Raw genomic sequence first — 72,089 nt, forward strand, 5'->3', positions numbered from 1 at the left:
TTGGGTGTAAATCCAAAGGGACTGATACCAAACAGTATCTGGAAAATGGATGTTACTCATTATAATGAATTTGGCAAGCAAAAATATATACATGTATGTGTAGACACATACAGTGGTTTCATTTATGCAACATTACAAACTGGAGAAGCAAGCAAGCATGTGATCGCTCATATGCTTGCTACAATCGCTGTATTGGGTGTGCCTAAACAGAAAAAAACTGACAATGGCCCAGTTTATACAAGCTCCAGTTTCCACCAATTTTGTGAAAGATTGGGAACACTACATAAAATGGGTATTCCATATAATCCACAAGGCCAAGGTATGGTAGAAAGGGCACACCAAACCATTAAATGTCAATTTGAAAAAATTAAAAGGTGGAATGGTACCCTACCAAGGGATCCCCCAGAAATAACCTTCATCATGCACTCTTTATTTTAAAATTTTTAACTTTGGATTCTGAAGGAAAATCTGCCGCAGATAGATTCTGGCATCCTGATACCAAAAAGAATTTTGCAACAGTCCTCTGGAAAGACCCATTAACTGGAACCTGGAATGGGCCAGATCCAGTGCTTATCTGGGGAAGAGGTTCTGTTTGCATATATTCCCAAACTGCAGATGCTGCACGTTGGCTGCCAGAGAGACTGATTAAACAAATAGACAACAATAACAAATCCAGGGAGGAGAAACCCCCTGAGAAGCGTATTTTTTCTTCACAGGAAACATGAAGATGCTTCACAATTGCCTTCAAACTGGAACAGATCAACGAGTAAACCTGACTTGGGAAGGTATCAGTGCTGAAGGAGACATCACCACCTGAATCTCTAGGGTGGCTCTATTGGACTCTTGATTCCCTGACGTATGATTTAGTGGGGAACTAGATTGTTTTAGATTTAGTGGGAATTTAGATTGTTTAGACCCAGGAGAAAACCCACTACCACAGTTACTATAGTTGTTTTTTGGGTTTGAGATTGACTAGAGCACGAACAGGGATTTCCTTAGTTTTCTTTAGATCAAAGCTATGATCAGTTTTGTATTTATATAGATTTAGATTCTGATATAAGACATTTATAAACAGAATAGAAGAGGCTTACACTTTTTACTCCTCTGATAGAGGGAGTTATATGTTGCCCTTAAAAAAAGAGTGTTGCTGTCATACTAACTATTCAGGCGTTGTTAAGTCTCTTGTCTTTTGGGTCCATTCGGTTCAACAAACTGATGGCTTTTGTATGAGATGCTATTCAAATGAAACCCACACAGGGTTTCATTATTACAGGCTGGAAGTAAGGGATTGTAAAACCTCTGTAATCAAGACTAATGAGGTATATCCCTTAACTTACGCGCTAAGCTGGATAGTCAGTGATGGGTAAGAGAGCATACTGAGACCCTTACCCCTAAAAGAAGGGAGGCCTCACCATCCTAATACAGGAGCTCAACCAATGGCCTTGGATACTCAACAATTCTCTTCTATTTGACTCAGTTATCTGATTTTATGTTGAGTTTCTTGATCCACTTGGACTTGAGCTTTGTGCAAGATGATAAATATTGATCTATTTTCATTCTCCTACATACACACTGCCAATTCGACCAACGTCATTACTGAAGATGCTTATTTTATTCCATGGTATGGTTTTGCTTCTTTGTCAAAGATCAATTGGCCATAGGTGTATGGAATTACTTCCAGGTTTTTTATTGTATTATATTGATCTACTGGTCTGTCTCTGTGAAAATACCATGGGGTTTGTATTTTTTTTTATCACTACTGCTTTGTAGTACAGTTGAGGTGTTTTGATTCACAGGAAGTTCTTTTATTGTTGAGAATTGTTTTCGCTATCCTGAGATTTTTGCTTTTGTAAATTAATTTGAGAATTGCTCTTTCCATGTCGGTGAAGAACTGTGATGGAACTTTGATGGGGATTGCATTGAATCTGTAGATTACTTTTGGTAAGATGGCCATTTTCACAATGTTAATCCTACCTATCCATGAGCATGGAAGATCTTTCTATTTTCTGAGGTCTACTTCAGTTTCTTTTTCCAAAGATTTGAAGTTTTTGTCATACAGATCACTTGGTAAGAGTTACACCAAGATATTTTATACTATTTGTGCTATTTTGAATGGTGTTATTTCTCTAATTTCTTTCTGAGACTGTTTATCATTTATATAAAGGAAGGCCACCGATTTTTTTTTTTTAGTTAATTTTTACATTCTGCCAATTTGCTGAAGTTGTTCATTAGTTGTAAGTATTCTCTGGTGGAATTTTGGGGATCACTTATTTATAGTATCATATCATCTGCATATAGTGGTATTTTAACTTCTTGATATTGTTTTGTTGTCTAATTGTTATAGCTAGAACTTCTACTATTATAATGAATAGATAGAGAGAGGGTGGGCATTCTTGTTTTGTCCCAGATTTTAGTGAGATTGTTTCTAGTTTCTCTCCATTTCATTTGATGTTAGCTGTTGTTTCTCTGTTTATTGCTTTTATTATGTAGTCTGTGCCTTGAATTCCTGATCTCTCGAGAACTTTTAACATGAAAGGGTGTTGTCTTTTGCCAAATGGTTTTTCAGCATCTAATGAGATGATCATGCAGTTTGTTCATATAGTGCATTATGTTAATGGATTTTTGTATATTGAACCATTCCTGTGTCCCTGGGATAAAGCCTACTTGATCATGGTGAATGATGGTTTTGATGTGTTCTTGGATTCAGTTTGTGAGAATTTTATTGAGTATTTTTGCATCAATATTTACAATCAAGTTTGGTCTGATGTACTCTTTGTTGGGTCTTTGTGTGGTTTAGGTATCAGAATAAATATGGCTTCATAGAATGAATTAGGTAGTGTTCCTTCTGTTTCTATTTTATTGAAAAGTTTGAGGAGTATTGGTATTAGCTCTTCTTTGAAGATCTGTTAAAATTCTTCAGTAAAACCATCTGTCCCTGGGCTTCATCTGTTGATTGGGAGACTTTTGCTGACAATTTCTGTTTTCGTAGGGGTTATGGGACTGTTTAGATAGTTTACCTAATCTTGATTTAACTTTGGTACATGGTATCTGTCTAGAAAATCATCCATTTCATCTATTTTTTCCTGTTTTGTAGAGTATAGGCTTTTGTAGGAGGTTCTGGTATTTTTTTTTAATTTCCTCAGTTTCTGCTATTATGTCTCCCTTTTTATTTCTGATATTGTTTATGTGGGCACTGTCTCTGTGCTCTTCCCACAAAAGTAACTTAATAGCACAGCTAAACGTTCTAGAACAGAAAGAAGAAAACATTCCCAAGAGAAATAGATGGCAGGAAATAGTCAAAATCAGGGCTGAAATTAACCAGTTAGAAACAAAGAGAATGATACAAAGAATCAACAAAATCAAAAACTAGTTCTTTGAGAAAATCAACAAGATAGATAAACCCTTAGCTGAATTAACTAAAGGGCACAGAGATAAAAACTTAACTTTTAACACTGGCATGAATCTTGTAATGTGCTCCTTTATTTACTGCTTGAGAACATAAAATCATGTGCATACACATTCTCATTTTTATATATTCTCATCTGAACTCAAATAATGCTGATGCTGGCCTTTATTATTTGCAATCACCATACCATTTAGTTTATGTTTAGATATGCATATATGTGTCTGTATGAAGGTTTGTCCATGATATTTGATGAATGCTTTCTTTACAGTGCATATCAATTTTCACTGTATGTGACCTCATTAAGAATTATTTTACGCCTACTTGATCTTGATGGATAATTGTTTTGATGTGTTGTTGGATTCGGTTTGCGAGAATTTTATTGAGTATTTTTGCATCAATATTCATAAGAGAGATTGGTCTGTAGTTCTCTTTCTTTGTTGGGTCTTTCTGTGGTTTAGGTATGAGTGTAATGGTAGCTTCATAGAATGAATTGGGTAGTGTTCCTTCTGTTTCTATTCGATGGAATAACTTGAAGAGGATTGGTATTAGGTCTTCCTTGAAGGTCTGAAAGAATTCTGCACTGAAACCATCTGGCCCCGGACATTTTTTGGTGGGAAGATTTTTAATGACTGTGTCTATTTCTTTAGGCGTTATGGGACTGTTTAGGTGGTTTATCTGCTCCTCATTTAACTTTGGTACCTGGTATCTATCTAGAAAATTGTCCATTTCCTCCAGATTTTCCAATTTTGTTGAGTATAGGCCTTTGTAGTAGGATCTGATAATTTTTTTAATTTCCTCTGTTTCTGTTGTTATGTCTCCCTTTTCAGTTCTGATTTTATTAATTTGAATGCTGTCTCTGCGCCCTTTGGTTAGTCTGGCTAAGGGTTTGTCTATCTTGTTGATTTTCTCAAAGAACCAGCTCCTGGTTTTGTTGATATTTTGTATAGTTCTTTTTGTTTCGACTTGGTTGATTTCAGCCCTGAGTTTGACTATTTCCTGCCGTCTACTCCTCTTGGGTATACTAGCTTCTTTTTGTTCTAATGCTTTCAGGTTTGCTGTCAAGTTGTTGATGTATGCTCTTTCCACTTTCTTTTTGTGAGCACTTAGAGCTATGATTTTTCCTCTTAGTACTGCTTTCAATGAGTCCCACATGTTTTGATATGATGTGTCCTCATTTTCATTTAAATCTAAAAAGTCTTTAATTTCTTTCTTAATTTTTTCCTTGACCAAGTTATCATTGAGTAGAGCATTGTTCAGTTGCCAAGTGTATGTCGGTTTTCTGATGTTTTTGTCCATGTCAAAGACAAGTCTTAATCCATGGCGGTCTGATAAGGTGCTGGGGATTATTTCAATCTTTTTGTATCTGTTGAGGCCTGTTTTGTGACCAATTATATGGTCTATTTTCGAGAAGGTACCATGAGGTGCTGAGAAGAAGGTGTATTCTTTTGTTTTAGGATGAAATGTTCTATAGATGTCAGTTAAGTCCAATTGGTTCATAACTTCTGTTAGTTTCATTGTGTCTCGATTTAGTTTCTGTTTCCATGATCTGTCCATAGCTGAGAGTGGGGTGTTGAAATCTCCCACTATTATTGTGTAGGGTGCAATGTATGCTTTAAGTTTTAGTAATGTGTCTTTTATGTATGTGGGTGCCCTTACATTTGGGGCATAGATGTTGAGAATTGCAAGTTCCTCTTGGTACATTTTTCCTTTCATGAATATGAAGTGTCCTTCTTTATCTTTTTTGATTACTTCTGGTTGAAAACTGATTTTATTTGATATTAGAATCGCTACTCCAGCTTGTTTGAGAGAAAAGTTTCCTTTTAACAGGAAGGGTGATGTGTAGGAGGAGCTAAGGTGGGAGGAGTACTGAGAGGAAGAAAAGGAATAAGAAGAGGAGAAGAAGAAGGAGAGGAGAAGCTAGGTGATGAAAGAAAGATAGAGGGGGGAGACAGGGAAGCAGATGTTCATGTATCTCCACCAGTCAAAGATAGTTGATATATCTAGGTTGGGTAGTGGTAGTGGGTTACACCTCTGATTGAACAATACCAAACTTATAAAGCCTATGATTAACATTATTTAAAAAAATGTATAAATGCAAAAAGGAAAAAGGGGCATGGGATAGGGGTTTTCTAAGGGGGGGAATGGGGAAACGAGATGGTATCTGAAGTGTAAATGAAAGATCTAATAAAAAAAAAAGAAAAAAAAAGAATTATTTTAAAAGGCAGTCAGTTATTCATTAGCTTCTTATCTTAGTTGGGGTTCCCTTTGCTGTGCTAAAACTCTATGATCATAACAACTTGGGAATGAGAGTGTTTCTCTGAACTCACACTACCAGGCAGCAGTCCTTGACTAAGGGAAGTCAGGGAAGGAACTCAAGGCAAGCAACTGAAGGCTGGAAATTAGGCAGAGGCTATAAAGGAGTGCTGTTTGCTGGCTCACTGTTTATAGATTGTTTCTTCTGCTTTATTATAGCACCAAAGACTACAAGCCCAATGGTGTCATCTCATACAGTGCTCTGGACCAACTTACATCAATCTTCAATCATGAAACTGAACCATGGGCCAATATGGTTGGATAATTTTCTCAGTTGAAGTTCAATTTTGCCAAATGACTCTGGCTCATGAAATTTCATATAAAACTAGCCCAATTGACATCTGGTCAAATTGACAAACAAATATATCAGTATTGAACTATATAACTCTTTTCTACTTTTCATGCTCAAGATGTCATGCTAACAATAACATGGCAATTTCAAGAACAAAGTTCTACAGTATTTAGTAATTGAAATAATTAAAGTTTAATCTCTTCAAAATGTTTAAAATTTAAGCCTCTCTAAATTATTTTTCTGGAATATCCAGTTCCCCTCTAAAATTCCAATATCTCTGTGAAACTCCCAAAGCCTCTTTACAATTACAAAGTATCTTAGTCAAGGATTCTTACAAAATCAAAAACTAAGTTAAATACCCTCTTACTCTATAAGGGATAACTAGGGCATAGTCAAAATCAAATGAAAGCAAAACCAAAAGTCAACAGAATAAAAAGTTTAGTGCTTGACATTTGGGAACCAGTCACAATTCTCCCACAGCTGAAGGACATTAGCAACTAGCTCCACTGTAGAGGAATTTTAATCCAGCCACATGGGTGTTCTGACAAAGGATCTCATCCAAAAACCTTGTATGTTTTTGTGATTTGGCTGCAAGACACACCTTTAATCCCTCTAGCTGGAATACAGACATGCCCTTAGTATACATTTGTCATCCCCCAAATTAAGGTAAAGTTAATTTGTATAAGGAAGCAGCTATGTTTGAAAGTAAAGTCTAATTGGTGGGGCATACAGTGATGAATCAGGCAAAGATCTGACAAAATGAGTCAGAAATGGAATGTGCCCAACTCATTAAAAAAGACAGGAAAGAGAGGCTACTTAAGAGTGTAGGAGGAGCTAAGGTAGCAGGAGTAAGGAGAGGAAGAGGAGAAGGAAGAAGAGGAGCTAAGAGAGGGAGAGAGATGAGAGAGGGGAACGTGGATGTGGATGTTCATGTGTCTCCACAGTCAAATGTAGTTGGTATATCTAGCATGAGTATTGGGTTACACCTCTGAGTGAGTGGACATCTTGTTATTGATCATTACCAAATCTATAAAACTTTAGATAATCTAAGCATTAGAGTCTCATTTGTACCAAGCCCGCATGGTAGGCGGGATGGCCCAGCCTTGCAAAGACACTGGTGGAAGATTGGTGGAGCCATCTCCGATGCTGGCATCTCTTGGATAGCAGGGCTGGTGTTTCTGGCTGGCCATTTCTAGATGTGGTGTGCAAGTGGCCTCTGGCCACAGAACATGGCAACTGAGCTAGGCAGAGATGCTACAGTTTAGTTGGCTTGAATGGAAGCTGTTTTTTAAATACCTCCTTCAACAAAGAGCAATGCATAGTGCCAGGAATCAGCTGTTTTTTCCTGACCTCTGTATGCTTTCAAAATCAATATCACCTGGATGAATATTGAACATTACCAAGTTTGGCTCCCCCAATGAGATGCAGTTTTTGTCTCCTCCAGACCACAGTTCATGCTTGTTGACCCTGAGAAAACAGTCCAAGAATTAAGATCCTCAATGATTCAGATATCTTCCTAATCACTGCTTAATCTCGGCTCTTGCTGAACAACATCAAATGTTTCAGTAAAGGTTTTATTGGGGGTGCTGGTCTCTTGTTGATCACAGCTGCTTCTTCACTACCAGATGACTAGAAACCCAACATTCTTTTCTTTATTTATTTATTTACATTAAAGCTGGAGCCACTTCCTGGCACCCCCTTGTATAGTTTCTCATCCCATTCTTCCTCTCCCTTGCCTCTGAGGGGGTACTACAACCCCCCCACACACACACACACCAGGCATTCCTCTACCCTTGGGCCTCAAGTCTCTAGAGGATTAGGCACATCTCCCACTAAGGCCAGACAAGGCAGTCTTCTGCTATTTATATTCCAGGGGACTTTGAACCAGCCAGTGTATGCTCCTGGTTGATGGCTCAGTCTCTGGGAGCTCCCAGGGGTCCAAATTAGTTGAGACTTCTGGTTTTCCTATGGGTCAGCCTTCCCCTTCTACTTCCTCAATCCTTCCTCTAATTTAACCTTGGGGGTCACCAACTTCAATCCAATGGTTGGGTGTAAGTATCTGCATCTGTTTCAGCCAGCTGCTGGTAGGGACTCTTGGAGCACACCCATACCAGGCTCCTATCTGTAAGCACTTCATATAGCATCAGTAATAGTTTTAGGCCTCGGTGTCCCTCCATGACATGGATCACAGTTTGGGCCTGTCACTGGACCATCTTTCTTTTAGTCTATTCTCCACTTTTGTCTCTGCAGTTCCTTTAGACAAGAACAATTCTGGGTCAGAAATTTTAATTATGGGTTTGTAACTCCATCTTTCCACTTGAGGCCCTGTCTATCTACTATAAGAATACTCTTTGAGTTCCCTCTCTCCATTGTTGGGCATTTTGGCTAAGGTCACTCCCATTGAGTCCTGAGAGTCTCTCACTTCCCAGGTTTCTGGCACTTTCTAGAGTGTCCTCCTACCACCGAACCCTAGAGACTGCATATTTCCATTCATTCTTCTGGCCCTCTGGGCTTCTCTCCTTTTCTGCAACACATACCTGATCCTGTTCCCCCTTTCCCCTCACCCTTCTGTCTCCCTCCATGGTCCCTACCTCATTCTGCCTCCAGTGGTTATTTTCTTCCTCCTTCTAAGCAAAATTGAAGCATTCTCACTTGGGCCTTCCTGTTTGTAAAACTTCTTAAACTCTGTGGATTGTATCCTAGGTACTCTATACTTTTTGGCTAATATCCACTTAGTGAGTACATAATGCATGTACTTTTGAGTCTGGGTTATCTTCTCGGGATAATATTTCCTAATTTCATCTATTTGCCTGCAAAATTCATGATGTCCTCATTTTTAATAGCTGAATAGTTTTCCACTGTGTAAATGAACCACATTTTCTGTATACATTCTTTGGTTGGGGGACATCTGGGTTGTTTCCAGCTTCTGGTGATTACAAATAAGGCTGCTATGAACATAGTGGAGTATATGTCCTTGTCATATTCTGGGGCATTGAGTGGCCACTATAATCTTTAAGAGGCTCTCAAAATGTCCCTTTGAAACTTCACATCCCAGGCTTACATCATCTGCATTGCTCTCAGCTTCCTTATATTTCAAACTCTGACAGAACAGGTCACTGGACTATGAGGACAGAACTTCTCCACAATCATTCCAAATATAAATGGTTAGGTTTTCATAGCAACATGTCACAACTTAGTACTGATTTTTGTCTTGGTTTAGCCTTCTATTGATGTGCTAAAATACTATGACCAAGAGCAACTAGGGGAAAAATGTGTTTATTTTACTTACACTTCCGTATCAGTGTAAGTCATTTACTAATGTTAGGGCAAGAACAGAAGTAATGTCATAGAGGAATGCTGTTCACTAGCTTGATCTTCTTATCACTTTATAGGAACCCTGGCCACCAGTCCAAAGTGATGTGGGCCTTCCCACTTCAATAATCAAGAAGGAAAATGTATCATGGACCTGCCCACAGCCAAATCTGGATAGGGAATCTTCTCATTTGAAGTACCCTCTTCCCAAATGATTCTGGTTCATGTTGATTTCCAGATGGAAACCAATGTGTGAGTATGCCAGCAAATAAACAGTAACATTAATCCTGTTACTCTATCTACAAAGGAAAACATTTATCTTGTTTCTGTTTTGAAATATATAACTATTATTTATCCTTAATTAGGAAAATTTATCATCTACTTATATGGCCTTTTTAGGCATGTAAATTTGTTCTTTACTAATTTTTTGTTTATTTTTAAAATGAAGTTGTATGAAGTTAAAAGTATAAGCTCATATTTTAATTATGAAGAGAACAGAAAGTAAAAACTTAAATAGGAGTTTCATAGTACTATCATGCAAAGACCAAAAGCAATCTAATTAATTTGATACATATTGCCTTTGTTTGTAATAAAATTATAATCAACTTTATATAAAATTAGTGTTTACAAACACTTTAAGTTCACTATTTCCACTTAATAGTTTTGGAAGATAGTTTTGGAGCAATATATAAGCAAGCACATTTTAAGTTAAATTTTACTAAAAATGTAGGGAATTTTTTTTCACAGTGTGTCTCTATATTTATAAACTATGTTTTGAAAAATGGAATCTATGTAAGTGGCTATCACCAAGAAGTATGATTATACAGCTTTGAAATAATATTTAGTTTCTCCAGTTCCATTGCTAAAGTGGTTACAGATCTTAAGGTCCTTAGCTAAGAGAGATTTTCAAATTTTTAAGAGGCGAGATAAGATGTCTTCTTCAGTTCCTACACAGTCAATCAATAAAAACACTGTGTAGTCCTTGACATGAGATTGTGTGTTTATATTAGAGCTGCAGGAAATTTTTATAGAAAGTACTGGAAATGTTGCTAATGAACTTTCTCAAATAATATGTTTAAACAAATATATTTTTCTTCACCAATGTACTAAGTCAGGCTAGTAATATTGGAAAATAGAAGTTACGATTTAGTCTTTAAGTTGATTTATTAGTATTAAACATGGAGATTGTTAGTGGAGAACTGGCTGGTTTCATTTTCCCCAATGAACAACGGGCAAACACTACAACATGACCTGTCAAGAAGGAAGTTTTCATTCATTTATCTGACAGAAGAAAAAAATGTCCATTTGAAACCTCTTGAACTGTTCTAGAAACATAACTTCTAGAGGCAAGGCAGTCTGCTAATTATTCATTGGCAGTGGACTGAGTGAATTTTTTTAAGACATTAATATTAAAGCTCTATCTAGTGGTAAAAGAAGAACTAGTTTATGTTGAAACCAAAGTGAACACTAACTTAAATTTATTTTTTTTTAATTTGTGAATTGTAATAAGAATACTGTGGTTTGATTTTGTAGATTATTTATTTGTGAATATTAAAATTTATAATAAACACAATTTTTCATTGTTTTTGGCTTTATAATTGAAGATTCAACATAAAATCTTATGGTTTATTAGATTAGAATGCTCACATTCAATTTCCATCTGAGGGCTATATAAAAATGTACACATTTATTTTAATACCGAAAACTTAAATTTGCAAGAAAAACTAATTAATTTGCTAGGAATGTAATTTTATGTTGGTCATTATTACTCATGATCAACCACATTTTCAGTCTACCACCCTGGAGAATGTGGAACATTGTCATAACTAAATCAAAATGGTTTATTATGAGTATATATCACATAGAAGGAAGTGAAAATAATCCGATTTCTAAAAAATCTACACAGCTGTTTTGGTTCCTGAGTTTACTAAGGGAATATTTTGTTCACAATAAAATGCAACCATTTTGGTGTACATTTTGAAGTGTTATGAAAAAATGATTATAATCATGTAAATAAGACCCACAGAAGAATGTAGGATTTTAATTATCTCAAAATGTATTTTCATGCCTTCAAGAGTCAGAACCTAAAACTCTTGGTCTAAGGCAAACTTTAACTTTTTTTCTACTTCTAATATATTTGCTTGATTTTTATTTAATTAGAATCTTAGAAATATTCATATCTAGATTATTTATTATGAATAATGCTGTAGAAATTTATTCATAGCTTTCACTAGCTCATTGTATGATATTGTTGACAGTTTCAAGGTTTCAATATACAATAATTAGATTACCAATTTACATACTGATTTTATTAGGACATTTGGGGATTTAGTTCCTGAATTTTTACAATCAAATAGTCATGAACAATTTCATATAAATGTATTGAAGTTTTATAAAACTAAAATGAATTTTACTTATGATAAAAACTAAACTTCATTGTAAATATATCTTACACATTTAAATAACAGCAATAGAAACCCAAAACTATGACAAGTTTTGTCTAAAAGCCTATGGAAATATTTAAACCTTTAAATATATGTGCAACTATTTTGCTTACATATATATCTATGGAACATGTGTGTGTGCAATGCCAACACAGGCTTTAGAAGATGTCATTATATCCTCTGGAACTGAAATTACAGGGATTATGAACATTGAGGTTGGTGCTGGAACCGAGCCCAGATCCTCTAGAAGAGTAATTAGTTATGCCATCTCTTAATGCTGTGCCATCTCTCTAGTTCCAATTTCCAAAGTAACTGAACAATTTAACATCCACCAACAATGTATGAGAATTTAAGTATTTTGAATTGTTATTAATATTTGATTTCCTAAGTATGTTTCACCTTAGCTATTATAGTGAGCAAGCTGAGATAAGCATTTGCAGTTTATGTGTATTTGGATGTACCTGATGTCTAGTGACTTATTTATTTATATTGGTTTTCCAAAAACTTCTTTTTAAAAAATCTTTGTGCACTTGGGAGGCAGAGGTAGGCAGATTTCTGAGTTCGAGGCCAGCCTGGTCTACAGAGTGAGTTCCAGGACAGCCAAGGCTATACAGAGAAACCCTGTCTTGAAAAACAAACAAAAAAAAAAAAACAAAAAAAAACCAAACAAACAAACAAAAAAAAAACCTTTGTTTTAATTGCACTTTTCGTGCAATTTTTAATTTGGGATGTCTCTTTTCAGGTTGAACTGTTTTCTAAATCATTATAGACACAGCCTGTTGAAAAATATATTTACCATATTTTTCCATTCATTGAATTGATCTTTTATGTTTTTAATGATTTTTTGAAGAGAAAATGTTTTTAAAGGAAGAGGTCAATTTATGACTTTTTGATAGTCTAGAGGCCATTCCTGTGATATTTTGGGAAAGACACTGACTACATTTTACCATAATCTAGGAACTTTCCTGAGGCTAAATTAAAAACAATGAACTAATTTCTTTGGCAGATGAAATTCCAAGGCAACATAATACTGAATGTGCCATATGTTTAGTGTCAATAATTCTTATACAGATCTACAATGAAAGAAAGCAATTGGGGCAGAAAGAGATATAAAATGTACTGTTTGGGAAGAAAAATAGTACCAAGAAACGTAATGCTCCAGACAAGGCTTGTGCTAGAAGAGCTGCTATAATTTTTAAAACTACTGGATCCATTAAGGAGATTCCTCACCCTCACCCCTGAAATAAAAGAAAGGATAAGGCCATCAGGGCAAGATCCTACCTTGTAAAGCTTTCAACATGTAAAAGAGAGCCTAATTAATTTCTATTTCTTGAAATCACCTAAAAAACAAAAAGTTGTACTGTTAATATGACTCAAGGCAACCAGTTTCTACCCAAAGGTGGAAGCCAAACTTGCCGTGGTAGTCCATGTAATAATAAAACTGGTGTTAGAGGCATGGATAATTCAAGAGTGAAAGGGGCATGGATATTTCTTCCATGGATTTAGAAAGTCATCAAGGCCAGGCAGTATGTGGCATGAGAGTCCCTACATAAAGGTACTAAAAGATCAGAAGGCCCTGGAAAGACACTGCATAAAGCTCTAAAACTGACATCTGGGATAAAGTGGAGACCCCAAGTGGTTAGAGATGCTAAAACTGTGAGACATCTCCTAAGGAAAGCTGCATACATACAGCCCAGACAGCCCAATAGAGAGATGTATGTTGTATACAACAAAGCTTCAAGGGCTGAGCTATCTAGTCCTTTAAACTGAAAATCCAAGACATGAGACAAGGAATTTCAGGATTTAAATGCATGCCCTGCTAGGTTGGTGTGTTACTTTCTTCCACCATTTCCTCACTATGTCCCCATCCCTCCCTTTTTAATGTAAATGTATATATCTGTGTCATTATGTGTTGGAAGTATGTGATTTTCATTTTGACATTACAGTTAAGGGGGGATTGCAATTTAGACTTACTTTGTTTTGAGTCTCAAAACCACTTTAGAATTTTAAAATGTTTTGAGACAGAAATTATGAGAGCAGTTGAAGTTGGACCAAATGCAGTTTATACTATGATATGATAATAAGGCTATAGGAACAAAGGAGTAGATTGTGGTGGTTTGAACTAGAAGTCTTTGCTACCAAAGACTCAGGAATTTCAACACTTGTTCACAGCTGGGAGGTATAGATGGCAAAGTCTTGTTGGAGAAAGTACTTCACAGGGCAAAGACTAAGTTTATATAGACTTTGCTTATGAACAGAAGCTCTTTGTTTCATGCTTGTATTTGAAAATGTGATCTGTCAGGTTCCTGCTCCTTGTGCTATGTATGGTGGTTGCTGTATGATTTCCTGCCATGGTGGAATTTTACTTCCTTTTGAAACACAAGGCAAAGCAAAATCTTCTGCTACTGGCATTTGTGTGTCACATTTTCTTGAAGCAACCCAAAAGTAGCTAACACAAGTGTTATAACAGGATCATAAGGTAGATCAATTTTTTGTTTATTTCAAGATCTCCCAACTGATATTAGACTGGCTGGACTGGGTTACACACACACACACACACACACACACCCCAAAATTGTGTTTTTCCCATTTCCTAATATCTATGCCAGCATTTGTTGTCATTTCTATTATTGATGATTGCCATTCTGATTGGGACGAGATAGAATTTTTTTTTTCACATTAATTTTTTTATTCACTTTAAATTCAAATATCTGGCACTTTCTCCTCCCAGTACCCCTTCACACATATCCTCCCCACATTATTCCCTCCCCTTCTCCTCTGTGAAGGTGAAACCCCTCCCCCAGTCTCTCTCTCTCTCTCTCTCTCTCTCTCTCTCTCTCTCTCTCTCTCTCTCTCACACACACACACACACACACACACACACACACACACATCAGTGCAGGACTATGTGAATCCTCTCCCACTGAGGCCAAACAAGTCATCCCAGGTAGAGGAACAGGGTCCACAGGCAGGCAACAAATTCAATAACAGCCCTCACTCCAATTATTGGGGATACCAACAGGAAAAACATCCTACACATCAGCTACATGTGTGCAGTAAGGCCTAGGTCCAGCCCATGCTCACACTCTGGTTGGTGGTTCAGTGTTTGAGAGTCCCAAATACTTTAGGTTAGTTGACTCTGTTAGTCTTCCTAAGGAGTCCCTGTCATCTTCAGTCTCTCAATTATTTCCCAATACTTTCTCAAAGGCCCCTTGAGCTTCAAGTAATGTTTTGGTTGTGCAACTATGCATCTGTTTCTATTGGCTGCTGGGTGGAGCATCTCAGATAACAGTAATGCTAGGGATTTGTTCTTGCCCATGGGATAGGTCTCAATTTGGACTAGTCATTGGTTGGCCATTCTCACAGTCTCTGTTGTATCTTTGTCCCTGCATATCTTGTAGGCAGGGCATATTTTGGGTGGAAGGCTTTTTTGGGGTGGGTTGCTGTCCTTATCCCTCCTCTGGGAGACATGTCTGGCTATAGGAAGTGGCCACTTCAGGATCCATATTTTCCACTACTAGGAATCTCAGCTAGAGTTGCCCCTATAGACAACTTGGGGCCTCCCATACCCTGTCCCATGTCTCTGGCACATTCTTGAGATGTGCCACTTGCCCACCACAGATTTCTGTTCTCTCTCCTCTGCTCTTCCTAAAATTGACCCCCACTACTGCTCCCTTCCCCATTCCCTCTCCTACCCATTTCCCTTCCTCTATATACCTCTGATATCATTTTATTTCCACATAGAGAAAGATTCAACAATCCTCCCTTAGGACCTCTTTTTTATTTGGCTTCTTTGGGTCTCTAGATTGCAGTATTATTATCCTGTACTTTATTGGCTAATATCTACTTATCAGTGAGTACATACCATGCATGTCCTTTTCGGTCTAGGTTACTTCATGCAAGATGATGTTGTTTAATTCCATCCACTTACCTGCAAAACTCATGATGTCCTTGTTTTTAATAGCTGAGTAATATTTCATTGTGTAATTGAACCACATTTTCTTTGTCCATTCTTTATTTGAGGTACATCTAGGTTGTTTCCAGATTTTGTCTATTATGAATAAAGCTGCTATGAACATAGCATGTGTCTTTGTGGTATGGGGAAATATCTTTTGGTTATGTGCCAGGAGCTGGGTCTTCAGGTAGACTTATTTCCAATTTTCTGAGGTACCCCCAGATTAATTTCTAAAGTGGTTTTACAAGTTTGCAATCTCACTGGCAATGGAGTACTGTTCCTCTTTCTCAACATCCTTACCAGAATGTGCTTTTTAATTTATTATTATTATTATTATTATTATTATTATTATTATTATTAAATAATTTTTATTTACATCCAAAATTTGTCCCCCTTCCTGGTCCCAGCCTCTGAGTTGGTGTCCCCTCATGGGCCTACCCATTCCCACACACCCCCACTAGAATCCCACCTCCTTGGGACATCAAGTTTCTACAGGATTAAACACATCCTCTCCCACTGAGACCCTACATGGAAGTCTTCTGCTACACATGTGCTTGGAGCCAAGAAGCAGACCATGTATGTTCCCTGGATTTTGGCTTAGTCTCTGGGAGCTCTAAGGGGTCCGGGATATTTGACAATGCTCTTCTTCCTATGCAGTTGCAATCTCATTTAGCTCCTTCATTTCTTACTCTAACTCTTCCTTATGGGTCACCAACCTCAATCCAGTGGTTGGCTATATGTATTTTCATTCATTTCAGTCAGCTGATGTCTCAGAAGACAGCCATGTCAGGCTCCTGTCTGCATAAAAAATATGGCCTCAGTAATGGTGTCTGGATTTCTTGTGCATGGATGGGATGAATCTCAAGCTGGGCCAATCACTAGGTGGCCTTTTTTTCAGTCTGCACCATTTTTGTCCCTGCATTTCCTGTAAACAGGAACAATTTAGGGTTAAATTTTTTGAAAATGGGTGGGTGTCCTCCTGCCTTGATTGGGGGCCATGACTATCTAGTAGAAGTGGTCTATTTTGGTTCCATCTCCCCACTCTTGGACATTTCACCTAATGTCATCCCCATTGAGCCATGGTAGCCTCTCATATCCCAAGTTTCTAGAAGTTCCTCCTGCCCCGACCTCCCCCACCCTTACTGCTGTTTACTTCAATTTATTTTCCTGACCCTATGGGCTTCTCTCCAGTCTCTTCTCACATCATATCCTGACCCTCCTTTTCCCTCCCCCTCCCCTCTCCCACCCAGGTTCCTCCCTCCCTCAGCCTTCCTCATTATTTTGTTCCCATTTTAAGTAGGTTTCAGGTATCCACACTTGGGCCTACCTTCTTGTTAAGCTTCCTATGGTCTGTGAGTTGTATTGTGGGCATCCTGAACTTGAGATTTTTATCTTAGTCATTCTTTTTTTCATTTTTAATGGATATTTTATTTACACTTCAGATGCCATCACCTTTCCCCATTCCCCCCCTTAGAAAACCCTTATCCAATGACCCCTTTTCCTTTTTGCACTTATACATTTTTTAAAATGCTAATCAAAGGCTTTATAAGTTTGCTAATGCTCAATCAGAGGCGTAACCCACTACCCAACCTGGATATATCAACTATCTTTGACTGGTGGAGATACATGAACATCTGCCTCCCTCTCTCCCCCCTCTTTCTCTCTTTTATCACCTAGCTTCTCCTCTCCTTCTTCTCCTCCTCTTCTTACTCCTTCTCTTCCTCTCAGTACTCCTCCCACCTTAGCTCCTCCTACATATCATCCTTCCTGTTAAAAGGAAACTTTTCTCTCAAAATACAATTAGAGCATAATTATGCCAATTTGTACCAGTGAGGTACAAGATAGTCCTAATACTCAGTCCATCATTTTATTGACTAACCAGAACCTTTGTCATCTATCCTAACTAAAACATTTAGTTCTGAACCTGACTTTAGGATGAATGTCAGCTGACGACCATCCACTCAAATCTTTTCTCTCAAGGTAAATAGCCAGGATTGGCTATGAGGCTATAAGTTTTCAACCCCGTCAGAAATCCAGAATGACTGAGTTAACTATAATTGTGGGAAGCACAAAGCATAGCTTCTAAAACTTAGCCAATTTATAGAGACCTCTGAACACCTGTACACTCCGTCTACTACAAAACGTTGGAGAATCTGTTCTTCTGCCTTCTGGCCCAGGATCATCTGACAGACCTTAGAGCTGCAGAATTATTAAGGGCAGATTACTCTGTCTAGGCAGATATAATCAGTCAACTATTCTGCAAGTGTGTCCTTTTCTGGACAGTAATTTGTCTGTAGATGGAAAGAGGCAATTCTTGTCTACTGGCTGTCTCACCACAACAGGAGTAACTCCAAAGATGCTCAATTTCTTCTTAGAATTCAATACAGGAAGCTGTCAGGAACAGATAGGTCTCTAATCAAAATGAACATTAATACAGAAATGTTTGTCACGTCAATCCTGTGGACTTCTGATGTTTTGAAATCCAAGTATCCCTGTAAGGTAATCTGGACTGTTGTCTGTTAACTCCACTCAGCTATTTCTAAATAAAACATGGAAAACACCCTAACAATAAACTCCAAGCCATGAATTTGTGATAGTCCCTTAACTCACAGGCTGACCATCTCAAATCAGTTAAAAAAGTTAAAGAAGGATTGGGTCTAAGCCTTGTATTTCTAAATGTGTTATACTGGTACAATGCATATGAGGGTAACAATATTCATCTCACATTTATTTAAATTTTTCCTTTGATGAATACTAAGTCTCCTTCTGTGTCTCCTTTGATTATTTTTGGGTGAACGTCTATTTTACTCCATATTAGAATGGTTATTCCAACTTAGTTCTTGGGTCAATTTGCTGGGAAACCCTTTTTCCAGGCCTTTACTCTAAGGCAATATCTATCTTTGTTATTGAGGTAGTTTCTTGAATATAGCAGAATGATGGATCCTGTTTCTGTATCCACTCTTGGTAGCCTGCCTTTTTGTTTGGGAATTTAGGCCATTGATGTTGAGAAATGTCAATGAATGATTAATTGTTAGTTCCTGTTATTGTCAGAGAAAAGTTCATAGCACTTAAAAGTACACCTGAAATCTCTTTAAAAAAAAACAAGAAAATTATACAGCAAGAAATAATGAAATGGTGTTTAAAGCAATCATTTAGAAACAAAAATTAATAATAATAATAAAGAGTCAACAAAATCAATAGCTGGTTCTTTGAGAAAAAACAAGATAGACAAACTCTGAGCCAAAACAACTACAGGACAGAGAGGCAGTACCAAATTTAAGAAACAGGCAGTGAGAATGGACATATAACAACGGACACTGAGAAAATTCAAAATATCATTAGTTCTCACTTCAAAAACATATATTCACAAAATTAGAAAATCTAAATGAAATGGATAATTTTCCAGACAGATACCACTTGCCAAAGTTAAATCAAGATCAAGTAAACTACCTAAATAGTCTATAACCTCTAAAGAACTAGCAGCAGTCATTAAAATTCTACCAACCACAAAAATTCCAGGGCCAGGAGTTTTGGTGCAGAATTCTAGCAGACTTTCAAAGAAGAGCTAATAACAACAATCCTCAAACTGTTTGACAAAATGGAAACAGAAGGATCACTACCTAATTAATTCTATGAAGCCACATTTATCCTGATAACTAAATAACAGAAAGATTCAACAAAGAAATAAAATTTAAGACCAATTTTGCTCCTGAACGTTGACACAAAAATACAAAATAAAATATATGCAAACTGAGTCCAAAACACATCTAAGTCATCATCCACCATGATCGAGTAGGCTTCATCCTAGGGATGGAGAAGTGTCACAATATATGAAAGTCCATCAACATAATCCACCATATAAAGAAACTAAATGAAAAAAAAAAAACACATGAGCATCTCATTAGATGCTGAAAATGCCTTTGACAGAATCCAACACCCCTTCAGGTTAAAAGTATAGGAGATATCAAAAATACAAGACAAATACTTAAACACAATAAAAGCAAAATATGGCAAGCCAATAGCCAACATCAAATTAAATGGAGAGAAACTTAAATCAAATCCACTAAAACGGACAAGATAATGTTGTCCACTCTCTCCATATCTCTTCAATATAGTACTTAAAGTTCTGCTAGTGCAAAAACAAGGGGATGCAAATTAGAAAGGCAGAAGTCAAAGTATCATCACTATTTACAGATAATAATAAGATACTATACTATACATTAGTGACCCTATGAATTGTACCAGAGAACTACAGCTGATAAATACCTTCAGCAAAGTGGGATCTAACTTCTTGAGTTCTTTATACATTGTAAATATGAGCACTCAGTCAGATTTAAGATATTTTCTAATCTTTAGTATATATATATATATATATATATATATATATATATATATATATATAGTCAAATAACCCAATTTAAAAATGGAGTATAGAGCTAAACAGAATTCTCAATAGAAGAATCTTGAATGGCTGAGAAGCACTTAAAGAAATGTTCAACTTCCTTTGTCATTAGGGAAATCAAAATCAAAAGGACCCTAAGTTTACATTTTATACCCTTATGACCATATGAGATCTTTGTATCCTGGGCCATTCCTTGTTTGTTTTTTTCCCTCCCACATATCTATCTACTCATGCTTCTGGATATGAAGATTAGATCCAAATGCCTGCCTAGGTTCAAATTCAACTCTCACAAAGACTGTAATGTTAAAGAAATTAGCAATAAGCAAGGACTTAGACATGTCTTTAAAATTTTCTAAGGTGCTAGTATTCATACAAAAATAATATATACATATGTAAGTATATGTTTAATTTTATCAATGTAATGAGATTCTCTTCAAAACTTTGCTGAGACAATCATTGTTGGTGTATATTTAAAAATGTCATTCTCTTTGTTAAATCTGGTTGCAGCTGCTAATATTCACAGATCTCTGTTCAAAACAATTGGGACAGTGCACAAAATTGATTAGAAGGAAAAGAGAATAAAACGTAATGGCTGGACCCTCAATGACTGTGTGTAGTCTAGTAAATTTTTTAATGAATACACTATTAGTAGTTCACATTTTAATTTCTCCTACTGCTTGTAACAGTTAGTATTTACCTTACCATTTTATTGCATATTCCAGGGTATGTGTTTTTCATCAGTCATTTGTGACCATATTTTTACATGATTATCTATCTATGCATTTACCTTGAGATAGCTTTATTATAGCTCAAAAATTTCCTAATTTTAAATTGAAAGTACAAAATTATCTCATCTGATCATCATAGAGTTAAACATCATTATCTACTATGTTTACACAAACCGCCTCTCCTTATGGTACCTAAATTGTTTTGATTTTTTACCCAGATACCCTAGATCACACTATTATTACTTTAAAGCATTTATCATTAAAAGTATTGAGATATGAAGTATATAACCATATTTATTCAATACACATGTGTGCCAGTTGCCACGTATTAAAGTATAAAAGATTCTGTTTATAAACAGATTACATGTTTGAGAGCATAATCTACTTGACTTACTTTGTATATATTACAATACTACTAGCATAATCTATTATTATTATTATTACTATTATTATTATTATTATTATTATTATTATTATTATTATTATTTAAAATTCAGCCATTGACAATTCCGGGTCTGCCTTTCCACAGGTCCTCATCCAATTCCTCCTTCCCCCTGTCTTCTAGAGGATGTTTCCTCTAACACCAGGCCTCCTCATTCCCTGGAGCCTCAAGTCTCTTGAGGATTAGGTGCATCTTTTCCCACTGAGGCCAGACCAGGCAGTCCTCTGCTGTATATGTGTTTGGAGCCTCAGACCAGTTTATGTATGCTGCCTGATTTGTGGCTCAGTGTCTGAGAGATCTCACGGATCCAGCTTAGTTGAGATGGCTGGTCTTCTTATGGGGTCACCCTCCTCCTCAGCTTCTTCTAGCTTTTCCATAATTCAACCACAGGCATACTTGACATCAGTCCAATTGTTGCCTGAAAGTATCTGCATCTGTCTTATGAAGCTGCTTTTTGGGCCTCTCAGAGAAGACCCATGTTAGGTTTCTATTTGTAAGTACATCACAGCATTAGTAATAGTGTTAGGCCTTGGAGCATCCTCTTGAGATGTGTCCCCAGTTGGGTTTGGATCACCTTTCTGTCAGTCTCTTCTCCATTTTTATTCTTGCAGTTCTTTTAGAGAGGAACATTTTTGGGTCAGAATTTTTGACTATGGGATGGCAATCCCATCCTTCCACTGGTGGACTCTAAAAGTTCCATCTCCCCACTGTTGGGCATTTCATCTAAGTCCTTCCCTTTGAGTCTTGAGAGTCTCTTACCTCCCAGGTCTCTAGTACATTCTAGAGGATTCCTCAACCTCCACCTCCTAGATTGCCCATTTCCACTCATTCTGCTGACCCTCAGAGCTTCACTCCTGTTCCTCCTGCCCCCAATATATGATTGTGTTTACCCTTTCCCCTTCACCTTTCTTCTCCCACCCACATCCCTCCCTCCCTCTGCCCCATATTATTGTTTTCTTCTCCTTTCCAAGTTGGATTGAAGTATCCTCACTTGGGCCCTTCTACTTCTTAAGCTTCTTAAGTTCTGCAGATTTTATCCTAGGTATTCTATACTTTTTGGTTAATATCCACTTATTAGTGACTATGTACCCTGCATGTCCTTTTGAGTCTGAGTTAACTCACTCAGGATGAAATTTTCTAATTCCAACTATTTGCCTGCAAAACTCATGATGTCCTCATTCTTAATAGCTGAATAGTATTCCATTGTGTAAGTGGACCAAATTTTTTGCTTTTGTTCTTCCATTGTGGGACATCTGTGTTGTTTCCAGCTTCTGGCTATCACAAATAAGGCCTCTGTGAACATAGTGGAGCATATTCCCCTGTGGTATGGTGAGGTATCTTTTGAGTATATGCCCAAGAATGATATAGTTATATCTTCAGGTAGGTGTATTTCCAATTTTCTGAGGAACCTCCAGATTGTTTTCAACAGTTGTACCAGTTTGCAATCCCACCAGCAATGGAGTTTTCTCTTAATTCCACATCCTCACCAGCATGTGCTGTCACCTGTGTTTTTGATCTTAGCCATTATGACTGGTGTAAGGTAAAACTTCAAGATCAATTTGGTTTGCATTTCCCTGATGACTAAAGACTTTGAACATTTCTTTAAGTGTTTCATAGCCATTCGAGATTCCTCTGTTTGAATTATCTCTTTAGCTCTATACCCTAATTTTTGCTGACATTTTTTTAAATTAGCTTCTTGAGTTCTTTATATATTTTGGATATTAGCCTTGTATTGGATGTGGGGTTAGTGAAGATTTTTCCTGGATACTTTAGTTTAAAACTTTTTAACTTTAGCATTTTCTTTGACTAGTGTATCAATTTCCTCCATTGTATCTTCTGCACCAGAGATTCTCTCTTCCATTTCTTGTATTCTGTTGATGATACTTCTAACTATAGTTCCTATTCTTTCTTAGGTTTTCTATATCCATGATTGCCTCAGATTGTATTTTCTTTATTGCTTCTATTTCAATTTTCAGGTCTTTAATAGTTTTATTCATTTTTTCACCTGTTTGTGTTTTCCAATATTCTTTATATTTATTTCATTTCCTCTTTAAGAAAGTCTACCTGTTTGGTTGTATTTTCCTATATTTCTTCAAGAGATTTATCGTTTTCCCTTTAAAGACCTCTATAATCTTCATAAGATTAGATGTAACATCATTTTCTTACAATTTGTGTGTATTAGAATATTCAGGGATTGCTGTAATAGAACAGCTGGGTTCTGGTGGTATCATGTTCCCCAGGCTTTAGTTGATTGTGTTCTTATGCTGGCCTTAGCCATCTGGTTTTCCTAGTGTTGGCAGGCCTGGTAGTCCATGATGGGAGTAAGTCTCTGAAGCTGCAGGTAGATCTGGTAGTCCTTGATGTCAGCGGACCTCTGGGATTGCAAATAGAGCTGGTTGTTCCTAGTGGCAACAGGCCTTCATGGATGCAGTCAGAACTGGTAGACCCTGATGGCTTCAGGATGCTTGTTGTCCCCACTTGCGTCAGTCCTCCAGAGATGTAAATAGAGCTGGTGGGCCCTGATGCTTGCAGGCCTCTGTTTTTCCTGGGCAGAAACTGACCTCCAGGAATATAGGAGGATTTGTGCCCTGGGAAAAGGAGTACAGAGGGAACATGGCAGAGCTCACCACTGCTGCGTTTCTCCCAGAGGGGCTAACAAGTAGGGAATTGGGATGAGGGTCTTACTTAGGGGTCCTTGGTGGCTGCAAGTATTTAGGACTTGGATTAGAGATATAGACTGAGAGATGAAGTTTGGGGCTTGATGAATGCACCTGGTTGTGGAGATAGAATCCTAATGTAGTTTCATCCTCATTTCTATGATAACTAAGAATATTGATTACTTTTTAAAAGTGTTTACTAGCCATTGGTATTTCTTCTTTTGAGAACATTCAGTTCAATTTCATAGCCCACAAAAATTTCCTTATCCTTAATTATTTTTACTTTGTATGTTTTACTATCTTACTTAGTGTTTCTCTTTTTGTAATAAAACATCATGTCAAAAGGCAACTTAGGGAAAGGGGGCTTATTTCATCTTATATTGCTCAAGTTATACTCTATCCCTGAAGTTTCAAGGTAGAAACTCAAGGCAGGAATTTGAAGGCAAGACCTGAAGTAGAAACAATGGAGAAGTAATACTTACAGATTTGGTTTTGCATGGCTTGCCTAGTCTACTTTCTTATATCACCCAGGACCACCAGCTCAATAGGAACACTATCCACAGTATGCTGGGTCCTCTCATCAATCACCACTCAAAAAAACATACCAAAGGTTGTTTGTTCACAGACAAATTTTGTGGGGATACTTTTTTAAGTGAGGTTCTTTCTTTCAAAATGATTCTAGTTTGTGTGTCAAGTTGACATAAAACTGTGACCCTTTATCAATATGACACAAAACCACGTCATTGATAAACTACAACTTTCTCTACTTATTAACTCCCAAGATCTCATATTCATACTAATATAGTAATTTCAAGCAGTCAAACTTTTGAAATGCCTACACTCTAAAAATTCAATCACTTTAAAAGTTCAGTATCTTTAAAACATTCAAAGTGTTTTTCAAAGATAAAAGCCTCTCTAAAATGTCAAAAGACTCTCTAAAATTCCAAGGTTCTCAAAAATTCCAAACTTTCTCAATTGTTTGTTTGTGTGTGTGTGTGTGTGTGTATGTGTGTGTGTGTGTGTGTGTGTGTGTATGTATGTGTGTGTGTGTGTGTGTGTGTGTGTAATTTCTTATTCTATGATAGGAGAGCCATGGCACAGTTGTAACCGAATTAAAGAAAATCAAAGCCCAATAGTGTTCAGTGTCTAGGATCACTCACAGTACTCTGGAATCCAAAGGTTATTGGCAGAAGCATTTCTCTGGCTTTGCAATTCATAGAACACTCAGACTATCTCCTAAACTTTGTCAAGTTCTACTTTACAGCAGCTGCTTTATTTGGTACTCATCCAATGGTGCTGGCTCTTCAAAAATGCTGGGGTCTCTGACACAACTGGGCTGCATCTCTTCCAATAAACTCTGCTTGTCTCTCTTCAAGAATTATTACCTTGTTGAACATGACACATACAATCCTGGGTCTTTTCCTGCAACTGAGGTTGTACCTTCATTAGTGACATCTGTTTCTGGTTCTCCAACATCTGATAGTCTCTAAGAAAATCCAGGATTCACCTTTATAGCTTCACACAATGGTCTCTCTAGACCTCTATGCAAGGATACTTTGACACATGCCTGGCCTTGACAGATTTTCTTAGCCTTGTAGGTATATTCCATAAACTCTTTCTTTAATCTTTGACTCTAAAGACAAAATCATGTGGCCAAAGCTGCCAAGTTCTCCTGCTTGCTGGGACTGAAATGGTGCCCTCTTGCTAAAACATATTTTTTCCAGCTCTTTGTTTTCAATGCCTTCCTTCACTGTCTAAGCTCAAGTATCCTGGCTGTACTGGAACTCTATCTACAGACCAGGGTAGCCTCAAACTCCAAGATTTAACTGCCACTGCCTCTAGTATGTCAGAGATGTGCACTTACATGCCCATCTCTAAACTTTTTTTAAATTTACTTTTACAAGTTGGAAGCTTAGATGAGTGGGCATTTTCCTGAGACCACGATTCCCTTTATTCCAATTATCATTAGGCTTTTCCTTAATCTGTTTATACTTCCTGGTACCCCTTTTTCTCTACAAACCTTACATTTCACATCTTGCTCAGTTTTCTCCTTTTCAATTTAGATTTAAGTAAATTAGCCATTAATAACCACATGATATACCCAACACTAGACTGTGTTAAAATTTTATTGGCCAAAGCTGTTAATCTATAAGTCTTCAATTTAGCCTCAGGCAGATTTGATTTTTTTTTTTTTTTTTTGAACAAGAACACAAAGCAGCCACATTCTTCTCCAAAATACCACAGGAACAAAATTTAAGCCACACACTGAAACTGTTTTCCTCTGAAACCTCTTGAGCTAGGCCCCCACAGATCACCCTCAGCACCACACTATTAGTATGGTTCATTAAGTTCTTTTTAAAGCATTCAACTGCTTTTCTAATCCAAAGTCCAAATATTTACATTCTTCCAAACAAACCATGGTTAAGTCTACAACAGCAATACTTCAGTCCCTGATGACAACTTTTGTCTTAGAGTTTCTATCTCTGTGAAGAGACACGATGATCAAAGCAAATTCTCTTTCTTTCTTTCTTTCTTTCTTTCTTTCTTTCTTTCTCTTTCTCTTTCTTTCTTTCTTTCTTTCTTTCTTTCTTTCTTTCTTTCCTTCTTTATATTTATTTACAATACAGCCATTGTTCTACCCCCAGTTCTTCCACTCAAAGTTCTTCATTCCATTATTCAGCCCTATTGACACCAAGAGGATGCTTCCCCACTACCAGGCTTCCCTGGGGCCTCAAGTCTCTTGGGAATTAGAAACATCTTCTCCCACTTAGGCCAGACCAGGCAGTCCTCTGATTACATATATATATATGCAGGGGGCCTCAGACCAGCTCCTATATGCTGCCTGTTTGGTGGTTCAGTGTCTTGGAGGTCCCAGAATCCAGCTTTGTTGAGTTTGCTAATATTTCTTTATGATCACACTCCTTTTCCCCTTCTTCCATCCTTCCCCCTAATTCAACCATAGGGACCCCCGACTTCAGTCCTATAGTTGAGTGTAAGTATCTGTGTCTCATGCAATTGCTGGTTGTGACTCCCAGATGACAGCCATACTAAGCTCCTGTCAGTAAGCACTTTGTAGCATCAGTATTCATGTCAGACCTTAATGTCTCCCCATGAGGTGGATTGCCATTTGGGCCAGTCACTAGACTGACTTTACCTCAGTCTTTTCTCCATTTTTGTCCTGTAGTTCTTTTAGACAGGAAGAATTTAGCATCAGAAATTTTGTCTATGGGTTGGTAGCACCATCACTATTGATGCCCTGTCTTTCTACTTGAGATGGATTCTATAGGTTCCCTCTCTCCATTGTTAAGTATTTCATCTAGTTACTCCTAATGAGTCATGAGAGTCTTTTACTCCCAGGTCTCTGGTACATTCTAATGGGTCTCCCAACTCGTACCTTCTACAGAAAATGGGGTTGGTTTACACAATAGAATACTATTCAGCTATTAAGAATGAGGACATCATGAGTTTTGCAGGCAAATGAGTGAAACTGGGAATATCATCCTGAGTAAGGTAACCTAGACCCAAAAGTACATACATGATATATACTCATTGATAAGTGGATATTAGCCAAAAAGTACAGAGTACCTAGGATAAAACTCACAGAATTTAAGAAGTTTAATAAGCAGAAATGCCAAGTGAAGATGCTTCACTTCCTCTTAGTAAGGGGAAGAAAATATTCACAAAATGGCAGAGGGAGGGAAGGAGGGAGGGAGGGAGGGAGGGAGGGAGGGAGGGAGGGAGGGAGGGAGGGAGGGATGTGGTGAGAGAGACGAGGGGGAGAGGAAAAAGGGGAAGGGATCATGTATGGAACAGAGCAGGGGGCAGAACAAAAGCCCAGAGGGCTAGCAAAATAAATGGAAATATGCAGCCTCACAGCAAATCTTATAATAGAAAACGTTTAATTTGTACTGACTTATAGTTTCAGAGGTTCAGTCCATTATCATCAGGGCAGCAACTATAGCAACACACCAGCAGACATGGAGCTGAAGTAGCTGAGAGTTCTACATGTACAATGAGGATCTACAGGCAGCAAGAGGAAAGAACAACACTGGGCCTTTCTTGAGCCCTTAAAAGTCAAAGCCCACCCCCAGGGACACATTTCTTCCAGCAAGGCAAAACCTACTCCAACAAGACCACATTTCCTAATTTTGCCAAACCCTATAAGCCTATGGGGACCATTTTGATTCAAACTACCACAATTATGTCATCAAATACATCAATAGGGAATATTTTTTCCATGTGATCAGAACTTCTTGAATTATGCTCAGTGATATTTTGTAGTTTTAAGATTCAGTATATTATTCAAATTTATTAAATACATTTTAATAAGTATGGACCAAGCCATTTTATTTTAGTATATTTTAAAAAATATAATTAGTATTTCCAATTGTATTTTGGTTTTATATGGAAAATAATTATTTTACAGTCATTGTTTCATGACTTAGTAGCTTTAGTTATATTTTTGGATATGGCCCTTATGATTTTCTACTGGTACACATTTTTATAGCTAAACATTGTTTATACTGTGGTCAGTTTACCACAGTATAGCTTTTATATTTTAAATTTAATATAAGGTATATAATAAAGTATTTTTATATACACAAGCATATGTAACATTCACCACTATCTAATTAAAAAACACATCTCCTGAAGAAAATCTCCATGCCTCACAACAGTCATTCTCCATTTTCCTGTCTATCCATAAAGAAGTTCTGTGTCCTGTGATATCTGCTCTTTGGAATTTTGTGTAATGACCCTACAGATATGTGTTGGTTAATTTTACCTGTCAATTTGGTTAGTTAAGAAACACCTAAGGCATTAAACCCACCTCTATGCATCGTTCTTAACCTGATTAGATTTATAATCACATATGACATCAATAAAGTTTGTCTCTAGTTATGTATGTGAGGTCATTCCCAGAAAAGTCTAGTTGAGGAGAGAAGGCCTACTTTGAATGTGGTTGGTACTATTTCATGGACTTCAGCTTAAGAGTGAGTACAGAGGAGGAACAGACAAAGCCTGTTTAGTATCAGCATCTCCCTGCTGGGCTTTGTTGTTGAACATATGGACCAAATCAATCCCAGAATCATGTTTTCTCTAGTATGACAGATTGCATTCCTCTGAATTGTGAACCAAAACACTTCCTCTTTTAAGTTTTTTTCTGTTAATTTCTTGATTACAGATTTGATAAACAATAACAAATGTGGGTTATTAATGGAAAAATTCTATGTTAGTATGTTATCCTTGTCATCACTGAACCACATTTCCATTTATGTTTCTACTTACATTCTGATTTGAAGTCTGTTGTCACTTTGTAAATTTTTCATTTTTTTGTGTCAGTTTTTGACTTGATAATGTCCACTGGAGCACAAACATTAAAGCCTTACCATAAACTTATTAATTCCTTTATTTTACTTTTCATGTTTTTTTTATTTTATAGCTATGGTAACTTGCTCTACTTGAGGTTGTAGAGATTTACTCCTATATTTTCCTAAATAATTATAGTATCTCCTCTTCTTGACCTTTATTCATTTTGAGTTAATATTTTGAGTAGTATAAAGAGGGCACCTACCTTCATTCTTTTTAATATGACTACCAAATATTAGCATTATTTATAGAAAAATTGCATCCCACACATGCATGCACAGATGCACACACACACACAGACTAATATCATTACCTTTCTTGAAATTCAGCTGATAAATGTCACACAAGCTTAATTCTGAATGATAGATTACTTCTGTAAATCCGTGTTTCTGTCTTCATGTCAGAACTATATTGCCTTGATAATTCTATTTTTGTAATAAGTTTGGAATGGAAAGCTAAAATTTTGCATTTTCTTCTTATTTATCAAGATTGTTTTGAGCATTCTAGATCCCATACTTGGGTCTTACATTGGGTTTTACTTCCTCTGCTTTTAGCTCTATTTTAAGCTTATACACATTAAGGATTATTATGTCTTCTTTCCGAATTGACATGTTAATCATCATGAAAATTCCCCCTTTATCCTCTACTTCTGAATTTCTTTCAACTTTATCCTCTTTTGACTCTGATTTTTTTTCCTTCTCCTCAGTTCAGCAACATTCTCCTTTACAGTCATAGATTTGCCTCAAGGTGAAAATAAGTTTTCACAGATGATCTAATTCATTTCCAAACATTGATGATTACAGTCCTCTTTATTATGACTTATGAGATTATAATTAATTTATTTCATGTATTTTATCCTGGGTTTATACTTATAATAATACACTAATCAGTTACAAGTGACCAAAAAAAATAAACTATATTTCTGGTAGAGAGAAGCTGTTTAAATAGTGTCTGACATATTGCTTTGGAGGTAGGCCAGATTCTGATCATATTTATATTTGAAAATTCTTCTGTAGTTAGTATCTATATTTATAAAATATTTTTCATTTTCAGTGGTAGATATTTTAATGGATTGTGCTAGCTAAAAATGTCCATAGATATATAATCTAATATACTTAGTGTAAATATATTAATGTTAAATTATATAGAAAATTGATCATCATTTTAGTGTGTCCGAAGTGCTGTTTTAAAATAATGAATGCAATTCAGACATAGTGAGCTACATGGCATGTTATTTGTAATAGTCATGTTATTAAAAAACTAATAGCTAGTAAAATTATAAACAATTATTTTAAATAAGATTGATAGGATATAGACATTCTGTTTTCCTTAGAATATTGTCTTTCCACAAGAGGACATTTGCTGAGACATATTTGTTTCTTTCCAGAGTCTTTGAAATCAGATCTTTACACAGACAATAAAGGATTAAGCAAATGTCCACATATGAATATTTTGTGTGTGGTATCTGGGTTCTTAGAAGAGGTGAGAACAATGAACAGAAAATAGTTTCTTCTATTTCCTTTGGATGGTGAGAATAAGGATACATAAACCTAAGAAATATTAGGAACACAAGATGATTTTCTATAGAGAACAGATTAGAAAATTTAGTGAGCTTTTTACTCAAATATTTATTAGAAGACAGTTTTATGGTTATAGGGAAGTGGAGTATGAAGGTGAAAAATCAGAATTTTTTCTTGTTTGTTTTTTATTTTTGTTTATTTATGTGTTTGTTTTGACACATGGTTTTTCTGTATGTAGCCCTGGCTGTCCTGGATCTCACTCTGTAGACCAGACTCGCCTGAAATTCACAGAGATCTACCTCTGATCATGGCATTAAAGTCATGGACTACCACAGCCTGGTAATTGATTATATCTTTTTGTTTGTTTGTTTGTTTGTTTGTTTTTTAAAGAACAAAATAAACTTTTAATTTCTGAGATAAATGAACAGGGCAAATTTGTAAGTGGTATCTTCTGTTTCCACAGCAGCCATAAATCATATCTTCAAGCTGTACCATTTTATTTTTAAACATCTATTTAGAAAACAACTCAGCATTTGTTATTATGCTTCATTTGTACACTGTTACTGCAGCCACTGCTACTCATGGGCCCTCTGATTCTATGTAGTCTACATGTCTACTGATGAGCATGGACAATATGCATTATCAGATCAAGGAGGAGCATAGTCCCGTTCTGAAATTTACTACTGTTTTCTTCATTTACCTGTGACCTATTTCATTTTTTATTGGATATTTTATTTATTTATATTTCAGATGTTATCCCTTTTCCCCACCCCACCCCCAGAAACCCTGTATCCCATTTCTCCACCTCCTTTTTGCTTTTATGCCACTTTAATTACATTCAAGTATTAAGGTCAGTTCTAGGTTGAGGAACTAGCAATACAATAGATGCAAATAGTCAATGAACAAGCAAGACAAGACACAAATAGAAAAAAAAAACTAGCAAGGCAATAAACAAAGTCCTGTGATCACTATTTCTAAGGGATTATCAGGATGATAAAAATGTCTGAGCCTATTTCCTAGTCCTTACCCAAAGTCATTTTCATGCCTGAAGACTACTATTTTGTTCTAGCCTAAGATTTATGTTCTTGCCTGAAATTATTTTTTTGTTCTAGCCTAATATTAAGATTTCTGCCTGAAATTACTTCTTTATTCTAGCCTAATATCAGATTCCTGCATGAAGCCCATTTCCCTGTCCTTGGCCAATGTCATATTCCTGCCAATCAGCCCCCAAAGTTCTCCACATTTCCCCCTTTTTTATTTCATAAATAAGACTGAGCCTGTCTTAGATCATTCTAACAAAAATGCCTTCTTTACCCATCAAATATGCATTATCAAAAGCAATGCACTTTTGTCTTAGGTTGGTAACACTCCCTGCAGAATCTTACCCTTTCTTGGCTTGCCAGCCTGTTAAATTAATAACTCTGTCTGGGGGTCCATTTTCAGGTTCAAGCCATGTACTTTGGCTGCCAACATGTTGATGTTGTTAAAGACAAGCTTTAACATGATTAGCAGGAATAAAATTATTCCCAGGACAGAAAGGGGTAGCATGATCAAGCTATATATGCCATTCTTGAAGCTTGTCTAAAATAGAAATACTGACCTCAGGTCATGGGTAATTTTATCAGCAGTATCTGTCCCATCAAGTTCATCAGAGCAGCATTCTTTAAATTCTTGAGCTTACTATGCAAAGTTAAAATATCTAGAGACATGTTGGAATTATTCCAAATACCCTACAAGTGTCTGTAAACTTTTATCTAATTATAATGAGGATCACTGTAAATTTTAGAAGTAACAGAAATTCAATGGTATTTGACATGACACTTGAGATGGCTCCTTACTCTTTAACACTGAACTTTCTTCCAAAAATTTGAATAGAATAAAGAGCATCAATCCCATGTTCCAAATGCTTATCTAAATCCTCTTGAATACTCAACACATTAGTAACATTTTTTGCTGAATTATTAAGAAAAGTAGCTGTCTTAACTTCTTGTATCCAAGCAAATGCAGAAGCAGTGTTGCTAGCAATTAATGAAATTAAAGCTGTTATATGAGCAAGTCCACTACCCTCTTGCTTCTTCTTAAAGTCTAATGCACTTCTTCCAGTACTTGCAAGCATTTTTCAGAATAACAAGGTTTTGTAATACTCAGAGCAATAAGACAAAAGCTGGTTGATATACTCCCATAACAGACATGCCAGGTTTCAACACACTAACAAAATTAGAAAGCATACAGTCAATGAAACTTACAATAAATATTGTTGAGGAAACAAAATAATTTTAACTTGACAATTAAAAGAGCCTTAACATATGCATTAACACTTGTTTGAGATCCAGATCCTGTCCCAACATTTTCTCTTCCTAACATAACATCATAGAGAACTGCAGCTAACTTACAAATATGTCTCTGAAGATGTCCAGATCTATCCTTCTAAATGAAGACTGTTATTTCCAATATTGAATTGATTTCTACACCAGTCCATAGTTGAGTCTGAAAAACTGGTCACATTTAAGAAAAACATAAGTGTCATAACATCTCTTTTTGATTCTCTGTTCCATAAGATTGAAAAACATGAGGAAAGACAGCTTGTCCCATCTGGGATATTGGAAAGCAAAGGTGGGTCAGGAACATATGTCCAATACAGCTTCCCAGTCACCCTTGTCAGGACACTCAGCAAGCTCAGAGGGCATCATCATTCTTTGTTCTAGCATCAGCATCTCACCCTTCACTCTGGCAGCCATCATGATTCTTCAGCTTCCTGCAGAGAAAACATAATCATAGCCTTGTCTCCACATTAGATACCTGATCAGGATCATGCCATATGCCTGTAAGTGGATCCTTCTATTTCACCTATGCATAGGTCTGATAGGATTCTGCACTAAAACCATCTGGCCTCAGACAATTTTTGGTGGGAAAATTTTTAATGACTGTGTCTATTTCTTTAGGAGTTATGTGACTGTTTAGATGGCTTATTTGCTCCTCGTTTAACTTTGGTACCTGGTATCTATCTAGAAAATTGTCCATTTCATCCAGATTATCCAATTTTGTTCAGTATAGGCCTCTGTAGTAGGATCTGATGATTTTTTAAATTTCCCCTGTTTCTGTTGTTATGTCTCCCTTTTCAGTTCTGATTTTATTAATTTGAGTACTGTCTCTGCACCCTTTGGTTAGTCTGGCTAAGGGTTTGTCTATCTTGTTGATTTTCTCAAAGAACCAGCTCCTGGTTTTGTTGATATTTTGTATAGTTCTTTTTGTTTCAACTTGGTTGATTTCAGCCCTGAGTTTGATTATTTTCTGCCATCTACTCCTCTTGGGTATCTTAGCTTCTTTTTGTTCTAATGCTTACAGATGTGCTGTTAAGTTGTTAATGTGTGCTCTTTCCATATTCTTTTTTTGGGCACTTAGAGCTATGATTTTTCCTCTTAGTACTGCTTTCAGGGATTCCCACAAGTTTTGATATAGTGTGTCCTTGTTTTCATTTAATTCTAAAAAGTCTTTAATTTCTTTCTTATTTCTTCCTTGACCAAGTTATCATTGAGTAGAGCATTGTTCAGTTTCTAAGAGTATGTGTGCTTTCTATTGTTTTTGTCCATGTCAAAGACGAGTCTTAATCCATGGTGATCTGATAAGGTACTAGGGATTGTGTCAATCGTTTTGTATCTATTGAGGCCTGTTTTGTGACCAATTATATGGTCTATTTTGGAGAAGCTACCATGAGGTGCTGAGAAGAAGGTATATTCTTTTGTTTTAGGATGAAATGTTCTATAGATGTCAGTTAAGTCCAATTGGTTCATAACTTCTGTTAGTTTCATTGTGTCTCCGTTTAGTTTCTGATTCCATGATCTGTCCATAGCTGAGAGTGGGATGTTGAAATCTCCCACTATTATTGTGTAGGGTGCAATGTGTGCTTTAAGCTTTAGTAAAGTTTCTTTTATGTATGTGGGTGCCCTTGCATTTGGGGCATAGATGTTCAGAATTGCGAGATCCTCTTGGTACATTTTTCGTTTGATGAATATGAAGTGTCCTTCTTTATCTTTTTTGATTACTTCTGGTTGAAAAGTGATTTTATTTGATATTAGAATTGCTACTCCAGCTTGTTTCTTGGGACCATTTGCTTGGAAGATTTTTTCCAACCTTTTACTCTGAGGTAGTGTCTGTCTTTTTCACAAAGGTGCATTTCCTGAATGCAGCAAAATGTTGGTTCCTGCTTACATATCCAGTCTGATAGTCTATGTCTTTTTATTGGAGAATTGAGTCCATTGATATTAAGAGATATTAAGGAGAAATGAATGTTGTTTCCTGTTATTTTTGCTATTGGCAGTGGAGATATGTTTGTGTAGCTACCTTCTTTTACAGTTTTTGGAAGATTACTTTCTTGCTTTTTCTAGGTTGTAGTTTCCCTCCTTGTGTTGGAGTTTTCCATCCATTATCCTTTGAAGTGCTGGATTTGTGTTGAGATGCTGTGTAAATTTGGATTTGTCATGGAATATTTTGGTTTCTCCATCAATAATGATTGACAGTTTTGCTGGGTATAGTAGTCTGGGCTGGCATTTGTGTTCTCTTAGGGTCTGTATGATGTCGGTCCAGGATCTTCTGGTTTTTATGGTCTCTGGTGAGAAGTCTGGTTTAATTCTTATAGGTCTGCCTTCATATGTTACTTTGCCTTTTTCCCTTACTGCTTTTAATATTTTTTCTTTGTTTTGTACATTTGATGTTTTGACTATTATGTGGCAGGAAGTATTTTTTTTCTGGTCTAAACTATTTGGAGTTCTGTAGGCTTCTTGTATATTTATGGACATCTCTTTCTTTAGGTTAGGGAAGGTTTCCTCTATAATTTTGTTGAGGATATTTACTGGTCCTTTAAGTTGGGAGTCTTCCCCCTCATCTATACCTATTATCCTTAGGTTTGGTCTTCTCATTGTGTCTTGGATTTCTTGTATATTTTAGGTTAGTAGCTTTTTGTATTTTGCATTTTCTTTGACAGTTGTGTTGATGTTTTCCATGGTATCTTCTGCACATGAGAGTCTCTCTTCCATCTCTTGTATTCTGTTGGTGATACTTGTGTCTATGACTACTGATCTTTTTTTTAGGTTTTCTATCTCCAGGGTAGTCTCCCTTTGTGATTTCTTTATTGCTTCTACTTCTATTTTTAGATCCTGCATGTTTTTTTTAAATTCCTTTTCCCATTTGGTTGCATTTTCTTGCAATTCCTTAAGGGATATTTGTGTTTCCTCTTTAAGGGTTTCTATCTGTCTACCATTGTTCTCCTTGAGTTCTTTGAGAGTGTTATTTATGTTTTTCTTAAAGTCCTCTATCATCGTCATGAGAAGTGATTTTAATTCTGAATCCTGCTTTTCTGGTGTGAATGGGTGTTCAGGGCTTGCTATGATGGGGAAACTGGGTTCTGATGATGTCATTTAACTTTGGTTTCTGTTGCTTACGTTCCTGCGCTTGCCTTTTGCCATCTGGTTAACTCTAGTGCTGCCTGTACTTGCTGTCTCTGACTGAAGCTTGCCTTTCCAGTTATCTTGCTTGTGTCTGATCTTCTAGGGGTCCAGATATCTCTGTGACCTTCCAGATATACTGATTACAGTGGTACCTCTAGGATGCCTCAGGATTTGGTGCCTCCAAGGTAGCAGTCCAGCTAGGTGTCTGCTGTTCTGGGTGCAGTGTCTCCTCTAGGATATCTCAGGATATGTTGTCTGATGCTCTGAGTTCAGTTGTTCCTCTGTGGCTCTGGGTTGAGTGGACCTTCCAGTATGTCTCAGGAAGAATCCGGGGTCCACACAACAGCAAACCCAGCAAAGGTCTGGTCCAGGCCCCCTGAGCAGAACTTTCATGCAATATATCTTGACCACAATTTCCCTTCCTTCACCACTTCTGGTCCCCCCCCACACACACACACACTTCTCCTTTTCCCTAAATCCACTGCCCTTCCACTTCCTCATAACAAACAAACAAACAAACAAACAAACAAAAAAGGCTTCCAAGAGATAACATCCAAACATGAGAAAACAAGATAAAACAAAACAATGCAAAAGCTCTCATACTGAGTGTTGACAAGGCAACCCAATAAGAAGAAATATGTCCTAAGAGAAGGCAAAAGAGTTTGAGATACACCTACTCCCACTATTAGGAATCCCACAAAAGCTCCAAGCTACACAAGGATTACATATATGCAGAGTACCTAGGTCAGACCCATACAGGCCTGGTGGTTGCCATTTCAATCTACATGAGCCCATATGAGCCCTGCTTAGTAGATTCAGTGGTCCAGGTTCTCTTGGTGTTCTCCATCCCTTCTAATGTCTACAATTTTCTTTTCTCTCTTCCACAGGGTTTTTGGGGCTCCAAGAGGAGAGATCGAATGGAGACCTCTAATTCAGACTCTCCACATATTATGTGACTGTAGGTTTTTCCACCTGCTCTGATCTGCTGTTGGAGGAAGCCTCTCTGATGACAACTTGACAAGGTACTGATCTGTGATTATAGCAGAATATAATTATGAATGATTCTATTGATTCTTTTGGCAGCCATGTTGGTTTTACCCTGACGCTTTAGGCTATCCAGTCTCTGATTCCTGGCTGCTCAAGTAGTGTCGGGCATAGATTCCATCATTAGTCATAGGTCACAAGTTAAAACAGGAATTGATTGTCTATTTCCAAAAGTTCTGCACCACTAATGTCCCTGAATAACTTGGAGGCAGGACCTACTTAAGGTAGAGGGCTTTGTGGTTGGGTGTTGTCAAGGTTTCTCTTTCCACAGCCTACAAAATAACTTCCCATTTCAACAGGACTTGAACTTAATTGTGAAGGCACAAAGAAGTTATCAGTTCAAACTTTCCACATTCCATGAGCTTTGTGGATGATATCATCAGAAGTGGGATCTCACTGTCAGCTTTTGGAAAAAAAATCTTCTATCTTAGCTTCATCCTGGGTTGTTTAAGGGTCTTCATGGGATTCCTTTGGCCAATAAGTCAATGAAATGCAAAATAGTCCTGCCACTGGAAGCCTTATCTTGCTACAAAAGATGGCCAGTTTAAACTCCTTATTCTCTATTACTAGGAGTCCTCACTATGGTCACCCTCAGAGATTCCTGGCAGTTCCCACTGCATTAGGTTTTTACAATGCCCCCCCCCAAATTTCCCCCAATTCCAACTATCTATTCAGGTAGTCTCTTCCTCAGTGCCCTCCTCACCTGATCCCTCCTGCTCTTATCTTCAATTGGCCCCAATTCACCCACAAATTTATTCAAGTTCCCCTAACCATAGAGGCCCCTGTGTCCCTTCTTGAGCCTTCCTGGTTACCTAACCTCTCTGAGTCTGTGAGTTGTAGCTTGATTATTATTTCCTTAACAGTTAATATTCACTCATAAGTGAATACATACCATGTATGTCTTTCTGGTTCTGAGTTACCTCACTGAGGATGATTTTCTTTCTAATATCCATTTGCATGCAAATTTCATGATTTTTTTTAACAGCTGAGTAATACTTCTTGGTGCAAATGAACCACATTTTCTTTAGCCATTCTTCTGTTGAGGGACATCTGGGTTGTTTCTAATTTCTGGCTATCATGAACAACACTACAAGGAACATATCTGAGCAATTTTTCTTCTGGTACCATGGCACATCCTCTGGATATATGGTCAACAGTGGTATAGCTCTAGGTCTTATGGTAGATCGATTCCCAATTGTCTAAAGAAGCATTATATTGATTTCCATAGTGGCTCTAGAAGTTTTTACTCTCACAGCAATAGAGTCATGTTGTCCTTGTTCCACATGTTCATCAGTATGAGCTGTCACTTTTATTATTGATCTTAGCCATTCCTGATAATCATTTACTTTTACATTCCTTGTGCAATCAGGATGGACTTGCCTTTCTGTATCAACCGTATTTCACTTAACCTAGAAATGAGCCTTTATATCCACAAAGTCATCAATGAAAATACTGAAAGAGGTTGTCTTCACATAGGCAAGGGTGACATCCAACTCATGATCATCATGCCTCAGTTTCTCAATTTTCAGTATTAGAGGCATAGCCTACCACACTGGGATTTAAAACTTTGTAAGGTTTCTCAATATTTCCTTATGTAAAATTTTACTTTTGATAGTTTCCACTATTTTGGCTATTGTGAACATGGACATGTAGATAGGGCTTTTTGACATATTTACTCAATTTACATTGGACAAATACAAGAATGGGGTTGTTGAGCATATTATATATGGTAGATTTCATTTTAGGGAGAGTCTCACTTTATAGCCTTGTATGGCCTAGAACTCAATAATAGAACAGTTTGCCCTCAAGCTCAAAGAGGTAAATCTGCCTTTTCCTCAGAGTTTGGAGATTAAAGACATGTACAGTCTATTTTAAGAGTCTACGTATTGTTTTCTATTATGGATATATTTGTTATACTCACATTATAAATATATACTCATTTCTTTCCCTTACCTTATTACCATTATGTGGTATTTTATCTTTTGGGTAATAACCATTCTTATTGGAGTGAAATAAAACTTAATGTAATTTTAATTAAATATTTCTCTGGTAATTAGTGTCATTGAATATTATATATACTGGTCATTTTTATGTCCAATATTTTCTTTACAAATATTCATTTGTGTTGATCATCGTAGAATATTTTGTTCTATTTATATTCTTCTTATATAATCTGGATATTAGACACTTATCAGCTATACAGATTTATGTACTGTCCTTCCTTTATATATAATCCTTTTGTATTATGTATTATGTTGGGGACCACACTGCCCCATGCTTTGGGGCTACTATGTTGCTGTCCACACTGCCCCACACTTTGGGGCTAAGTGCTCTGGTCAAGAGAGAGAGTGGAGATGGTGGGGCAAGAGACTTGAAGTATGGAAACAAACCAGAGGATCTGTAGTCAAGTCTCCTTTACCGACTCCAACACACACACAACTCCTACTCCTACTACATCACACTATACCACTACAACACCACTACACACCCCCCCTTACAAGGAAATCGTGGGTATTTATAAGTACAAGCAGGGGAACACAGGTGAAAACATTTTACCACATGCACCATGCAGCTGTGGTCACTAAACAGCAAAACAAGCTATGTGGGATAAACAAGATTTTTATCAGAGTGTGCTCAGCTGTTGTAGGCTGTTGAAAAACAAGTCTCTATCAGGGTATATGGTTCCAGATGGCTACAAAGTTGATAACCACTTTCTGCTTAAAGTCGGCTCCCAACAGTATTGTGCCTTTTGCTGTTCAGATTTTTCTTGTGGAATATTCCCATTTTCATTGTTATTGCTCTTTTTACAAATGTTATTTTATATTACAATATTCTAAAATTTTCTCTCTGTACTTTAATAATTTTAGATACTTGAGTCTTACATTTCAGTATTTGATCCATATTGCTTTGGTTTTAATAAATTGTTTGAGAATTTATAATCATAGTATAATACTTGGTGTATAGTAGGAACTGAGAGACTAAATATTTTAAGTTCAGATACCATTTTAGAGAACTTGAACTCAGGTAAACAAACAGGCTGGTAGCTAGCATGAGTTTTCAAGTTACCTCCCAACAAAACCTGAGCCTAGCTCCAGTTTCTAGGCTAACCCCAAACAAGCCCTGCATGTCCATGTTAATCTCCCCCAACAAATCTAGCCTTTCCAAGTTAATTCCCAATAAGCCCACTCCCGCTAACAATCACCAATGCAGAGGGAGGCAAAAGGAAAAAGGAAAAAAGTTTATTGTATTACTCCCAGCACGACCCAATATCGTAGTATGTATCAGTATATTTCCCGCTATATTAAACTCAGTATTTTGGGAGGAGCTAATGTGGGAGGAGTAAGGAGAAGGAAGAGGAGGAGCTAGGAGAAAGGAAGGGGAGAGAGAAGGGAAAATGGCAGCAGATGTATGTATCTCCAGCAGTCTAAGGTAGTTGTAACACCTCTAATTATGTGGGCTTCTTCTTATTTGAGCATTACAAAATATATAAAGCTATTGGATAATCTTTAAACATTAGAGTCTCATTTCTACCGGGTACCGCGTGGATGATGGGAAGGTCTGGGCTTAGCCCAGCCTTGTGGAGACACTGGGGGAAGATTGGTAGAGCCATCTCCCATGCTGGCATCTCTTGTGTGCCAGGGCCAGTGTTTCTAACTGGCCATTTCTAGCTGTGGCACACCTGTAGCTTCTGGCTGCTTCTACCCGTGGAGTGCTTGTCTCTGGCTGCCTAAGCTGGTGTCCTGAGCTGAGCAGTTGTGGTATATTATCTGGCCTAGGCTAGTTGGGAAGATGGCTGCTGATTAAGAACAAACAAGATTTGGGCTGCCACTTTAAATATCTCCCTCAACATCAGTAGCTCTAAAATTAGATGCTTACCAAGCTAAAAACACACATACACACACACACACACACACACACACACACCCCGCTTGTTTCTTTCTATAAAACCTTACCCCTATAGATGTATGAGACTTATCTTCACTAAAACCATCCTTCATGTTGGGTGTTGGGTCAGGGGCCCAAGCTAGCATGAATAAAGGCCCTGCTGTGATTGCACCAAATAGGCTCCTGTCTAGTCTTTTGGGGTTTACTAACACTTCCCTGGCACTACAGAACTTAATAATAAGAACTGAACTTCAAATTTACATATCAGTACAAGAGTTGCCAAATGGGAGGAAAAGAAACCTTACTATGTATACATATTTGGAAGAAACGTACTTCAGATTTCAATACAATGTCAAGCAATAGAAACAGTAACATATGCATAAAAATTAATATATAAGCCAGTTGAATAAATGTGGGAACTTGAAAAAAAAGTTGTATGTATTTTCTTTTTTTTTTTATTAGATCTTTCATTTACACTTCAGATACCATCCTGTTTCCCCATTCCCCCCCCTTAGAAAACCCCTATCCCATGCCCCCTTTTCATTTTGCATTTATACATTTTTTTAAGAAATGTTAATCATAGGCTTTATAAGTTTGGTGTTGTTCAATCAGAGGTGTAACCCACTACCCAACCTAGATATATCAACTATCTTTGACTGGTGGAGATACATGAACATCTGCTTCCCTGTCTCCCCCCTCTATCTCTCTTTCATCACCTAGCTTCTCCTCTCCTTCTTCTTCTCCTCTTCTTACTCCTTTTCTTCCTCTCAGTACTCCTCCCACCTTAGCTCCTCCTACACATCACCCTTCCTGTTAAAAGGAAACTTTTCTCTCAAAATACAATTAGAGCATAATTATGCCTATTTGTACCAGTGAGATACAAGATAGTCCTAATACCCAGTCCATCCTTTTGTTAACTAACCATCACCTCTGTCATCTATCCTAACTAAAACACTTAGTTCTGAACCTGGCTTTTTCCTTGGCTTTAGGATGAATGTCAGCTGATGACCATACACTCAGATCTTTTCTCTCAAAGTAAATAGCTATAAGTTTTCAACCCCATCAGAAATCCAGAATGACTGAGTTGACTATAATTGTGGGAAGCACAAAGCATAGTTTCTAAAACTTAGCCAATTTATAGAGACCTCTGAACACCTGGACACTCGCTCTACTTCAAAACGTTGGAGCATCTGTTCTTCTGCCTTCTGGCCCAGGATCATCTGACAGAACTTAGTGCTGCAGAATTATTAAGGGCTGATTACTCTGTCTAGGCAGATATAATCAGTCGACTATTCTGCAAGTGTGTCCTTTTCTGGACAGTAATTTGTCTGTAGAAGGAAAGTGGCAATTCTTGCCTAGTGGTTGTCTCACCACAACTGGAGTAACCCAAGGATGCTCAATTTCTTCTTAGAATTTAACATAGGAAGCTGTCCGGAGCAGACAGGTCTCAAATGAAAATGAACATTAATACTGAAATGTTTGTCATGTCAATTCTAAGGATTTCTGATGTTTTGAAAACCAGCTATCCATGTAAGGTAATCTGGACTGTTGCCTGTTAACTCCACTCAGCTATTTCTAAATAAAACATAGAGAACACCCTTATAATAAACTCCAAGTCCTGAATTTGCTATAGTCCCTTAACTCACAGGCTGACCATCTCAAATCAGTTAAAAAAGTTAAAGAAGGACTGGGTCTAAGCTTTGTATTCCTAAGTGTGTTATACTGGTACAATGCCTATGAGAGTAACAATATTCATCTCACTCTTATAACACTAAGAAGCTCATGCCAATGAAAACCTTAAAATTTGTAAACAAAGTAAATTGGTGCCATTTAAGAATTTATATCTTCATCTTGATATTAATTATACAGATTTCTACTAATAGGTTATGGCTATGCAATAAACCCTAGCTAATCCTCTCTATTCCGACAAAACCACTACTTTTCCCTAGGGAGACAGCCCAACATTTACCACCTTAGTCCCCATGCCCAGGGAATAGGGGCGCTGACTCATCATTAGCTTCTTCAAGCTGATTATGGGCGTTGAGATATTAGAAGAGGAGTGGGGGGCGAGAGCAAGTTGACAATCCTCTGATGCTGTGTCTTCGCTGCCTCCAGATGGAATTCACGGACCTCAGAGGTTTGAGCAGGTCTGCCCAGCTTGCTTGTTGAGTAGATACACCAAGGCTGATCATTCTGCAATATACAATTCTCAAAACCAATTTTAGTATCAAGATAGTTTTTTTTTTAAAGAGGGCTGACATTTTATTAAGAATGTTGGTTCTAACTGCTTTTCTATTTTCCCCCTCTTTTATTGGATATAATATTTACATTTCAAATTTTATCCCCTTACCATATTTCCCCCACCACCCAGGAACCCCTTATCCCATCCCCCCTCCTCCTGCCTCTATGAAGGTGTTACCCACCTACCCCCAGCCTCCCTCCCCACCCTCAGATTCCCCCCCCTCAGTGCTCAGCCTTCAGGGTACCAATGATCTTGTCTCCCACCTATGCCCAACAGGGCCATCCTCCCCTACATATACAGCTGGAGTCATGTGTCTCTCCCTATGTGCACCTGGGCTGTTGGTTTAGACCCTGGGGAGCTCTGGCTGGTTGGTATTCTTGCTCTCCTCACAGGGCCACCAGCCCGTATGGTTCACGGTTCTCACAATTTACTCTCTAACTCCTCCATTGGGAACTTTGATCAGATTAATGGATAGCTGTGGGTATCTGTCTCTGGGTATGTCCGACTCTGAGAGACCTCTAAGGAGACAGCCTTATCAGGCTGCTGTCAGCTTTCCCATCCTGACATCCCTATCAGCGTCTATTTTTGGTGACTGCCTATGGAATGAATACCCAGACACAATGGTCTCCCTACAACCCCCCCTTATGATTCTGACCCACACTGTGTCTCCATATTTGCTCCCTTGGTTATTTAGTTACTCCTTCTAAGAAAGACCTAGGCATCCTCGCTTGTTCTTTCTTCTTCATGAGCTTCGTGTCTTCTGGTAGTTGAATCTTTGTTGTTTCAAACTTTTGGGCTAATCTCCGCTTATCAGTGAGTAAATACCATGTGTGTTCTTTTGTGATTGGGTTACCTCACTCAGGATGATATTTTCTAGATCCATCCATTTACCTAAGAATTTCTCGAATTCATTATTTTTAATAGCTGAGTAATATTCCATTGTGTAAATGTACCACATTTTTTGTATCCATTCCTCTGTTGAAGGGCATCTGGGTTCTTTCCAGCTTCTGGCTATTATAAATAGGGCTGCTATGAACATAGTGGAGCATATGTCTTTGTTATTTGTTGAGGCATTTTCTGGGTATATACCCAGAAGTGGTATAGCTGGATCCTCAGGTAGTGCTATGTCCAATTTTCTGAGGAACCGCCAGACTGACTTCCAAAGTGGTTGTACCAGCTTGCAACCCCACCAACAATGCAGGAGTGTTCCTCTTTCTTCACATCCTGGCCAGCATCTACTATCACCTGAGTTTTTGATCTTAGCCATTCTGACTGGTGTGAGGTGGTATCTCAGTGTTGTTTTGATTTGCATTTCCCTGATGACTAAGGATGTTGAGCATTTCTTAAGGTGCTTCTCGGCCATTTGAGTTTCCTCAGTTGAGAATTCTTTGTTTAGCTCTGTACCCCATTTTTTAATGGGGTTATTTTGTTGTTTGGCGTCTAATTTCTTGAGTTCTTTGTAAATATTAGATATTAGCCCCCTATCAGATGTAGGATTGGTAATGATCTTTTCCCAATCTGTTGGTTGCCGTTTTGTCTTGTTGACAGTGTCCTTTGCCTTACAGAAGCTTTGCAATTTGATGAGGTCCCATTTGTCGATTCTTGATCTTAGAGCATAAGCCATTGGTGTTCTGTTCAGGAACTTTTCCCCTGTGCCTAGGTATTCGAGGGTCTTCCCCAACTTCTCTTCTAATATTTTCAGTGTACCTGGCTTTATGTGAAGGTCCTTTATCCACTTGGAGTTGAGCTTTGTGCAAGGAGATAAGAATGGATTAATTTGCATTCTTCTACATGTTGACCTCCAGTTGAGCCAGCACCACTTGTTGAAAATGCTGTCCTTTTTCCACTGGATGAATTTAGCTCCCTTGTCAAATATCAAGTGACCATAGGTATGCGGGTTCATTTCTGGGTCTTCAATTCTGTTCCATTGATCGTCCTTTCTGTCTCTGTACCAATACCAAGCAGTTTTTATCACTACTGCTCTGTAGTACAGTTTGAGGTCCGGAATGGTGATTCCCCCAGAGGTTCTTTTATTGTTGAGAATAGTTCTCGCTATCCTAGGTTTTTTGTTATTCCAAATGAATTTGTAAATTGCTTTTTCTATCTCTATGAAGAATTGATTTGGAATTTTGATGGGTATTGCATTGAATCTGTAGATTGCTTTTGGCAGGATAGCCATTTTTACTAAATTAATCTTGCCAATCCAGGAGCATGGGAGATCTTTCCATCTTCTGAGATGTTCTTCAATTTCTTTCTTGAGAGACTTGAAGTTCTTGTCATACAGATCTTTCACTTGCTTTGTTAGATTCACTCCAAGATAATTTATTTTATTCGTGGCTATTGTGAAGGGTGTCATTTCCCTGATTTCTTTCTCTGCCTGTTTATCCTTTGAGTAGAGGAAGGCTACTGATTTGTTTGAGTTGATTTTATATCCAGCCACATTGCTAAAGTTGTTTATCAGGTTTAGGAGTTCTCTGGTGGAAGTTTTAGGTTCACTTAAGTATACTATCATGTCACCCGCAAATAGTGAAATTTTGACTTCTTCCTTTCCTATTTGTATCCCTTTGACTTCCTTTTGTTGTCTAATTGCTCTAGCTAAGACTTCCAGTACTATATTGAATAGGTAAGGTGAGAGTGGGCAGCCTTGCCTAGTCCCTGATCTTAGTGGGATTGCTTCCAGTTTCTCTCCATTTAGTTTGATGTTGGCTACTGGCTTGCTGTATATTGCTTTTACTATGTTTAGATATGGGCCTTGTATTCCTGATCTTTCCAAGACTTTTAACATGAAGGGATGTTGAATTTTGTCAAATGCTTTCTCAGCATCTAGTGATATGACCATGTGGTTTTTCTCTCTGAGTTTATTTATGTAGTGGATTACATTGATGGATTTCCGAATATTGAACCATCCCTGCATTCCTGGGATAAAGCCTACTTGATCTTGATGGATAATTGTTTTGATGTGCTGTTGGATTCGGTTTGCGAGAATTTTATTGAGTATTTTTGCATCAATATTCATAAGAGAGATTGGTCTGTAGTTCTCTTTCTTTGTTGGGTCTTTCTGTGGTTTAGGTATGAGTGTAATGGTGGCTTCATAGAATGAATTGGGTAGTGTTCCTTCTGTTTCTATTCGATGGAATAACTTGAAGAGGATTGGTATTAGGTCTTCCTTGAAGGTCTGAAAGAATTCTGCACTGAAACCATCTGGCCCCGGACATTTTTTGGTGGGAAGATTTTTAATGACTGTGTGTATTTCTTTAGGCGTTATGGGACTGTTTAGGTGGTTTATCTGCTCCTCATTTAACTTTGGTACCTGGTATCTATCTAGAAAATTGTCCATTTCCTCCAGATTTTCCAATTTTGTTGAGTATAGGCCTTTGTAGTAGGATCTGATAATTTTTTTAATTTCCTCTGTTTCTGTTGTTATGTCTCCCTTTTCAGTTCTGATTTTATTAATTTGAATGCTGTCTCTGCGCCCTTTGGTTAGTCTGGCTAAGGGTTTGTCTATCTTGTTGATTTTCTCAAAGAACCAGCTCCTGGTTTTGTTGATATTTTGTATAGTTCTTTTTGTTTCGACTTGGTTGATTTCAGCCCTGAGTTTGACTATTTCCTGCCGTCTACTCCTCTTGGGTATACTAGCTTCTTTTTGTTCTAATGCTTTCAGGTTTGCTGTCAAGTTGTTGATGTATGCTCTTTCCACTTTCTTTTTGTGAGCACTTAGAGCTATGATTTTTCCTCTTAGTACTGCTTTCAATGAGTCCCACATGTTTTGATATGATGTGTCCTCATTTTCATTTAAATCTAAAAAGTCTTTAATTTCTTTCTTAATTTCTTCCTTGACCAAGTTGTCATTGAGTAGAGCATTGTTCAGTTGCCAAGTGTATGTCGGTTTTCTGATGTTTTTGTCCATGTCAAAGACAAGTCTTAATCCATGGTGGTCTGATAAGGTGCTGGGGATTATTTCAATCTTTTTGTATCTGTTGAGGCCTGTTTTGTGACCAATTATATGGTCTATTTTCGAGAAGGTACCATGAGGTGCTGAGAAGAAGGTGTATTCTTTTGTTTTAGGATGAAATGTTCTATAGATGTCAGTTAAGTCCAATTGGTTCATAACTTCTGTTAGTTTCATTGTGTCTCGATTTAGTTTCTGTTTCCATGACCTGTCCATAGCTGAGAGTGGGGTGTTGAAATCTCCCACTATTATTGTGTAGGGTGCAATGTATGCTTTAAGTTTTAGTAAAGTGTCTTTTATGTATGTGGGTGCCCTTACATTTGGGGCATAGATGTTGAGAGTTGCAAGTTCCTCTTGGTACATTTTTCCTTTCATGAATATGAAGTGTCCTTCTTTATCTTTTTTGATTACTTCTGGTTGAAAACTGATTTTATTTGATATTAGAATCGCTACTCCAGCTTGTTTCTTGGGACCATTTGCTTGGTAGATTGTTTTCCAACCTTTTACTCTGAGGTAGTGTCTGTCCTTTCCACAGAGGTGCGTTTCCTGAATGCAGCAAAATGTTGGGTCCTGTTTACGTATCCAGTCTGATAGTCTATGTCTTTTTACTGGAGAATTGAGTCCATTGATATTAAGAGATATTAAGGAAAAATGAGTGTTGTTTCCTGTTATTTTTGTTATTGGCAGTGGGGATATGTTTGTGTAGCTACCTTCTTTTACGGTTTTTGGAAGATTACTTTCCTGCTTTTTCCAGGTTGTAGTTTCCCTCCTTGTGATGGAGTTTTCCACCAATTATCCTTTGAAGTGCTGGGTTTGTGTTGAGATACTGTGTAAATTTGGATTTGTCATGGAATATTTTGGTTTCTCCATCAATAATGATTGACAGTTTTGCTGGGTATAGTAGTCTGGGCTGACATTTATGTTCTTTTAGGGTCTGTATGATATCAGTCCAGGATCTTCTGGCTTTTATGGTCTCTGGTGAGAAGTCTGGTGTAATTCTTATAGGTCTGCCTTTATATGTTACTTTGCCTTTTTCCCTTACTGCTTTTAGTATTTTTTCTTTGTTTTGTACATTTGATGTTTTGACTATTATGTGGCGGGAAGTATTTCTTTTCTGGTCTAAACTCTTTGGAGTTCTGTAGGCTTCTTGTATATTTATGGACATCTCTTTCTTTAGGTTAGGGAAGTTTTCCTCTATAATTTTGTTGAGAATATTTACTGGTCCTTTAAGTTGGGAGTCTTCCCCCTCATCTATTCCTATTATCCTTAGGTTTGGCCTTCTCATTGTGTCTTGGATTTCTTGTATATTTTGGGTTAGTAGCTTTTTGTATTTTGCATTTTCTTTGACAGTTGTGTCTATGCTTTCCATGGTATCTTCTGCACATGAGATTCTCTCTTCCATCTCTTGTATTCTGTTGGTAATACTTGTATCTATGACTCCTGATCGTTTTTTTAAGTTTTCTATCTCCAGGGTGTTCTCCCTTTGTGATTTCTTTATTGTTTCTACTTCTGTTTTTAGATCCTGCATGGTTTTGTTTAATTCCTTCTCCTGTTTGGTTGCATTTTCTTGTAATTCCTTAAGGGATTTTTGTGTTTCCTCTCTAAGGGTTTCTATCTGTTCTTTGAGAGTGTTATTTATGTCTTTCTTAAAGTCCTCTATCATCATCATGAGAAGTGATTTTAATTCTGAATCCTGCTTTTCTGGTGTGATGGGGTGTTCAGGGCTTGCTATGATGGGGGAACTGGGTTCTGATGATGCAATGTAACTTTGGTTTCTGTTGCTTACGTTCTTGTGCCTGCCTTTTGCCATCTGGTTAATTCTAGTGCTACCTGTACTTCTGTCTCTGATTGAAGCCTGTCTTTCCAGTTGTCTCGCTTTTGTTTGGTCTTCTAGGAGTCCAGATGTCTTTGTGGTTTTTTTCCAGCTGCCCTGATTACAGTGGTATCTCTAGGATGCTTCAGGATATGGTGCCTCCAAGGTAGCAGTCCAGCTAGATGTCTGCTGTTCTGGGTGCAGTGTCTCCTCTTGGATATCTCAGGGTATGTTGTCTGACACTCTGAGTTCAGTTGTTCCTCTGTGGCTCTGGGTTGAGCGGACCTTCCAGTATGTCTCAGGTGAAATCCGGGGTCCACACAACTGCAGACCTGGTAGAGGTCTGGTCTGGGACTCAGACCCTGCAGGCCTCAGACCGGAGGGGGGGGGCGAGCAGCAGAAGGAGCGTGCTAGTGCTGGCTATGGGTTCTATGGATCCCCCAGAATGTGTCTGGGGGACTCCTGGGTGCACTTATCCGCAGGCCTCAGACTGCAAGAGGGGCGAGCAGGGGAAGGGGCGTGCTAGCGCTGGCTATGTGTTCTATGGATCCCCCAGAATGTGTCTGGGGGGCTCCTGGGTGCACTTACCCGCAGGCCTCAGACTGCAGGAGGGGCGAGCGGTGAACAGGGCGTGCTAGCGCTGGCTATGGGTTCTATGGATCCCCCAGAATGTTTCTGGGGGGCTCCTGGGTGCACTTACCCGCAGGCCTCAGACTGGAGGAGGGGCGAGCGGCGGAAGGGGCGTGCTAGCGCTGGCTATGGGTTCTATGGATCCCCCAGAATGTGTCTGGGGGGCTCCTGGGTGCACTTACCCGCAGGCCTCAGACTGGAGGAGGGGCGAGCGGCGGACGGGGCGTGCTAGCACTGGCTATGGGTTCTATGGATCCCCCAGAATTGTATGTATTTTCAATTTGAATTTTGTTTCGTTTCTTCTTGTGCATTTATATTTTAAGTTAGAATCTTGCTATAAATGTCAGGATGACTTCAAACTCCTGATCCTCTTGTCTCACTTTTCCTGAGTTCTAAGAATGCAGCCATATGTTACTTTAACTTATTCACACTTTATATTTGATAAGCATAAGAAGTGTTTTCAGTAAGAAGAGAATAAATTTCTTATTTTATGGTTTTTATTAAGGATTTCATATACACATACATAAGCAGAATTTTATAAATATATGTAATTTGCTTGGATCAATTCCTACACCTCATCCATTTCTCTCTCTCTCTCCACCACCCTACCACTAATCCTAACTAAATCTATTTGTTCACTGCTTCTGTTTTTCTTCTTCTTCTTCTTCTTCTTCTTCTTCTTCTTCTTCTTCTTCTTGTTGTTCTTCTTCTTCTTCGCCTTCTCCTTCTCCTTCTCCTTCTCCTTCTCCTCCTCCTCCTCCTCCGCCTCCTGCTCCTCCTCCTCCTCCTCCTCCTCCAGCTCCTTCTCCTGCTTCTTCTCCTTCTGCTGCTGCCACTGGCACTGCTGCTGCTGTTACTTGTCTTCCTCATCTTCCTCCTCCTCCTCCTCCTCCTCCTCCTCCTCCTCCTCCTCCTCCTCCTTCTTCTCCTCCTCCTCCAGCTCCTTCTCCTGCTTCTTCTCCTTCTGCTGCTGCCACTGGCACTGCTGCTGCTGTTACTTGTCTTCCTCCTCCTCCTCCTCCTCCTCCTCCTCCTCCTCCTCCTCCTCCTTCTTCTCCTCCTCCTCCAGCTCCTTCTCCTTCTTCTGCTTCTTCTCCTTCTGCTGCTGCCACTGCTGCTGCTATTACTTGTCTTCCTCATCTTCTTCCTCCTCCTTCTTTCCTCCTTCTCCCCATTTCCTTCTTCTGCTCCTTCTCTTCCTTCTATAGCAGAGTACAAATAGTTTTGAATGTATTTGAATAGGCATAGAGTTGTGTGTGGGATCATGGGTAGCCTCTCAGGAGCCATAGCCCTAAAGAAAATTGGTCATCCTTTTCCCAGAAACTTTAACTGCTTCTGCTAGAACTTCCTAATTTCCTTCAACTGTAAGCTGGGGTTTTGTCTCTATTGATCCTATGAAGATCTTGTATGCCTGTAGTAGCTGCCTCTGTAAGTTCCTATGTGCAATGGCCCTGTCATGCTCAATGTAATTACAAACTCTACACACAGTAGAATAATATTCAGCTATGAAATATAGTGATAATAGTTTCTAAGTTATGCTACAGTTCAAATGAACCTTGATAGCATTATAATAAATTAAAGAATGCAATAAGTACATTCATATGATAAAACAATATGTAGATTTTTTACACAGTTTACTCAGTTCTGATATAGCTTGATATGATAGTAAATATTTTTAATACCAGGACTCTGTAGATAGGTACAAATGAGTAGACATACAAGCATACTAATAATTTACAAAATAAAATAAAAATAAATCTTTAAAATTACCATAATGAACTAAAATATTACTCAGTAAAAATAATGAACAATATACAATCAACAACGTTAAAAAAAAAACTTGAAATCTCAATGTTGTACCCTGATATTGTTTTGCAATAATGAAAACTCTCTGAAGCCTAGTGATGGTGACAACTAAATAGCTTTTCATGGTTTGATACAATATAAGTATATGTATACTGGCATGTGTGCCATATGCACCTGGTGTGTCTGCAGTGTTTGGAAGTGGATTGAGCTGCTACTGCCTGCTAATGTATGTATGTAGTGGGAAATTTTCTTGCAACTTAGGAGGATCTAAGGTGGGAGGAGTAAGGAGAGGAAGAGGGGGAGTAAGGAAAGGAAGAGAAAGGAAGAGGAGAAGCTAGGAAGAGACAGAGATGTAACAACTTATATCTAGGTTAGTTAATTTGTTAATACTTCCAATTATGTGAACATCTTGTGAATTGAGCATTACCAAATATATAAAGCCTTTGGTTATCATTAAGCATTAGAGTCTCATTTTATTCCAGGTACCACATGGATGGTAGGATGGTCTGGGCTCAGCCCAACCTTGTGGAGACAGCTTGGAAGATTGGCAGAGCCATCTCTCATGCTGGTGTCTCATGGGTGTCCGGCTGGTCCTAGCTATGGCACACGTGGCCTCTGGCCATGGAACATAATGGAAGAGCTAAGAAGAGACACAGCTGCTTAGATGGTAGGCCCACATAGCCCCTTTTATTAAATATTAACAGCAACAAAGTGGTGCCCAATGTCTGGCACAAATTCACTAGAAATTTAAGTCTATTTCACCCGAGAGTAAACGTTGTATTTAAAAAAAAAAAAAAAAAGAAAGTGAGTGAGTGAGTGAGCACTGAGATAAGTTACATGACTCCTATCGTGGGAACACTGAACAACAACAACAACAACAAAAAACAAAATAAAAACAAACAAACTGCAGCTGAGCTCCCCTGCTGTGAGGAAAAGCAGGTCGATTTTTTGTTAAGAATAGAAGGAAGTAGCTTACATTTAGAACAGAGAGATTTGAACTATGAATTAAAATTGAGATTATTTATGTTTAAGATAGATTTAGAAACAGTTTTGTCCAATTCATGTGGGGAATCTGGCCTGCAGTTCAGAAACAAAGATAGAGAAAATTTATCTGTGTCTTTGTGCCTAGACAGGTATCCATTATTAGCTTCTCTGAGTCAAGAGAGCTAAATAAATAAGCCTCCTTTGTGGAGCAGTTACTGATTTAAGTATAAAGTTACTATATAGGGATTATTTGCTTTTAGAAAAGATTTATAAGCAGATTTGTCTGAATCACGTGGGGATTATCACCTGTGGTTTGGAACTTACTTAGGGAAAATTGTAACTGATTACAGAGTACAGAGTGCACTGTATAAGTGGAAGCTGCTCTGGAGTACAGAGACAAACAGATAGATGGTATAAATAAAAACCTCCTCTGGCTGAGAGCCAAACAGAAAGATAGTGTAAATAAGCTGTATTCAGATGATATAAAGTTATATTGCCTCACAGGAGACTCAGGTCATGTCTAACATGGGCCCCACGGGAATTCTGAGTTCATTCCCTGCTTGGCAAAATAGGAAACGCCTAAAAATAGGCACATACAGTATTTTAGTTATTAAATTGATTTTATTTTCAAGATTGGTGTGATTTTCAGTTTTGTGGTTATATTTCTCCTCTGGGAAAGAGGTCAAGATAAAGGTTTTCCTGGTTACTGGCCCAAGGAATGCTGTTTTGGGAAAAAGGTTTTGTCTATGTATTTTCAGAGATGATTGAGGTATTTTCAGGTTATTGGTTCAAAGATATTCTGTTTGGGGGGAAAAGGGTTTGTCTTTGTGGTTTCAGAAGAGACAAATAAGATATCTCTACCTCCCAGAATTATGTGGATTAGACATGACAGAGAGGCCACCAGAAGTCTAAATTCCAGAATTCAAACAAAAATTTATCTTGATACTAAAATTGTTTTGAGAATTGTATATTGCAGAATACACAGCCTTGGTGTATCTACTCATCAAGCAAGCTGAGCAGACCTGCTCAAACCTCTGATGTCCTGGAATTCCAGCTGGATGCAGTGAAGACACAGTGTCAGAGGCTTATCAATTTACTTTTACCCCTGCCCATCTTCTAATATCTTAATGCCAGTAATCAACTTGAAGAAGTTAATGACCCAGGCTTGAGGACTGAGGTGGTTAATATTAGGCCATCCTTTTAGGGGAAATAATGGTTTTATTGGAACAAGGAGGAATAGTTAGAATTGATTACATAACCATAACCTATTTGGTAGAAATCTGTATAACTGTTAATAAGCTGAAGTTATAACTTCTTAAATGATACAAAATTTATTTTGATTTTATATTCAAGGGTTTCATTGGTATATTTTCTCCTATTAAGTCAAAATTGGTGGGTACAAGGCTTAGACCCAGTCCTTCTTTAATTTTTTTAACTGATATGATATGGTTAGCCTGTGAGTTAAGGGCCTATAGCAAATTAATGACTTTGAGTTTATTGTCAGGGGATTTTCTATATTTTAATTAGAAATAGCTGAGAGGATTTAATGGACAACCATCCAGATTGCTTTATATAGATAGATGGTTTTCAAAAATGTCAGAAGTCCACAGAATTGACGTTACAAACATTTCTGTATTAATGTTCATTTTGATTAGAGACCTGTCAGCTCCTGACAGCTTCCCTGTCTTAGATTCTAAGAAGCTACTCTAGTTGTGGTGAGACAGCCACTAGGCAAGAATTGCCTCTTTTTATCTACAGAAAATTACTGTCCAGAAAAAAGACACACTTGCAGAATAGTCGACTGATTATATCTGCCAAGACAGAGTGATCAGCCCTCAAAATTTCTGCAGTACTAGGTCTGTCAGATGATCCTGGGCCAGTAGTCTGAAGACCAGATGCTCCAACATTTTGAAGTTAGGGAGTGTCCAGGTGTTCAGTGGTCTCTATAATTTGGCTAAGTTTTGGAAGCTATGCTTTGTGCTTCCCATAATTTCAGTTAACTCAGTCATTCTGGATTTCTGACGTGGTTGATGACTTAGAGTCTCATAGCCAAGCCAGGCTATTTACTTTGAGAGACTAGATTTGAGAGGTTGGTTTTCAGCTGACATTCATTCTGAAGCCAGGACAAAAGCCAGGTTCAGAACTAAGTCTTTTAGTTAAGAGAGATGACAGGCCAGGCAGTGGTGGCTCACACCTTTAATCCCAGCACTTGGGAGGCAGAGGCAGGTGGATTTCTGAGTTTGAGGCCAGCCTGGTCTACAGAGTGAGTTCCAGGACAGCCAGGACTACACAGAGAAACCCTGTCTCGAAAAACCAAGAGAGAGAGAGAGAGAGAGAGAGAGAGAGAGAACTGAGGTTCTGTTTAGTTGACAAAAATGATAGACTAGGTATTATGTTTATCTTGTACCTTACTGATAAAAATTGGTATATTTGTACTTTAATTGTATTTTGAGAGAAAGTTTTTTTTATATATATATTTTAACAGAAAGGGTGATATGTGGCAGAAATTTTTCCTCTTAAGTTGGGAGGAGCTAGGGTGGGAGGAGTAATGAGAGGAAGAGAAGGAGTAAGGAAAGAAAGAGGAAGAAAGAAAAGGAGCTGGGGAGAGGCAGAGATGTAGGATAGAAAACTATGCTTGGACCAAGAGAAGTTCTGGGTAACAACTTATATCTAGGTTAGTTAATTGGTTAACACTTCTAATTATGTGAGCATCTTGTGAATTGAGCATTACCAAACATATAAAGCCTTTGGTTAATCATTAAGCATTAGAGTCTCATTTTATACTTGGTACCACATGGATGGCAAGATGGTCTGGGCAATGCCCAGCCTTGTGGAGACAGCAAAGGAGATTGGAAGAGCCATCTCCCATGCTGGAATCTTGTGGGTGGCAGGGCTAGTATTTCTGGCTGGCCATTCTTAGCTATGGCACATATGAGACCTCTGGCCATTTCTAGCTGTGGCACGCACATGGCCTCTGGCCATGGAATATGGTGGCAGAGCTAAGCAGAGACATGGCAGCTTAGATGGTCGACCCACACAGCCCCTTTTATTAAATATTAACAACAACATATGCATGAACATAACTGCTGATTTTCAGACCTTTCTAAAAAGGTCTACTTCCCCATATTCTTTCTTTCCCACTACCTCTGGTGGGTTATGGGCTAAGAGGGAGGTGAAAGCATTTAAAAACCATCATTAAAAATAAGATTTGAAAAAAATTAAGTTATACCTTTTTGTCTCTCAACCTTATCAAAAGATTACTTAAACAATAAATCTCTATGAAATGGAAATTTACTCAGGAATTTCATGTTGAGAGAAGAAACAGGTTCTAGCTAGAGGTGGTCTGACAAGTTGTAAAATCTTACCAAGTAGGCTTTATAGAATAAGACTAAAACCCAAACTAAACTGAGTTGATGGGGAGCTGGGCCACATAGCAAGAAAGACAGCTTAGATGTGCATGTATCCTATCCTAGGCCATCTATTAAAATTTAATCTCAATTAAGTACCCTACAGATGTAATCAGGAGGTTCACTGGATCACTTGGTATCTTTCTTTTTCCGATATAGCCACATGAAAGAAATTTCCTTCTCATGCTTTTCTACAACTAAAGAAAAGAATATTTAAATATTAGGGGTTAAATTTAATTTTAGGGGTTAAAGTTAATTTTAGGGGTTAAAATTAATATTTAAATATTAGGGGCTATAATGACTGATTTGTAAAGTGAAAAAGTTGATTCCATAAGACAGATATATCATACCAGGACTGTGATCAAAAGGCTCATGTCTGAATATTTCATCAAGTGTGATGTGCTGACAGCATTCCAATCCTGGGGCAGTTGCTTTCTGTACAGTACCTTAACCATGATGCTAATTGATAATTATTAGATTAAGGAACTATAATAGATGTCTATGTAAATTAACCTGCTATATTTTTATACAGTAGAAATTAGGGCAAAACTTTATAACTGAGGGGAAACAATGTAATGTGTGGTTTCCCATAGGCAATGTTTTCTCAGAATATATTATAATAAATCCCCATGCATAGTAATATTTCTTAACAGGGAAAATAAATTAAGTTAAAATTAAGAATTTATAAAATTAATTCAAATTTAATAATATACTAAAATTTTATTGTGTAAACTGAATCAAACTCTTTTATAAATCAATCTAGTCTCCCACTCTACTCAAAACAGAAAAATCAGATATAAACAACTTGTTCTTCCTCTTTTACTTTCACTAATTAAATAAAATCTGACATTTACACAATGGAATACTATATAGCTATTAAAAACAAGGACATCATGAATTTTGCAGACAAAGGGATAGAACTAGAAAATATCATCCTGAACGAGGTAACATAGACCCAAAGGGACACGTATGGTATGTACCCACTGATACGTGGATATTAGACAAAAAATATAGAATACACAGGATACATCCAACAGCTCCTAAGAAGTTAAACAATAAGGAAGACCACAGTTTAAATGCTTAAGTGGGGAGGCCAGAAGGGGAAACAGCAGTAATGATATAATGAATAATAGCTCTGAATGGATATTTTGTCAATAAACAAATAAATGATATAAGAAAAAGATGCTTTTCTGATTCTCATCAAGTATCAATCAGGAAATGGACATTAGAATAATAGTAGATTATAAGTACAGTGACCAAAATCAATAAACCTAATACCACCAAGTTCATGCAAGTATATGTAACAGTGTCTCTCATTTACTAATTTTGTGAATACAAAATGATGCATCTATTTTAGAGGAGAGTAGGCATATTTTTTGTACAAGTCAAAACATTCTAGCACACATTCCAGCTTTAATACTACCAAGAAAGGTAGAAACCTATGTTCACATGAAAGTTTGAACACAGATACATATAGCATCATTTATGTAATAATCACTAATTTTTAAACCAGCAAAATTTATGTCCCTGTGAGTAAATAATATAAAATAAAGCTAATGTCAAGTTTCATGGACAAACCTAATGGTATTATTTAGCTAAATACACATGGTTCCAAAATTCCCTCTAAATTCTTATTTCTCTGTCCATAGGTTGGTGCAGCTCTGGAGCTCACTAGAGAAATTTCTTTGTGAAGTGTGTAGCCACAAGCTTTTCTACCAAGCCACTTTGTTCTCAGAATAATGACTCTGAAACTTAATTATTTATGAATAAATGACCAGTCCATAAGCTTTTGCTTGTTTCTCAACTATCTAGTAACTTATATAATCTGTTTATTCTAGTCTATGTCAGCCATATGGCTAGTTACCTTTCCTCAGTGTCATTTGTCTGTTTTCTCTGAGTCCAGGTTGAAATCTGCTCTTCACTCTTTCTCAGAATTCCTATCTGTTTCTGATGGATGTCCCACCTTCTAATACTGCCTCATCTCATTGGCCATCACATTTTTACTCATAGGTGACATTTCCACACTGTGTACAAGAGATTGTTTCTACAGTAGTGCATGGTGACAATACAAAACTTCATGACCAGTAAATGTCCAGAGAATAAATTTCAGTAAGAATGTTCAACTGCATGGAGGACTTCTATATCATTCCTCTTTTCCAAGGTTCAAGGACAATTGAGGGTGAGAAGGCAGATGAGAATGGTCTAAGCCTGCTGCACTCATAAATTCACAGCAAATGTGATTGCCTGCACAAAATCTTCCCAATTGACCCAGTCAATACTGCAGCATAAAAGGTGGATGGATTCAGGACACCAAGACTAACTGATCCTCATGCCTCTACCATCCATGTGCTAGGGTAACTCATCATGCCTGTCTTAAATGGCAAATTTTTATGACTTTTTCCCAGCTACAGCTTTTGTTCTTTTTTTGTGTGTTTGAGTTTTCTATTTGGAAATTATGCTGGGCTAGCAACATATGGTTGGATGTCTTTCTTGCCTTGCTGTGGAACAGTAGCCAGTTTTGACACCTACTCCGCCCCAGAAACTTAGAACAAACAATTGGGTCATCAATAATGTGCTTACTGTATGGTAATAATATAGTAATTGATATGCATATTGACTAGATTTTCTCCCAAAAATATTTATACTAATGATAGGATTATCTGAACATATCCTCTTTTTGATCATCATTTCTGATCCTACATGAGTTAGAGTACAGTGAATGAAGTAAAATAGAAGTATAAACACGTTTTCTGCTTTATGTTCTTTGATGGATCACATGTGTGTACCACATCTTTCACCAAATAAAAGTTACCTTTTTGTCTTCTGAGGAGTTCAGAGTTCTTTGGGGTTTATCATACTTTCTTCCCACATTCCTCTCCACTTTCTGGATGTTTCTTGTTTAGCTTGTATATAGAAAATACATGAATATCCTTGCCTGGATAAACCTTTCAGTTCAGCTCATCAAATTATTTGCTTTTTTACTTCTTTAGCCACTCAAAGAAAACATTAGTCAATAACATATTCTGATCATCACTTCTGAAACTGTCAAATATCAATTGATTATTTATTTCTTGCAAAAATCTAAGAACACATGGCTTTCTATATTTGAGATGACTGATCTTCTGAATCTCTTCTCACTAGACTTTATCCTTTAATCTTAGCCTCCCAATGTGAACTAGGATTCCCTAAATTTAAACAGTTACTAAGGACTCCAGAGAAGCCCCCAAGATGTTTATCCTATTTCTTCTTTCAATTGGTATAATTATACTTTGTACTGGGAGTTATAATTCTTATCACAGTACTTGACACCTGGAGGATTTACTGTTTAACTGATTCTCATTTTGGGAATTTTGCAGTGTTAGAAACAGAGGTTATTTATAGATTATCATGGGGTGAAATTATTAAGAAATTAAATCATTTGATACAGGAGTACCTCATACTAAGTTTTAGAAATTGTTACCATATATATTTCTATATTAAGATAACTTAATTGAACTTAATGACAAAATAAAATGAACAGAAATCATTAATATCAAGAACAATAACTGAATAATGCAATTCTAAAATTATCTGTCTTATCTCAAGATTATCAACAGTTAATACAGCTTCTTATTCTCATATAATATAGAACAGAGTATCTCAACATTTTATTTAATATTAATTACATAAAAATTGCTTAAAATTTGTTGAAATATTCCATGTTTACAAGTTAATATTTAAGTCTGATTGTAGCATATAATGTTATGGTTCTCATGCTTGATTCATAGAATTTCTACTGATGCACATTTTCCTTGCCTAGTGACTGACATGAAGTTCATTAATCAGTTCATTTCTATATACACTTAAGGCATATCTATTTCATGCTCAGTGTTTTGTTAAATATACAGAGGAACATTTAAACTTTTGTCAAGTGTCAAGGAACTACTCAGTACTTTTCAGTGGAATAAAAACTGATACCAAATCAAATACATAGTAAAGAGTAACAGTTTGAAGTTTGTAACAAATATTTAAGAATTAGCATGTTGATATATTTATTATATGCTAAATTTTTGATGGAAGAATAGAGGAAACTTTTATGAAGATTACTATAAAACATTATACATGATTATGTTATTAAGATTTTGCAATTTTATATTTGAAATAGCTTTATAATACGCTGCATATGAAATAGCATGAAAGTAATAAATATATGGTGACTTAATAAGCACATCATTTTATTTTATGCTTCAGGTTTCTTAGCATGGTAAAAACCTCAGATGGGAGAAGGCTCTGTTCCTCTTTCTTATCTAAGAATAAAAAGCACTTCTGCTTGTATACATGAATAGTGAGCACTCACTTTTGGAGTCAGTATTATCAATCAGGAAAAAATGTGCTGAAGAAAGTGGGTTGATTTTTTTAATGGTCTTGTATGGATGTTATAGTCTGACAACTAATGGATGAAATAAAACATTTTCTACATAGTTAAGCTACTGAGGAGGAATGAATTTCTTCTAAACTATGATATAACCTATTTATTTGATTTATATTTTTATCTCCATTTCTAGTCTCTGGGTCCATAGTACTTTAAGTAGCTTACAAAAGTGAATCTTGCCTGTCACCAGACACTTTCTAATACACTATGCTGCAGAGTTATCTCTGGGCATGGAACCCTTTCCTCCCATGTGAGTCAAGTTTGTAAAAAACTGCAAATATTTCAAGTTAATACTAATTGTATCATAATATAACACTTTGTTCTTACCATCACAACTAATAACTTTAAAAATAATAGCAACTAACATTTATTTTGTAATTCAAATTCTATAGGCACTGCTCTTTCTGTGTGTTGCACAGCAACAAGATAAGTGGTCAAAGTAACTTTGTTTGGAGGCACTATTTCAGTCCTCTATTTGATAATGAAGCTGATAACCAAGGATTTTGAAAACCTTGTTTGAGGTCTATGATCTAGACTTTTGACTCTAGATTCTGTAGCCTTAACTGACATAATAGTCTTGATTGAGTAAATGTTAACAGTCACAAAGACTAAGGATCTGCTTTCTCCCATCTTTATCAAACAAGCTACTTCTCAGATGTGTGCTTTTCAAGTTTTACATAAAACCTTCTCATGTACTCTCATTATTATTTAAGTTTGTGAACATATTTCTTGGTAACTCTTTGCAGTCACTTCAGACTTACTTCTTTTTTCCTACCAAATTTTTCACTTAATGTTATGCTTTTTTAAAAAAAAAATCTTTCACATTCCTGTCTTTAATAACCAAGAAATCTTATTTTCAAAACCATATGTGGTCTTTGTATCCTGGGCCATTTCTTGTTTGTCTTTTTCCCTCCTGCATATCTATCTACTCATGCTTCTGGATATGAAGATTAGATCCAAATGCCTGCCTAGGTTCAAATTCAACTCTCACAAAGACTGTAATGTTAAAGAAATTAGCAATAAGCAAGGACTTAGACATGTCTTTAAAATTTTCTAAGGTGCTAGTATTCATACAAAATAATATATACATATGTAAGTATATGTTTAATTTTATCAATATAATGAGATTCTCTTCAAAACTTTGCTGAGACAATCATTGTTGGTGTATATTTAAAAATGTCATTCTCTTTGTTATATCTGGTTGCAGCTATTAATATTCACAGATCTCTGTTCAAAACAATTGGGACAGTGCACAAAATTGATTAGAAGGAAAAGAGAATAAAACGTTATGGCTGGATCCTGAATGACTGTGTGTAGTCTAGTCATTTTTTTAATGAATACACTATTAGTAGTTCACATTTTAATTTCTCCTACTGCTTGTAACAGTATTTACCTTACCATTTTATTGCATATTCCAGGGTATGTGTTTTTCATCAGTCATTTGTGACCATATTTTTAGCCACTCACTAATTTATGCATTTACCTTGAGATAGTTTTATTATAGCTCAAAAATTTCCTAATTTTAAATTGAAAGTACAAAATTATCTCATCTGATCATCATAGAGTTAGATATCATTATTTTCTATGTTTACACAAACCACCTCTCCTCATGGTACCTAAATTGTTTTGATTTTTTACCCAGATACCCTAGATCACACTATTATTACTTTAAAGCATTTATCATTAAAAGTATTGAGATATGAAGTATATAACCATATTTATTCAATACACATGTGTGCCAGTGGCCACGTATTAAAGTATAAAAGATTCTGTTTATAAACAGATTACATATTTGAGAGCATAATCTACTTGACTTACTTTGTATATATTACAATACTACTAGCATAATCTATTATTATTATTATTATTATTATTATTATTATTATTATTATTTAAAATTCAGCCATTGACAATTCCGGGTCTGCCCTTCCACAGGTCCTCATCCAATTCCTCCTTCCCCGTGTCTTCTAAAGGATGTTTCCTCTAACACCAGGCCTCCTCATTCCCTGGAGCCTCAAGTCTCTTGAGGATTAGGTGCATCTTTTCCCACTGAGGCCAGACCAGGCAGTCCTCTGCTGTATATGTGTTTGGAGCCTCAGACCAGTTTATGTATGCTGCCTGATTTGTGGCTCAGTGTCTGAGAGATCTCACGGATCCAGCTTAGTTGAGATGGCTGGTCTTCTTATGGGGTCACCCTCCTCCTCAGCTTCTTCTAGCTTTTCCATAATTCAACCACAGGCATACTTGACATCAGTCCAATTGTTGCCTGAAAGTATCTGCATCTGTCTTATGAAGCTGCTTTTTGGGCCTCTCAGAGAAGACCCATGTTAGGTTTCTATTTGTAAGTACATCACAGCATTAGTAATAGTGTTAGGCCTTGGAGCATCCTCTTGAGATGTGTCCCCAGTTGGGTTTGGATCACCTTTCTGTCAGTCTCTTCTCCATTTTTATTCTTGCAGTTCTTTTAGAGAGGAACATTTTTGGGTCAGAATTTTTGACTATGGGATGGCAACCCTATCCCTCTAATAGATGGCCTGTCTTTCTACTGGAGGTGCACTCTACAAGTTCCCTCTCCCCACTGTAGAGCACTCCATCTAAGGTCCTTCCCTTTGAGTCCTGAGAGTCTCTCACCTCCCAGGTCTCTGGTTCATTCTAGAAGGTCTCCACACCTCCCACCTACACCCAGGTTGCATATTTCCATTCATTCAGCTGGCCTTCATACCTTAACTCCTGTATATACACTAATACCTGATCATGTTCCCCATTTACCTTCTACCTCCTCTCTTCCAGCCAGGTCCCTCACTCCTTCTGCCCCATTCTGAGATTGCTTTCTTCTCCAGCCCAAGTGGGATTGAAGCAGCTTCAGGTGGGCCCTTCTGCTTGTTAACTTTATTGAGTTCTGTGGATTGTATCCTAGGTATTCTCTACTTGTTGGCTAATATCCACTTATTAGTGAGTACATGCCATTCACGTCCTTTTGGGTCTGAGTTACCTCACTCAGGATGATACTTTCTAGTTCCATCCATTTGACTGCAAAATTCATGATGGCCTCATTGTTAATAGCTGAATAATATTCCATTGTGTAAATGAATGAGGTTTTCTGTATCCATTCTTCCCTTTTGGGACATCTGGATTGTTACCAGCTTCTGGCTATCAGTTTCATAGAATGAATTAGATAGTTTTCCTTCTGTTTATATTTTATGGAATAGTTTGAGGAGTGTTGGTATTAGCTCTTCTTTGAAGGTCTGGTAGGATTACACACTAAAGCCATCTGAGCCTGGATGTTTTTTGGTTGAGAGCTTTTTCATGACTTCTTCTATTTCCTTAGAGAATATGAGACTGTTTAGTTTTCCTGCTCTTGATTTAACTTTCAACAACAAAAACAACAGAATACTCACATACCCATGGATACTGAACAACTCTCCTCTCAATGACATATTACTCAGGGAAGAAATAAAGAAATTAAAGACTTCCTGGAATTCAATGAAAATGATGACATAGCATACCCAAACTTATGGAACACAATGAAATCAGTGCTAAGAGAAAAATTCATAGCACTGTGTGGCCTCTAAAAGACAAAGGAAATGATACAAAGAATCTACCAAAGCAAAAGTTGGTTCTTTGTCAAAAATCAAAAAGATATATAAACCACTTGTCAAACTAAAAGGCACAGAGACAGTATCCAAATCAAGAAAATCAGAAATTAAAAGAGAGATGTAACAACAGAAATTGAGGAAATTCAAAGAATCATCAGATTCTACTACAAAAGCCTGTACTTAACAAAACTGGAAAATCTAGATGAAATAGATGATTTTCTGGACAGATACAATGTATGAAAGTAAACTCAATTTTTTTCATAAATTCCTATTTCTACATACTTTGTACTTTAGGCTGCAAAAATGCATATCCAAACAGCTATGTTAATATGTTTCTATATTTATATTCTTACTACCAAAGAAAAATAACAAAAGAGAATTCCATGAGGTGCAATGTAGAGGGTATATTCTTTTCTGTTTGACAAAATATTCTGAAAATATGAGGCCTGTTTGGTTTATAACATCAGTCAGCTCCAGCATTTGTCTATGTATTTTCTTGTCTGGATGACTTGTCTATTGATGAGAGTGGGGAATTGAAGTGTCCTACTTTCAGTGTGTAAGAGGGTTCATTATGTGATTTAAGCTACAATGTGTATCTTTTATGAACTTGGGTGGCCTTGTATTTAGTGCTTAGATATTTACAATTGCAATATTCTCTTGGTGGATTTTTCCTTTGATGGGTGTGTTGTCGCTTTTCATATCTCTTCAGATTAGCATTGGTTTAATTTTGTCAAATATTGGAATAGCTGTAATATCAACTATCCTCAGCCTCAATAACTCAATTGAACTTTTGACACACATTTATACAATGCCCTATTTAACAATTCCACTTGGATACTTATTAATATGGAAATATGATTTCTTCTTTTCCCATAAACACATTTTTCAATAGACATTTTCATCTTAATTGATACTAACTCTATCCATAGACTTTTCAAGGACACTTATTAGAACATCAATTATTCCAATTGTTCTCAAATTTCATTATTCCTCTGTGTCAGAAAGATGCAAAATAATTAATATTTCTTTAAATAGGAAAGGAAATTAAACAATCTAATTTTTTATAACATAAAAAGACTAAAATAGAACATGTTTAGTCAAAGAAGTGAAATGTTTATAATTAAAACTATAAAACACAATAAAATTGATGGAATATATCAAAATATCCCCATGTTTATACACTGGAAATCATGTTGGTGAAATGCCCATATTATCAAAAACAGTCAAAGACTTCAATATAATCCTTATCTAAATTTTAATTTGTGTTTTATAGAAGTAAAAAAAAAATAGTACTGAAGTGTATACAAAACCACAAGAAATACCCAAAACCAAAACAGTCTTGAAAACAGAAAATGGAGATGGCATTATACTGATTACAAACTGTAAAAACCAACTCAAATCAGCATAGCATGAAAAAAAACATGCATAAATTAGAAATGGAATACAGAATTGAACAATACATTCAGGCATTTACAGTCAGTCAACTTATCTTTACCAAAAGTACCAAGGGCACAAAATATAAATAAATAAATAAATAAATAAATAAATAAATATCTCTTCAATAAGCAATGTTGGAAAATTGTATATATAAAATACAAAAGAATGAAATGAAACCCAAATTGCTCCATGTCAGAATACACATAAAATGTATTATCTCTTTAAAATTATTATATGATATTCTAAAATTACTAGTAGAAAGCATAAAATTCTTTAATTTGGTTTTATGAAGAAATTTAGATTTGAACCCCAAAACACAGAAAATGTGAGCTAAAACTGAGAACTGGAATATATGTCAAACTAGAAATTTCAAGACAATCATGTAAAACAACCAGTAGAATGAAGACATTGTGTACACAGTGGTATAAAATATTTGCAATCTAAATATTACTAAGAGTTAAGTGTTCAAAAGAAATAAAAATTACAATTCAATATTAAGAAAGCCAACTATCTTGAATAACAACAAACAAAATATGAACAGATTATGAAAAAGGTAGAGGAATAAGAACTGGCAATTTCTTACAATGGACATGTCAAAAGTGATCAGCTACTTACAAAACTGTCAGCATAGAAAGGCTGTGTAACATATGATACTGCTTGTTTTGAAAGGCTCATTGAACAAGTCACAAGAAAGGGGTTTCCCAATGCACTTTCTTCCCTGTTGTAATTTTGAATTAAACAAAATGAAAATGGCTTACCCTTAGCCAGATGCTCAGTGAGAGGTGATTAAGTCATGAAGGTACTAGTCTTTAAGCTATACATAAATTTACATTGAAATGAGTTATTAGTTAGAGCATGGTTAGAGGAAACAGGTCTCTGAGGACATGTACAATACAGATCAATCTCTTTCTCAGATCCTTTCGCTGTGCTGTGGCCTCTTCTTATTTCCTCTTCTGTTTCCTGGCTGCCATGAAATGAGAAAGTTATCTTATCCAGTTATTTCTATCATGATGTTTATTACTTGCCACAAACCTAAAAGCAATAAAACAAGCTTAATTTCACTGACAGCTGTATAATCACAAGCCAAAGAAAATCTTTTTGGGTTTTTAATTGTTTTTTAAGTACTCTGTCACAACAATGTAATACTAACAAAGTTTCTGAACTTCAAAGAACTCAGCACACAGAAATTTAGTGATTAATAAAATTAAGTTCAAGACCTACACTTAAAAGCACAGTACCAGGTCACCTGCATGGAAATCCAGTGCTGGACAAAACACTGTGACCCCTACTCCCAGTTCATGGACTGAAACTGTGAACACTGGATTTTGCATACTGAATAAATGGCAACAAGGATATTACCTCTAACATCTCTTATTTTTCCTCTGGCAATGAAGAACTTTATAGGACTCTATCCTCTTGGATCATAGAATAATCACAGGCCTTCCTTGGTGAGACCAAGTGCCCTGGTAGAAACTGAAGTTACCTCATGCAGGCCTCTAGACCATTTAATATTGGGTGTGTAGCTTCAGGACAGGACTGAACTTTAGCCACATCAATTCTAGCCTAAGAATATGTTTGGGTATATCTATCTTTTGGAGAAGATTATAACTGTGAATGTCAGATGTGTCCAATTTGTCAGTAGCTTTTGTGTTCAAGGGACTATTGTCATAATCTATCCACCTAAACATCACAGCTATTGTGTTCTTGTCAGGCTAGTGCTAACATTAGGATCCTAGACTTTCTTTAGCATCAGGCAGATGGCACTACTTCAATAAGACAGACATCTTTGCCTTGTATCTCTGCATAACCAGCATGACATTTAGTCTAGAGTAAATGAAGCTTATTATTTTCTGCAAATAGCATAAGCTAATAAATATAACATTTTACTGGCATAAGCTCAGACACACAGACAAATAGAACATAATAGGTACAGTTAGGAGCAAGAAACCCTACCATGCTATTGCACAGGAAAGTGATTATAGATAATGATAATGTACTCTACTTTTCATGAAGCTATAATAAATTATTTTGAAAGTTTTTACCACAAAAGAAGATAATTCATGTTTGAGGAGGTCCTTGGCTCATTAGCAATGCAACTTTGAAGGAGATATTCTCCTTCTTAATATACTTAATAATACTCATGACATGCACTGCTTTGATCTATATATGCTCTCCCTGCAATGATGGGCTACTTTGCTATACATCTAAAAAAATGGGCCAATTGAGAATGGAGTGAAATCTCTGAAAATATGAGCCCCCAAATTATTTTCTTTTATAAGTTGATTATGAAAGTCCTTTGTTTTCATACAGTAAAACTGACTAACAAAGCTAACTTTAAGTTATAAACATACGCATATGAACTGTTAGGTAATATCAAAAAATTGTTTCTTTGAGAATGAGCTTTTATTAAAGAGAAACTTAGCAATCATGCTGTTATTTGAAATGTATTATGTGGTAGAAAAACATAATGAAAAGATACATAAGTAGAAACAAAATAATAACATACTAAAATCGCATATCCTATGTTTTATAATATATTTAAAACACTATTTCAATGAATGAGTCTTGAGAAAGAAGTGAGATTACATAGGAGCAGGATTTTTGGAAGAGGTATTTAGCTATATTTAAAAGGAATATATTTTGTTCTATACATTAGAAGAATTATGCCAACTTTAAATATCATTACAATTTCTCAAATACTGACCCACTTATTTCTGCCATAAATTTATTTGTACTTGTTGGTGAGGTTTTATAATAAGAAGAAAATGCATGGTATATTTGTTTTCAACAACAAAGGTCAGACAAATAGGAAACAAAGTGTAAAACAATAAACATTAATTTACAAAGGCACTTAATTGGCTGAATTTATCAAGAGATAACAAGTAGATATTTTACCTTTTCAATGTTTAATGAATATTCTATTTCAATTTGTTACCATATAAATAATGAATATTTGTAGTAATAATTATTAAGCACTATATTTAAATGTCTACCATTTTATGAATATTCGATATCTTATTATGTATCATTGCTATTCATTACTGATTTAAATGCCATAAATTTACATATATTATGCATTTACCTTACATAATTAAGTATAGAAATGGGAAATTAGTTCTCTTAAATCAACTTCACAATTAGCTCTTTATCCTCTCTATTAATTCACTTAATTATATCATCACAGAAGATTAGGAGAAACAAACAAAAGGTTAAATTATTTTTGTTTAATTAAAAATATTACATTTATTTATTTGTGAGGGGGTGGGTGGGAGTAGATGTATTTATTACACCACATAGGTAGAGATAAGAAGACAGCATGCAGGCATCAGGTCTCTCACTCCATCATGTCAGTCAATGGAATCAGATGTGGGGCAAGTGGACAATGCCACCAGACAGAAGAACTGGTAAAGTTGAATGAGCTCAGATCCCAGTAATCTCAAAATTGAGAACAGTAGGAATATAGCCAACTCCTTGCTTAACTTTACCTGTGCTGGATTATGTAACCACAACACCTCAATGAGAGGACTAAGGCAATCAATCATACAGCACAAAATCCTAGAGTTTTCCATATTAGTGAGGTATCTAGATAGGCCTAAGTGTTCAGCCAATGAGCTTGTCTTCTTGGGCATTCCTTCTTGCAAAAGGTATTTAATCCCTGGTTCACCATGAGTAAGGTATATACATTCACATCCACCATCAAATAAAGCAGTTTGAACTAGCAAGGACCATATCTTCATCAAGGATTGCCTTGGGGGAGGGGATTTGTCATAAAGAGTCATGCCTAAATCTTCCAGAGAAGGCCTTCTCTCTTCTAGCCACTCCTTACTCTCAGCACTCACTGGGAACCAAATCAGGTTCAGGTCCCTGTCATGAGCTCTGCCTTCCCCTTCCTTCCTAATACATAGGCACTCTGAGGGAAAGCTTGGACCACAGACTCACTTTCTTAACTCCTAGCAGTACACCAGCTGTGCCTGGGTACACAGGAGACTAAGAACTACAATATTAGTCCTAGACTATGCTTATTCCTTCTCCAGAAAAAAATGAAGACCCTCATTACAGACTGCATTCCACCTCCTCTGAGAAGTCTGCTAGCAGTGCTCAGGGTACCCCAGTGTTGAGTCAGACACACAGTTCTGCAATTAGATTTAATGGAAAATATTTTTACTTGTTGTCTATCTTGTTGGTTCCATTCTTATTTAATTTTTAAAAGCATACAAGGAAAAAAATCAGATTTATTTTCTACTTTTCCACTAAATTAGAAGAATTTAAGTGTCTACACTGACAAGCATTCCATGTAGTGATGGGTAAACCTAAATTTTTAGAAATAAACACATAAATAATTTACCACAGGTTTAAATTGAATTCATTTTAACAGAAGGTATCACCACTGAAAACAAAAAGCATTGCTCTAACAAAAAGAGCATATGTCATAAAGAATATGTAATTCTTGATCTTCCACTATTGCTGACAAAACTGAGGTGAAAATGGAGTCCACTAACGCAGAATAAGAAAAATCTCAGTACTCTTAACTAGAATGTTTCAAAGAAGCTAACAAATAAAAACCAACAGTTTTTCTTCACCCATTAAATTTAAAATTAACTTTATGAAATGACAGTAGAGATGAATAGATGAGAATAGAACTATTTCATAAAAATATATTATCTATACTGTATGTGGCTCTGAAAAATCGTTATCAATTCCCCCAGAACAACCCAAGTATATATATCAAAAAATTAAAATCATAATTTTATAGGAAACATCCAATTACTAATAACAACATTATTAACAATGTCACAAAAGTGGAACTGGTCCAATTCTATTTAGTGGGCTAAGAACAAAGAAAATGTCACACACATACTAACACACACACATACACACAAAGTAGAATATTATTCAGCAATTAAACGGGCATGAAATATGCATACTACAATATAGATCAACCTTGAAAAGTCTCCTGAATGAAATAATCCATTTATAAAAGATTACATTTTTTGCTCTTCCATTTATATAAATTATCAATAACATAAATATTTAGAGACAGAAAAATGAAGAAATGACATATGTGGTCTAGGAAACATAATTAAGGATACTTACAAATGAGGGTATGATTTCACTAAGCTATTGTTAGATCATCACAATAATTTAATACCTCTTTAAAATATTCAAGATCATAGAAATACTAAATTGAACACCCTGAAATGATGAAGTTGTCTTGACAAAGGAGATAATAAAATGTTTTTTTTAATTTGACTTCTGTTTTTATTTTAAAAATGAGAAAGAGGGAAAACTGTAGATAATTTTTCAAAAGGCTTTGTTCTCATTTAGTTTGTCTTATAAAATAGAATCTTTTAGAGGCTTGAGTGCCTCCTAATCCTTATTTAGGAGTCTGAAAAGAAAAAAAGATAGCAACATCTCCATGCCTTTGCCCACCTTTGCTTTCTGTAGTATAAGGACCAGGGACATTGCTACAGTCACTAACATCATGTAGGGTCCTATACAAAACTTAAAAACAGAAGGTGAATGCATTTCCAGATTAACAAGCCAAATTATTGGGACAGATTTTCAAAGCCAGAAGCCAGCACTGAACTGGAGAAAGAAGTGGGAGGATTGGCTGAAGTGTAGCTTCCAGCACCAGGTCTTTGATGGGCTCCTGACTCTGCACCTTTGTTACTGCTCTCTGTGTTATCAGGCTGTCTTCATTCTGTCCCGTGCAACTGATTCCTCTGCTCCCAGTGAAATAACTGGGGCATCAAGCCTCCATAGGACCAAGGACCTCCCCTGACATTGATGAGGATAAAGTAATCCTTTGCTATATATGTAGCTGGAGTCATGGGTTGCTCCATGTACACTATTTGATTGGTGGTTTAGTCTCTGGGAGCTCTGGGTGGTCAGGTTAGTTGATATTGATCTTCCTCTATGGGGTTGCAATTTCCTTTAACTCTTTCAGTCCTTCCTCTAACTCTTTCATTGGGGTCTCTGGGCTCAGTCTAATAGTTGGCTGTGTATACCCTATCTGTCTCTGACCAATAGGTCAGGTGCTGGCAGAGCCTTTCAGGGGAGAGCTATACCAGGCTGCTGTCAACAAGTGCTTCTTGGCATCAGCAATAGTATCTGAGTTTGGTTTCTGCAGGTGGGATGGATCCCTAGGTGGCGCAGCCTCTCCAAAGGCTACATATCTAAAAGACTATTATTGTGAATTATTTGCAACTGAAAGATATATATTAATAATAATTTTATCTTCTTCTGTGCTATCAACATATCCTGTATGGTAATCTACCAGTACTACCTTCTCTGAAGACACACACTTGTAGTCTTTATTTTATGGTTTTATTCTATTTATTTATTTATTTATTTATTTTGTTCTATTTATTTATTTATTTATTTATTTATTTATTTATTTTGCTTTTCAAAAAAGGGTTTCTCTGTGTAGCCCTGGCTGTCCTGAAACTCATTCTGTAGACCAGGCTGGCCTCAAACTCAGAAATCCTCCTGCCTCTGCCTCTCAAGTACTGGGATTAAAGGCGTGCACCACCACTGCCCATCACCTGTAGTCCTATTACAAACCCTACTCTCTTCTACAAGTTCCTGTACTTTGAATTTCAT

This window comes from Arvicanthis niloticus, chromosome X (assembly GCF_011762505.2).
Source record: "Arvicanthis niloticus isolate mArvNil1 chromosome X, mArvNil1.pat.X, whole genome shotgun sequence".
Classification (NCBI taxonomy): Eukaryota; Metazoa; Chordata; class Mammalia; order Rodentia; family Muridae; genus Arvicanthis; species Arvicanthis niloticus.